Raw genomic sequence first — 71021 nt, forward strand, 5'->3', positions numbered from 1 at the left:
GCAGAGGCATCCCAGAAAATGAAGGTGAGTATCCAGGAGCAGATAAAAAGACATTTCCCAAAAGGAAGGATTTGCAGTTCAGCGCAACCAGGAGGCTTTTTGTAGCTTTTTTTTTTTATTTTACAGACTTTCTGCTCTCTTCCCTTGTGCTTCACCACCTCTCTACTCACAGATTTTGTTCTAAATGCTCTGATGGATTCAGGAAGATGAAGGGAGCTATTTTCAAGAGTGGGAATAGGCACATCCTCAGGCACGGAGCCTGGCTGTGGCCAGATCTAGACAACTGCTGTGGTTTGGTGTTTTCCAACATGAACAATTCAGACCCTATGAGTCCATGGCTCTATGATTCTGGGATTTTGTGTTGCGGGGTCAACACAGCTTGTCCTGAGCTGGATTCAAGCCAACACAACCCTGGGGCAAACGCCAAAGGCAAAAAATGAGGAGGTGAGAGGAAACTTTCAGATCTCCAGCCACATGTGCAGTGCCCGAAGCAAAATTCTTCCTCTCTCTTGTCTTGGCATTCACAAAACCTCTGGAAACTCTCTGGGGACCAAAAGGCAAGTGAGATTCTACTCCAAATGTGATGTTCCCATGGAAGCCAAGTAAAAGCACTTCTGTGGGCCTGGGGAAAGGTCGCAGCAGCTTGAGTAGAACATGGGAAGTGGCTGCCAGGAGAAATCAGGTTGGAGCCTGTCAGCAGCAGACTCGTGACAGATTGTTCCTTGAGTTATCCTGCATCCAGGGCCACGGTGACCCTGGAAGCTGTGCTGCAACTGGCAGTGGCTGGGCTGAGGTTTTGCCTTCTACTGTGCCAGCTGTTTGGGCTGGTGGTCTTTCTGGCAGGAGGGAACTTGTGGAGCATGAGCAGGAACAGGCACTGTGGAGTGTGAAGAAGTGCAGAAATGTTTCAGCATCCATTCCTATCCCTTGCTTAAGTAAGAAATGAAACTGTGGAGAAAGGAGCTAATGAACAGAAGTGAGAAGAAGTGAGAAGAAGAATGTTAATTGGCTGTACAGCAGAGTCTGAGCAATATGAAAAACTGGAAACGACTAATTTATGAGTACAGATTCTTTCTGAAGAATATGACTTAAACTTGGGGAGAAAATCCATGCACCTGGAATATTAAAATCAATAGTTTTAACCTATTTAGTAAGAATTGACTGGGCAAAGAAGGTACAGGAGGGATAATAAATATCAGAAGTGACATTGCTGCATTCCAAGCACCACTAGAAACTGAAGAGAAAGTGACCTCAAATAGAAATAAGCACCAGAAGACATTTCTCCAGACCACCAAGTCTCACTAGAAAACAGGGATTAGTCACACATTTTTAATATTCAAGAAAATTTCCCTGTGCTGTCCTGGGGAACTTCAACTCAAATGATGTGAGCTGGAGAGCTCACGGTTCTGGTTTGGGGATTTTCTAAATGTCCTGGGAGAGTGTTTCCTAACCAAAACCAGGAGGATCCTCGACAGGATCACCCTGACAGCTGCAGGACTCTTTACAGACCCAAAGGCTGGCTACAGCTAGCACAGAGGTGACCCCGTTTCGATTGTACGTGCTGGGCACAGACAGAAAAGCCTGAGCTGACAGAGGATCCCTGTGTTTTTCAGTGTCGTGAGCCAGGTCACTTGGAGGATTTTAAACAGAAAATGTGAGTGGTATTTGGCAACTCCTTGTTTAAAGAAGGAAATCTAGGAAGTCTAGTAAAATCTCAGAGTTGGGAAAGAGAAAGTTATTCTGGCTGGAAATGAATCTCAAAGTGAAAGTAGGTAAATTCCCAGAAAGAAGGAAGGGAAAGTGAATAATAATGAACATAAACTCGCCCCGAGCAGAAGGCTGTCAGGTGAAACCTGTGGCTAGCAGAGCTGAGGGCAACAGGGATGTGCTCTTTAGATATAAGAGACTCAAACTAGTAGTCTAGACAGAATAGCAGACATAAAAAAAAGGATACATAAAAGGCAGACACTAAATATTTAATTTCTCTATTTCGGGGAAAAAAAAAAAAGCTGAGTGAAACAGCCATGTAATATGATGATGTGGAATATCTTCTGCTCCAACTCAGGATGTTAAACAGCTGCTACTACAGCTAGAGGATTTCTTTTTTTTTTTTTTTTTGATCAGCGGCTCCCAATATTCAGTGCCTGAGAGTTTTAAAATCTGTCCCAGGAGCGCCCCAGGCTGGCACGGATTTTTCCAGAAGACCGAAGCAGTGTTGACTTTGAGCCAATGAATAAATGTCGATGAGGAGGATGACTTGCGTAATTATAAATCTGATTGTTTGATGTTGATTTTGTGGAGAAAAAAAAATAATAATGGAAGAGCTGATAAGGGACTTGATTAATAACAATTTAAGGCGAATAACTAATTACAATCAACATGAGTTAATGGAAAATAGATCTTATTAAATGAAATTGATATAATTTTTCAAGAATGTGATTATAGATTTGATTGATTTAGTACATTTCATCAACACTGTTACGTTTGACTTCAGCGAGGCATTTAACTTAATGTTGTCTCATTTATTGGGAAGCTAAAACAATGTAAAATCAACACGGCCCGTGCTAAACGGATGAGAACCCTGGTGATAGGTTTAGACACAGCCGAGGAGCATCCCAAGCAGCCGCCTTTCTGTTCATCACTGTTAGCAAATGGTAGAAAATCAAAACTCATTACAGTCGAAGTTTGCTGATGAGATTTGGAGTTGGCTGGAATGCGGATGGGTCTCTGCCTCAGACCTGCGCTGTTCCTGAACCAGAGGAAAGAGAACTCCCGTTGGTTTAACACAAAGCCACACTTCCAGGAACCAGGATTTCACCGCAGGGAGGAGGGATCCCCTTACACAGCGCTGGTAACCTGATAAAACAGTGGAGTGAAATATCTCTGGTGTAGCACCTAATGGGACAGTGCAGCTATTTCTGGTGCCTGCGACTCCAGAAGGATGGTGATGAATGGGAGAGGGCACACGGGAATGACTGAAGCGTCACAAAACATGCCTTATAGTGACAGACTCAAGGACCCCAATGTGCTTAGCTTAACAAAGGCAAGGTTAAGAGATGGCTTAATGACAATCCAGATGTGTTCAGACAGGGTACAGGGATGCAGAAAGGGAGAGCCCTTCAATCTAACAGACAGAGTGATAAAAAGAGCTGATGACTGGAAGCTGACGCTGTTAAATTCCATCTGGGAAGGGTGTGCTTTATATTTGGGAGAAATAACACCAGAACAACTTCCCAACAGATGGTTTCATCATCACTGGCCGTTTCAAACTCATGCTGGTTTTTTTCCTTTTTTTTTTTTTTTTTAAGCCATATCCTTGATCCACCAAGGAGCCCTGTGAATCAACACACAGGCACCCATACTACATGAGTGGGATGGGCCTTGTTTGGGGTTTTAATCTTCCTAATAATGAGTATTTAAGCCATCATCTGCAAGCACTGAGTGGAACCATTCTCTTTTCCCAGAGTTATTGGTCTGGCCTTGGTGGGCACTCAGGCAGATACCTCAGTGCTATTGGTACTTCATCTTTGCCAGTAGAGAGGCTGGAAAAGTCCTCTAAAACCCCATAAAACAAGCCCAGCCTACATCCCCCTGCTAAGAAAAACCCAAAATGCAGGGCCAAAGAGAGCAGCTCAAAGCTCACAGTACATTAAGAACATGCATTCCAGTAGTTCAGTAAAATCCTGCTGAACCCCATCTGCTACCGTAGCTTGGTGGACTTTTCAGGGAAATGACATATCCATGTTCCTAAAGAGTTGCCAAAATTGTGAGTGGAAAAGGTGTAGTTTCATAACAGACTCATCTGCATCCAGGAAAACACAAAATGAGAGAGTGCTGCAATCTTGGGGACTTTCTGCAGCAGCTCCATCATGTCTCTGCTCTCTGGTTGGGAAGCTGATGAAAGTTCTTCTTTCATGGAAATTATTCCGCAGAAGTCCCAGCTACAGACCCCTCAATCAGGAAGTTCCAGAAGTCATGCATGGACTTCTCTGGGTCTGCAAGAGGCAGGTGATGTCTCACTGTGCATCCAGATGTACTTGGAGACCAAAGAGATATCAATATATATACATATATAATTTTCTTTTCTTATGGTACTAGGCCATTATTTCTGTGTTTTAAGCTCAGAAAACAGTGTCACAAAAAAAGTTTTCCTTCCAAAGAAATACTGTGATTGGTAGAAGTGATTAGATAAAACTGATATCCAAAAGCTGGACAACTTAAGTTGTTTCATAATTGACTTCTATATATTGGACTTTATCTTCTGGTGAGGTCTTTACCTTTAAAAGCAGGTCTGCACCTTATAGAAAGGATAGAAAAGAGAGGTCATTTGTTATCTTATCTTGTAATGAAATCAGCAAAGAAAGTCTTTTAAGGCCCTCCACAGCTTATTCATGGTATCAGTGTGGTTCTTCAATTGCAGAATCAATCCAGGTATAAATTGGGATGCTGGGACCTTGTCTCTTCCCTTCTGCCCACATCAAGGAACATCTGGGACCATGTCTGTGGGTTCTGAGTTGTGCTGGATTTACCTCTGATGTGATCCAGGCTCTTGCTGCTGTCCCCACTGTCTGCCACCTCTCTGCTGCTGTCACCACAGCTGATAGATAATCTAGATTATCAGCGAGTGGGGAGGGGTCAGCACTGCAGGATGTTGCCTAGCCCCGCTCCCCACACACACCTTTGTGCCTCCTGCTCAGGGCAGAGGCCATCACCCAGAAGCTTCTTCAGTAGTTTCAATTCATCTGCCAGAGCCCTTTGCTCCTAATGCCATTTAATCCAGTTCCTTGTTAGCCAGCCAGTAAGATCTTAACTGATATCGGGTTTTGGCCCAAGAACAGTGCAGATCCTTTTGAACTCGACATCTTAAGCACAACACTTACATTTTATCAGGAAAAAAGCCTGAACCAGCAGAAACTCTTTTAAAGCCAGGGCAGCATCATTACCATAAAGGCAAACACTAATTTAATGTGGTTCACAGTAACAACACACCATTTATTTAAATACTTCACCATTTAATTTATTCAGCATTTTATATTGAAGAGTATTTTCATTAGGATTCCTCTGCAAAACCGAAGAAGGCATTAAATCATTTAATATACTGACAACTCGCTTAATTTATTTAAGCACAGGAGTCTAATTCAAAAAAAGCCAGACCTTATACAGAACCCTGTCTTTACAGCACTGGCACACAAGGGCCTATTAATTTCAGGGTAGTGCATTACATGAATTTATTTTCAGATCCCAGTACGTGTTCTCCTCTGGTCAGCAGCCTGCTGTGGGGCTGCACCTGCCAGAGCTGCCTTTAGGAATTCCTCCCAGTGCACACCAGTCCTGCTCCATGCCTCTTGCTTCTGCTAATGCTGGTGAGCATCCAGCCCTTTGCATTTGTCACCTGGCTGGGTTTGGTCCTTGATGTGCCACAGAGTGACCATGGCGGCTGGAGCAGCAGAGGTCAGCAGGGAAACAGAGGCAAATCAGCAAGCACTGGGGTCATCAATGATATCTTCAGTTTAACTCTCGTTAAATGGCATTCAGAGCACTTGGCAAAGTCTGGGGGCTGCACTGAGATGTACCCCTGACTCGGCTGATATTGAATTAACCAGAGACACCCAGTTCTGTGGTGAGGCCCCTCCAACCCTGCCCTGAAGGTGCTGAGCGGCCTCAGGGCTGTCCACAGTTGTCACATCAAAGCTCTCACACCCTGCCTGAAGCAAATCCTCCACTTGGTATTCTGGGTGCTCAGCTCCTTGGGCAATCCAGCCCTTGTGGCTTATTACTGATGTCCCCAGATTTCCCATAACAAATGGCAGAGAAGAAAATTGTCACCTATGACAAAGCTCTGGGTGATATTGGGGTCCCCAGTGGCTCCTGGTTTGGCTGCTTTCCGAGATTGGTGCCGAAGCAGAACCTGGGAAACAATAGCACATTTTCAATAGGATGCACAGGGTGACATTAATAAACATTAGGGGGCTTGATATGATCAGGCAAAAGCAGCACAACGAAATGAGGTACCAAGAGCAGGCTGGAGAGGAGGGGAAGGCACCTGAACAGGGTGTTTAATGACTCACCAGGCTGCGAAATGCAGCACAGGGCAAGGCTGGGAGAGAAAACCTCCTAATAAATTCAACATGTGTGCACCCTTTGAAGGCTTAGCTCCCCATTGCCTAGTGGTGATTGACCCACCTGAAGATACGGATCATACAGAAAATAATAACCAGTAAGTAATAATAATAATAGTAATAATAGGAAGAGCAGGACCTTCATCTCCAATTCATATTTATAATCCAGCAAATATCTCACCTAAAGCCACAAGATTTATGGGTTTGCATCTATAATTAATATCCTTCCTTAAGCAGGAAAGGGTATGTTTTCCTACAAATAAATCTGGTGCTCTAGACTTGGATTTTGAAGACTAATATTTAAATCCCCAGCAAGACACAGTTATTGATTGTATAGATGCATACAACAAAGATGCACCATGAACATTTACAGAGATAGTATTGTACCGCTATTTTAAAAAGAAATTAAGTTTCTATTTTAAATGTGATAGATGAAGCTTAATCAGGAAAAAAAGGAGGAAGATGGGGAGGTCGACCTGGCATCTGCTCCAAACTGTCCCTATTGCCCAAAGATTTCATTTGCTTCAGGCCCCTGGCTAAAAGCAGGGCTGTTCCTGGGCGCCGAGACACATAAAGGGCTTCGAGACAAAGGTAATCGATTTGGTTTTAGTGTTATGAGGAAAATAAACAGTTAGGCTGATATAACAGTAAAAGGGTCAGCCAGGGTCAGGGCTAATGAAGTGACTTACGGCAGGTTAGAATTAAAACACCCTTCCTTTTCTCCATCCTCCCCTCCAGGAGTGATTGCTGTGAATGCCCAAAATCACACCAGGGGGTGACAGCAAAGCACCAGCTAAGGGTTGTTTGGGGCTGGGCACTGGACTTGCTTTGGCTGAAGGTTTCCGTGTCCAGCAGCACCTGCTGAGCTGTGGAAAACTCCAACCAAGGGAAGCTCTGCCCTTCAGCTCCACATCACGGACCACAGCCACTGCACACAGCCAGGGAGGCTCAAAGGTGCCCAAAATCATCCCTCCAGAGCTGAACTGGCCACTGGTGGTTGGAGGATCCCTTGAAGGGTCTGTGTTGTAGGCTTAGAGCACTGCAGCCTCAGGACAGCTTGGGTCTCGTGGGACAACCACCTTGGTACGTCACACTGGGTCAACACCAGCTTGCCCAGCATCTGCTGGCTCTAGTCTGTGCTCAGGAGATCATTTTCTGAATATTCTCCACAACCAGGTTTCAAAGGGTTTAATCATTATTAGTTTTGGGTGTTTTTTTGTTTTGTTTTGTTGTTGTAGTGCTTTTTGGGTTTTTTTTAGTTGGTTGTTTTGGTTTTTTTTTGTTTTGTTTTGTTTTGTTTTGTTTTGTTTTGTTTTGTTTTGTTTTGTTTTCCTCAGGGGCTTCTTTTCACTTGAGTTATAATGAACTAAGTGGGAATGTGCTGGGTAAAGAACCAAACCTAGGAAAATACAGCTTCTCTGGAGCAAGCATGGATATAGCTGAAAAATTATTGAGAGTTACTGGAAATTTAAATGTAGGCACTCAACCAAGGTCAAGGGTGGAAGCATCACCTCACTTAGTGGTGAAATTACCAACATAGGTAAAGCACTTCTGCTGTTCTTTATTTCATGAGTAAAGACATGAACAGAGCCCAGACACTTGTATTTTTACTGTCCTAATGCATATAACACCCCCATTTAATGGAGATTTTAGTTAGTCATATTTAAATACTATTCATCAAAACTCTTTAAAAAGCCTTTATGCACTCAGTCATTTAAGGAACTCATCAGTGACTGTATGTGAGAGCCTCATTCAAACCTCATGGGGAAAGGGCTTCTTCTCCCCAGATTATGGGTTCCCAGAATGGAGATTATATCCAAGGGAAGGAGAAAAGAAGGAAGGAATTGGCAGTAACTCTTGTGTGGTGCCACAAAGGGGTGGTGAGCCCCCGCAGGATGACTGCACCCTGCTTTGGGGAGTCAGCTCCATCACCCATGGATGGGAGATGGTCCTTCCCCAAAAGTTACTTTCAGGCGTCACAAAGCCTCTGTGGAAAGAGGGAAAAGAAAAAGCAAAAGCACTGTGCTGCTCCAAAACCTAGTGACCACGGAAAAGCTTTCCCTACAGATGTGCTGTCCAATGCACGTCTTCATGATTTTTATCTCTGTGAAGAACATGGGCTGGGTGCCCAGACACTGCTCTTCTCTACTCTGAAAGGGGGAGAAATTCGTGGCCAAGTACCAGGAGCACAGGGGCTGGGGAAGCTGCAATCAGTGTGGGGTACTCACAAGGCAGAGCCTTGCTGCAACTTGGTTTTCATGATTTAGCGTTCCTGCTGTAAATAATTGATACTAATGTAAGTGAGATAAGAGACAGACTGTCTGTGGGCTGGGGGGAAGTGGATCCTGGTGACATCCACCTGGAAATGTGCTTGCCGATTTGTCTGAAATAAAAATGTTGAAAGGCCGAACACTATGTCCAAGGTGTGGGGAGGGAGCAGGGATGGGAAAAATAATCAGTGATCACCTCCGAGCACTCCCATCTCTCAAAGAAAAATCTACCACTAATAATTTCCTTAATAAGAGAATTCCGGCACTAACTAGCACTTCCTCTCTCCCTGAATATGGCTCTCACACTAGTCCATAAGCTGTGTTCCTGCACTGCCAGAGAGCTGGGTGGGTGTTAGCACAATTTAAGGAATTAAAATGTCATTAAGGGGGTGCGTGGAGCACACCCTTCCTTGTTGGACGCCATGCCAGCAGGAAAATGCCAGTGAGCTCAGCATATCTGATGCCTTTGGCTTAGGTTATCTACAACCAGCTGAGTACCAGGAAGGAGCTCTCCTGAATCTCAGGCTTTGAAACTGGAGAAGGCAAAATTATATCTCTCGTCCTGCGAGGGCGGCCGTGAGACGGGCGATGGAGACAATCCTGCTGGGTGGAGAACGGGAGATCTCCCTGCTGGGAACCTTGGAATCCAGCACATGCCCAGGACCATTACACCATATCCATTTCTAAATCCTGATTTGGAGTCTGCTATTGGCATTTCACATCCTCTGAGGAGTCTGTGCCCGGCGGCAAACCGACATTCACTTCCCCCCGCATGACATAATGCCTGTTTTCATCCTGTGTAGTGGATATAAAAAAAGATAATGTCAGCTGGAAAAAAAAATGACATCACTATTAAACCACTTTACAACTCTGTCTCTCCTGTGTCTCCATCTTCACATCCCACCCATGTTGCCTGTTGCTCATCAGTCCAAGGACCTTCCTGTGGCCACTGCACAAGGTATGTGTGCCTGATGGGTTGAACTTGCTGGAGGATTTAAGTGCCAAAGTGAAAGGAATTTGCAGTGGCAATTACTTCATTTTAAACTATTTTCTTGTAAACGTAGGGAAGGTGCCTCATGTCCTCTGTCTCCTACATCTACAGCAGGCAGCTTGTTGTGCTCCTCTCCTGAAGGCCATGCCTTTACACATCACTCTGGTAAGCACACATTCAGGGCTCTAAATTTGCTTTAAAATGCACTTCTTAACCTAGAGATTTCATGCAGAAGGGCAGAGGAAAAAAGCTGCTTTGGAAATGTTAGGAAGGAGCAGCATTGACTCAACAGTGATATGAATGGGGAAAGCCAGAGGGACCTTCTCATCTCTAATGTGATTTTATGATTCAGTGAATAATGCATATTAGCATAATACTAACTTAAAAAAATCCATACTCATCATAGAATCACAGCTATCAACATTATCCTATTATTAATTATTAACATTTACACTATCAATCAGCCACTGGCTGACTGATAGCTTAAAATCTTGCATAAAGATTGTTACAACAATAGCCACAGTACATCACGTAATGTGCTTCACAGTCGGGTTGTCATATCCTCATCTATAAAGCTTTTTACTAATGCACTTTACAACGTATCTTACAGTACATGGATGAGGAATGTGGCTGCACCCAGTAATAATTCCATTAATTATGAATAAAGCATTTACAAATGACATCCTTATTTAAAATTAGTGATGAACACATTTTGGTTTAATGCAGATGCACTGTGTAATTTGTAATTGGATAAAAAGCAATGTTGGCAGCATGGGGTAGGGAAAAAGGGCCAACATCTTATGATCTTTGCATCAGCAAGGAAAGGGGGAAAACAACAGTGGATAAAATGATTGACAAACAACAAAACATTGGCATAAAGCTGACCAAACTCCAAGATGATGGTTGAAAGCAATGATTAAAGGTGCCCTGCAGAGCTGAAAAGGAAAAATCCTTACCCACTGACCTTGCATTGCGGTTGTGTTAACAAAACTCACTCCTGTATTAATAAAGTCTATATTTTCATTGCTTTCTCTCGTTTCAGTGTTTTCAGCTGGCTGGCAGCTCACCAAGGCTCGTTAGCCACATACAGTTTGCCTTTGCAGTACCTTGGTACCGCTTTGTCCTGTAGGCTCTGGGAGATGGCAGAATATTTATTACATACAATATTTCACTGAGGCTACTTACGTCAAGAGGCTATAAATACATTACTCTTCCTAGTTTACTTAAGGGATAAAAAGTGAGTAGCTAAGTTTACAGAGCAGGCCCAGGCTCTATTAATGTGTGGTCTGTTCATTTTCATATAGATCTCCATTGTTTGAAATTATTTTCCAGATTAATCCCGTGAGTGATTCTTGCTTTGCTGATCATTTCTGGGCACTGCTGGTCTACTTGTGCAGTGGTCATATTCAAGTTATTACATGTATTGTGGAAGAAAGGTTAATTTAAACTCATCAGGCCTTTTAGCAATAAAGCTGTGAATATTTATATGGTCACAGTTTTCTACTGAGAGCCTTGTGCCAAGAACTTCTTATACTGAGGTTCAACTATTTCAATGCGTCCCAACCAGGGATACAAAAATCCCAGCAGCTCACCTCTGGCCACATTGGTAAGGGAATGAGAGCTTTGGTGGTCAGGAGGAAGTCAGAAAACTCCTTTCAATTACTTTTTTCCTGAATTTCCCCAGTGTTTACAGCAGTCTGGATCAACAAGGTGCCTGGATAATGCACAGGCCATGGTGTCGTGTCTGTTAGCATGGAGCCAGAGCCGTGCAAGGTGCTCAGTGTTGAGGGTGCTGCAAGGTTCTGCAGACTCAGAGAGACAGAGAAAGTAGAGCTGGATCCATCACATAAAGTTAAGGGGAAAAAATTGCCTTTGGAGGGACCTAGTTTTGGATTCAGGCAGATCTTTTTGCACAGTTTCTGAGGAGATGGGATTGCAAGCCAGAGCTAAGCCAGTCAGGAACTCTGAATTATTTTCACATTTTCTTTTAATGTTCCATCCATGGATGATACCTAGTGCAAAGCATGACACCTGACATAGCCCTGTCCCTATATTTTCAAGTTAATAAACATAGTAAAAGGTAATATACAGTGTTTATTGCCAGCACTGTCAAGGAGGACACTGTGCATTCCCCCTCTCCTCCCAAACCCAGGCAGTGTAGGAGAGGCTGCTGTAATTACAGGTCTCCTTGTGCAAGACTGCTTTGAAATTCCCAATATTTCTCCAAACCACCAGCAAGTTGGTTTTCAGAGCTGCCTGACAGAGAATTTATTTATTAAGGTTTTGGCTGTTTGCAGCAGCGGCTGGGCAGCAGCAGTTCCGCAGAGTTATCAAAAATCTATTTCCTTGCGGAGTCACAAGTGAAGTATCAAACCCCCTTTGAAAAGCCAAGTGCAACATTTACATTTTAATCTCCCCAAACACTTTCCTTTCTGACAAACTGGGTTTTTTGGTCTGTGTGTTATGGAGAGGGAAGGCAGTGGGGCTGGAGGAGGAAGGTTTATAGCCCTGGGAGGAAGCGTGAGCTGCTTCGAGTGTGTGACACCGCTGGAGTGGCACAGTGACTTCCTTGTGTGCAGGGACTGCTAGGACTGGCACCCTTCAGCACTGCTGGGGCCAGGTGAAAAAGAAAGGCAGCCTAGCCCCAAAATCTAGCAGTTCAGGGGCATCAAACACTGAGCAAACACATGTCTAAGTGTAAAAAAGGGGAGCACCAGCCCTGTGCTGCGCTGGGCACAGCCTCTCCTGGCTACACGTGGAGGGGTCAGCACGGGCTCGTGTGGGGCTGGCCACTTGTAGGCACTTATCTAGAGGGGCAAATAGCCCTTATTTTGCTATTTATTCACACCTCTGCCGACAGGTTAATTGGGATGAAGTGGAGAGGCTGGCTGGACCTAAGCTCTACAGTTTGCAGTCTGGCAACAAAAGCAACCCTGCCTTTCCCTTGTTGTCAGCGGGCCCGAGGTCCTGTGCTGCCTCTGTGGAGTCGCTGCAGCAAACCATGAATTATGGATGAAATAAAAAAATCCCAGCCCGGTGCACAGAGGGAATATGCAAAGTGCAGAGCGATCACCTCTGTGTGTGAGCCTCGCTTTGTGCCGCCTTCACAAGCGTGAGGCCCAAACCCCTGCGCCCTGCTTCGGCCTGCCGCCGCCTCAGCCCACAGGGCCCAGGATTCCCTCCTCCCCAGGGCTGTGGGCTCTGAAATGAAGTCGTTCAGCTGAAAAGCACGTCCTTGTGCTCTGAGGGAGCTTCCTGGCAGCTACTGAGGCTGCTGTGTGGATAAGCAGCGTGCAGTTCGCGTGCAGGGGTGTCTGGGGCGGGCTTGCCCTGGGGAAATCGGGCACGGCGCAGATCCCTGCCCCAGAGGTGTTCCTCAGCACACGGACACACATTCGCAGGTGGGCTGATGCAGGAGATCCCAGCCAGGCTGGCTTTGGGAGCTGAGCCAGGCGCAGCCTTTCCACATGCCGAGGAGCCCTCGTGGGACGTGCAGAGGCGACAGCTCCCACCGGAGCTCCCTCTCCTTGAAGCAAAGTGCCGCAAAAGTGCTTGACGGGCTCCAACTTCAACACCGTGATTTGGGGAAGCTCAGTCTCTCTACTCCTGACTTCTCCTTCAGAGAGAAGATGCCTTTCAGAAGGCATCTTTAAAATGTCTTTTAATTTTTAAATTCTTTAGTTCCTCCCTTGCAAATCCAGCTCCCTGCTTTTGTGCACCATCTAATAATGTGCTTCCACATAGCCATTTCTGAGTGTGCAATATCAACATCTGTGCTAAAACCAAGCAGAAATTTTTCCCTGAAGCAAAATTTTACTCTGTATTATTGTTTTTTTTGTTGTTGTTGTTTTGTTGGGGTTTTTTTTCCCTATTTAATGGTTTGCTTGTCATGGGGCCTCTTCAGCCTCTTATTTTTCAGGAAATGAAGGTTCTCTGCCTCTCACTCCATGTCAAAGACACCCTGGCAGGAGAGAGTTTCATCACCCTGTCCCATCTCCTAAAAACCTTTTACTTAGTGCTCACCAAAACTGTGCTGCAGTAAAGCACCTCACTGAACTGGGTGCCTGATATGCAGCAGGTTGGCAGAATTAATTTGTTGGTGTTTGTAAAGCCTTTTGAACTTCTCCTGTTATGTAGGTGTCAATAATGAGAATAAAAATAAAAAAAAAAAATTATTATTATTTTTTATTGTTGTTCTGACTTTCTGTCATAGCCAATGATGAACATTCCCCTGTGCAGGTTTTTAAGTTATCCTGTGGGAGATGCTTTGTTCTTCTGATTATTTTAAGAAGTCCTTTAGCACATCAAATAATCTCCCTAGGCAAGGTTTTATTGGAAGGTCTTGAGAGCTGTCAGAGTAATGTTTTTCCAGCAGTGAAAACTCAACCTCCTCTTTGATTTTCATTTCTGTTTTGTCCTGGGTGTAGCTGCAGCGAGTGCTTGGTCACAGCCATCAGGATGGAGGAGATGTGTTGTCAGTTGTTTTATTTTTGATCCCATTTTAATGTGTCAGTCAACTGCCTCGAATCAAAGAAAGCAAGAAGGAACCTTTAACAGTTGTGATTGAAAACTTCAGACTTACCTCTTTTTTTTCTTATTTTTATAGATATTAAGTAAATGGTTGGCGGGTTCTTGTGAATCATAACATTTCTAAATATATTAAAGAGGCTCTTTGCCTAGCTGCTGGAGAAGGTGGTGTCTATTCCTCCTGACTTCTTTCTCCCCTTCAGATTACTTTTGCATTTAATAATTTCAAATCATGAGGAAAAAAAAAAAAAAATCAGGGACTCTTAACTAGGCTGGCTAAGGCTGTGATTAATGAAAGAGTAATGCAAGCTACTGTACAACCATTAGAAACCAGTTAGCTAATTAGTGTAATCACAGAGGTGGAAATAATTAAGAGACCATAAAATAGAGGTAACCTAATAACAACATTTTCCTCTGACCCAGAACTGGTGGGAAAAGGATTGTTTGCTAGGTTAGGAACAGAGAGGAGTGAAGATGGAATGTTCCGTGAGTAATCACTGTCAGGGAGGTCTCAGAACACAGACAAGTAGAACAGAGCAGATTTTACACCAACATAATCCAGACTGCAGCAGAATCCTCTGCCAACGGTGCTTCACACCTCTGCATCCCTCTCCCGTCTTACGCACTGCCACAGTTCAGTGACAGACAATCGAGACACGGTGAGGCAGGAGCTGACTGCCTTGCTCTTTCTTACTTTGTTCCCTTTCTTCTTCCCCAGGTTATTAGCAAATAGAATATTAAAACTAAGTTCACCTTGCAGTGCCTGAGCCAGCCAGGTTTGATTTCTGGAAAAGGAGAAACCTGTGACCTAAGGTGTTGAAGAAGAAAATCCTGTTAGAGGATTCCTTATGTTTGAAGAGCTCCTCGTGTACTTATGTATGCTATTCACTGTAGTTTCACAGGACTCTAAAGCTGGTTGAAACCTCTCATGCTGAGAGGGAAGAGTCTTTCTGGGCAGAGGAAAATGGTGCAGAGATCAATGAGGGTGGCAGTCAGGATAGGTGCCAAGCAGATGTGCCACTCCTTCAAGCCTCTCCTGCTGCCTTTGCACCCAGGTTGGTGCAGCTCTTCGGGCAGTACCAGCACACCGGATCCTGAACAACCCCAAAATGTGCCCCAGTGCTCCCCATGCAGGAGTGTCCAGGTCAGCGAGGATGTGGGACAGTGTGATGGGCTGGATCTCGCCCTTGGCAATTAGAAGCGACCTACCCCTGACTGCTGGATGAAACAGGCAATAAAAATTCCTAACCTGTAATTTTCCAGCTGCAGTGGGTCACCACTGACCATCTCCACTGGTTCCTAGCATTTCTGCCATGGTTTGTGTGTGTTTCCTTTGACCTGGGTCTAATGAGCGGAGAAGAAGAGCTGCAGACACACAATCAAGGCTCAGCCGCCAAGGCTGATGAGTCTGCCGAGACTGCTAAGTGGGTCTTCATTAGCTATTCACACGCGAAGAGCAACCCTTATTTATTCTTCTTCCCTAGGTGAATCTATTTTTGAATATCTTTTGTAGTGATCTTGTCTGGGGAAGGTGGCAGGGAGACTGGATGGAGAGCACCACTACTGCCGGTTAACGGGATTATTGTCCTGGAAAAAGAGGCTGTGACACCAATCTGGCAGCAAGCTGCAAAGAAGAAACAATGTGATGCCATTTAGAGAAGGAAGGAATCATTTTCCCCGGTGACATCTCTGGTGGGAGGCAGAACTTTATCTTCTCTTTGCAGCTCAAATGAAGCATCACAGCAGTAGCATTAACTGTGCTTCCACGTTTCCGGCTTGTCTTTTCATTAACTTTTTTTTTTTTTTTCTTTTTCTTTTTTTCTTTGTGCTGTAGCAGGGAACACGCTTCCCAGGGAGGGTTTGTGGGTGAGTCACTGGAGCTGCAAGCCCAGGATGTCCCAGGTGGGTCCCCAGGCTGCGGCACATGTGGTGCTGCTGCAGCCAAATGGATGACCCTGGTGGTCTGCAGTGAAGAAGGGAAGCCGGATTTATGTCTACCAGTCTGGTGCGGGGGGGGATTTTGGAGCAGCAGGTCACGGTGAGCCTTGCTCCAGGTGTGCTTTCATCCCCCCAGCTCGGAGATGTGGATCACGTCCTGGGACATCCTCCAGGACGCAGCCGGGTTAGTGCCCGACCTCCGGCAGCACCAGTGGCTTCGTGTTTCATATGAGCACCCCCCCTTTTCCACACTGGGCACTTAAACGCTCTCCTTTGAGCTTTTCCTGGGGCAGGGCTGGGCCGGTGGGTGCGGATCCTCCCTCCCTCACCTGTCTGCGGCGAAGACTGCCCTCTCCCGACGCCGGGATCCGAGGGATGCTGGCTGAGCATCCCCTGCCAGCGCTCACCCCGCTCCCCGCGGCACCGTGCCCAGCCCCATGAGCACGGACCAGCACGGCCTAGGGCATCCCCCGAGGTGCCCCGGCCCCACCACAGCCTGCCTCTGATACTGGATCCAACCTGCAGCCTCCTCTGGCATCAAGGGGATGCTGCTTGCGGAACCTCCTGCGGATTCCCTTTTTACCTGACCGATCCCAGCCCTTCCGAACCTGCCCGGTACATTTTTCCTTTTTGTTTCGTTTTTATACTCTGCTAGCGTAGGTGTGAATCTCGTACTCCTCTGAGTTATCTTTTCCCAGCTGAGTCTGCGCTGCCGACTGTGTGGGTGACACCCCCGGGAAAGCCACGTTTAGCAGCGTGTTGCTCCAGGAAAGTGCTTTTTATATGAACAGAGATGTGAGACAAATTCTTGCACCTCTGGGGTTGGCAAACAGCTGATCCATGAGAGATGACTTTTTTTTCCCCCTTGTGACTTTGACCTTATTTGCTGAAAGTGAAACATCATCCAGCCTGCCAGGAAATGCCACAAATCTTCTATCTGACACCAGAACATAAATCTTCTGTAAGAGACCTGCATCTCAGGTCTCTGGAACTGAGTTGAGGATGCTGGAGTGGGAATCTCAGCCTCCTGAATCCAGGGCTGCTGAACCTGAGGAAAACTATCACCATGGGGTTGGACCTTACTCAGCTGGTTCTGCACCAGTTCCTCATGGAAAAAGTTGGGGGGGAACTTGTCTGAATCACCTTGAGCCTTTTAAATTTTCATGGGAGATGTGAAATGCTTCTGCTGCAGCTCTGTGTGTCTGGATGAAATAAAACACAGCTCTCACAGCTCAGAGTAACCCACCTTTCACCGTATCACCTCCTAGGCAAGGCTGCTGCACTGCAGAGGTTTCAGGCTCTGCACCCCACGCTCAGCAGGGCAGCCCCAGCTCACACCTCTAAGAACACATTTCCTGAGAGGATGCCTGCAGGTCCCTGACCTTGCCTGTGCACAAATCTTTGTGTGTTGTGCCCCCACCCTGCCCTTTGGGGCACCACAGAGGCTTTTCTGAGAAGGCAGGAGCAGCCATGGGGCTCATACGAGAGCTATTTGACTCATATGAGGTTATTTGCCTATAAGAGGTTATTTATGGGAAGATGTGGCTGCAAATTTTTCCACCTCCCACCCTCCACGAGTAGTTTAGGAGATTCTTTTGCTCAAGAAGTTCGTGCTTTTACTTTTGCTCCCACTGGGCTGTACCCCTCAGTGTGCAAACCTCTTTGCTCTGTGGCTCTTTCCCAGAGTAGGGGCACCCCAAACTCCACTGGACCTGGGGAAGGACTCAGAGCCACCTTTTGCCCTTTGCTGTGTGTCCCTCTGGATCAGTCTGCTGACACTCCCAGCCCTCAGCTTGCTTGGGATTATGGCTTTAACTGAACCCACCATAATACCTTTTAAAAGCTCCAGAAAGCGAAAGTTTCTTTTTTTTTTTTTTTTTTTTTTTTTTTTTTTTTTTTTTTTTTTTTTCTGCCTGGATCACTTTTCCCGTTTTTACCACTAGATGGGAGAGTGAGACTGGGCTAACTCAGCTGCTCCCCTCATTATCCCGGTAGGAATTCCGAGGGGAAAGGAGAGCTGTGAGTTGCCCGAAGGTCATCCCGCGAATTCTCTCACCTCAGGAAGGGATCGGGTAACTCCCCAAATGTCTAGCTGTTGCTTAACCCCATAAGTGCGCGGTTAAGGGGCACTAAGGCTTTCCTGGTGCTTTCCTAAAATACCAGGAACCCTGTGGATCCCACTCTGCCCTCATGGAAGGGGGGATTCACTTACACAAAGACTGGATATATTCTTGGGGTGAAACATTGCATATTTTTCCTCAAATCCACCTGTCCTAGAGCAGGGGGAGATAGGAGGAGCACTTGCAATTCACTCCTTTCATCCATACCCCAAATCCTGCTTCCCAGGAATCCAGGTGACCCCAAAAATGATTTGGAGAGGTTAAAAAGTCACAGAATCACAGAATGGATGGGGCCAGAAGTGACTTTTGGGGGTGATCTAGTCCAACACCCAACAGGTAAATAAATACAAATAAAACAGCATTTTCTCCTCCTTTCCTTCTACAGGATTTTCTTTCTCCTAGAGGATTCCTGTGTAAGGATCCTCCCAGTGATACCATCTTCCTGCAGAAAATAAAACGGGGCTGTTGCAATGATTGCATGTGCAGGAGGAGAATTCCTGCCTTGGTCTGACATCACCCACCTCGGGAGGTGCTGTGGGTGAGGGAGGGGACAGTCCCTGGTTCATTAATGTCTTAGTAAATTTACTTTAACTGCAGGAAGCATGTGATGTGCTTTGCAGCACTTCCCAGCTCCTCAGACATCCCAAGGTTTTGCTGAGACTGGGTTTATTTGGCAATAATACAGCTGCAGAAGCAGTTGCTCAACCCAATCAGATTGTCCAGTTGGACTATTTTTATTATTGCTAGATTCGGGGCTTTAAAAAGCAAAATCTTGCTTCCTGGGATTTCACAGATTTTGCAAGAAACCTCACACCAGACAAATTTTCCGACTGCCTGTATGACTACATCAGAAGATGTAATCCCTGTAAAATGGAAATTGTCTTTTTGGAGGGTTTTGCCCTCTGCCCAACCTTCTTAATTTGCAAGTTCTTTTGAGAAGTGACTCGTCTTATTTGTTTAATGCCTGGCATAGTTGGGCAATGAGATGAAATAATTCTAATAACTTCCTTAACTACAGTACCCTTGTTGCCTCTGTTGGGGTCTCCTGGCTTTGTCAATACAGGAAATGTCTGACATTATCCTGCTAGACAAAAGTAACAGCCCCTTTAGAAGACAAAGTTTGGGTTTTTACTGGATCTATCTACTCTTATTCCTGTAAGCAACACCCACCCCACCCTGGATGTGCAACGAGGCCACTGAGTCACCATGAGGGAGTGACCAGCTCATTCACCTCCCAGGGGAAGATCAAAAAAGAGAAAAGAAGAGACATCTCCCTTCAGTTGTTAATTAGAGGTGAAAAAAACCAAACCAAAACAAAAAAAACCAACCCACTTGGATTTTTAAAATCAGCCAGAACTAGAGTGATCAAGGCCTTATATGAGATAGTGATAGAATTAGCCTCGTGATTTCTTCTCCATGTTTACAGGGATAATATATTTTTCCAAAGTTCAAAGTCTTCCTCTGCAGGAAGCATGTGATGTGCTTTGCAGTCACACCATATTTTGCTGCTATGAACAATTAAAAAAATCAATTTCTTGGAGCGATATTTTCTATGTTTATAATCTCTGAACTAATTACAGGGCTGGAAAATCGATAGCTATCTGGAAATCTTTCCAATACGGCCAACTAAGCGTGCTACAGATCCTGCTGGGATATATCCTTCCCAAACACATGCTGCTCCTGACCATCTCCTAGATCCCACGGGCAGATGATATCTCTGTCAATAAACCTCTGTACCTCCTTGCACTGCAGTGGCAACATTTACCAAAATCTGCAGGGGGCATGGGGTTAAGAAAATTGCCGAGAGTTGGAGCAATGCTTGTGCCAGCATTTTAAGCCAACGACAAAAGAAAAAGTTCAAAGACTGAGTTAGTTCAACAGGAACCAAATAAATGAGTATGAAATAAAGAAATTATAAGTCCATGCCTTAGTTATAATGTTGTTCTTTTCATCAGGCTTTACTGAAATAAAAAGTAGAACCTTTGGTGGCTGAAAATAACCTCCTTCTCCCGTTTCTTAGCAGAGTTAAATGGGCAGTTTGATGGTGATTACACTTCAGAAACACACATAAAGAGGAAGGGAGTTGCTCTGATGAACAGATCTCCTCTCACTGTACAAACACACTGTGTTGACCATGGCAAATCAGCTGGAACCAGAGCTCAAACCCTTGTGCTGGTGCTCTCCACGCTTCCCACACACTGCAGGCATTGCCAGGATCCTCTCCAAGATGCTGCCGCCTCCCTCGTGCCCTGTGAGAGCTCAGTGTGCTCTTCCTTGCTGTGCTGGGCTTTGTGCTGCTGCTAATTGGGACTAAATATTCCCACTGGACACGGTGCCAGCAGCACAGCAATGGGTAAGAAGCACAGAGCAGAGTGCAGGGGATTTTCCCCACACTCCCATTTGCACTCCTGCTTGATAGAAGGATGTGATGAATTCTGAGCTGTCACGATGCCACAAAGTATTTGCTCCGATTTTATGTTTTTCTCTGATTATTCCTCATAGCTTTTTCCCTCCAGTGAACTGAACGGGGGAAAAGCAGGAGTGGGGCACATCTCTGCCCTCACTGCCTTCCCAAGATGGGTGAATTCCACTGCTCCCCAAGGGGGTGATCCTCATCCTGGATTCCCACAGCTTCCCAAGGGGGTGATCCTCATCCTGGATTCCCACAGCTTCCCAAGGGGGTGATCCTCATCCTGGATTCCCACAGCTCCCCAAGGGGGTGATCCTCATCCTGGATTCCCACAGCTTCCCAAGGGGGTGATCCTCATCCTGGATTCCCACAGCTTCCCAAGGGGGTGATCCTCATCCTGGATTCCCACAGCTCCCTAAGGGGGTGATCCTCATCCTGGATTCCCACAGCTCCCCAAGGGGGTGATCCTCATCCTGGATTCCCACAGCTCCCCAAGGGGGTGATCCTCATCCTGGATTCCCACAGTTCCCCAAGGGGGTGATCCTCATCCTGGATTCCCTCAGCTCCCCAAGGGGGTGATCCTCATCCTGCAGTGCAGCTTTGGGTCTAGCAGCCCATGGAGGTAAGGTGCAGCACATGCCTCGTCCCAGCCCTCATCCCAGGAATCATGATTGATAGTCCCTCCTCAATGAGAAGTTGGCAGGCTGCTTATGCTCAAAGAATTTAAATTTTGGAGCTGAACACGACACATGCAGTGAACTGGATTGTAAATACTGTTCTCATTAATTTGTGTTTCCACTTCTGTAGCAATCCTGCGTGCAGCTGAGGAGCTCCTGTGCACATTGGGACAAAAGGAGCCCCTGAGCTGCTGAGAGCCAGCCCAGAACCTCAGCAGGGCCAGGGGTGTTGATGGCAACAGCGCCCAGAACACACCAGCGGTGTGGCTTTGCTAATCTGGGCTGCTTTCTGCCAAAAAGCAACAGTTACAAAAGCACTGTGTTTATCATCACCACGGTGAAAATTTCCCTTCTAGCTGCTAAGGCTGAGAGGTCCTTGGTGGGACGTGGAACTGTTGGGTGCCAGGCACTGCTCAGACTCTGCAGGGACGGACCTACAGCTGCTGCACTCGGCTTCAGCGTGTTTTCCCTTCAGAGGATGGTGTCTTTGGACTCTGCTGTTTCATTCTTGCAATTTTAATGTCATATTTCCTCCAAATAAAACTCAACTGGAGTGTAAGAACTCAATTCTGTTTCTCTCGTAGGAAAGGAAGGCTGCAGTGTCTGCAAGTCACCTAAGGGGAAATACCTGAGGAAAAAGAACTCAGACCCTTGAGAAATCTTTCAAAGAGAATCTCCAGCTCTCCCTGATCTCTTTTAAAATTACCACATCATATTGTGCACATGTTGAGCAACAAAGTTCATAATATTGCTTTGCAATAACCCCCAGGCCCAGTGGGGCAGTGCTGCTATTTTACAAAGAGGGTGAGAACAGGACATTCGCTCCCCCAGCCAGTGACAACCAGCACCCCAGGGACACCCTGAACTGGAGGTTTGCACAGAGATTATGCGGTCTAACAGCCACTAAAGCCTGTGTCACCCATGAATTTATAACATTCTTCCTTAAATGCAGTTACAGTTTTGGCTCTGCCTCTGCCAACAGTTTTGTTGTTTAATCAGCAGCTATTTAAACTTCCTACCTCATCCTCTCATTTACAGGAACCCTTGCTCTTGTAATAATGAAGGCAGAACTGGGCAGGACAGATTCTGATGGTCTATTTTGTAAAGACAACAGGGTCTCATAACAGGATAACACAAAGTCTGGTAAAAGTCCCAGGGGGGATTTCAGAAGTGCTTTTCTCACTGCAAGACAGCACCAGCAGTGTTGAAAAATCCTGTCTTTATTTGCTATTTATTATATGTTTCCTGTGAATGAATTTCTGGCTCAAATTAGACCTATAATAAAACTCTAAAAAAAAAATCTGCTTTTGGGGAAAAAGAAAACAGATCTGTTCTTCCTTCCTGGAGATTTGCAGCTTTTTCTGCAACAGGAGATGTGAATCATGGAAATATTTATAACAGCCATATTAGGAAATGATCATTTGGGCACCAGAAATCCATATGAGACATTATGGCTTAAATAAATTGTTTATTGCTATGTTAATCTAATCTTGTAAATACATGCACTCTTAACTATATTAAAAATGCAAATGCTCCCAGACCCTGACTTCACATGATGAATAAACTACTCCCCTTTTTTTGCCTTGTCAGCTCTGTGGGTCTTGGAACAACAAGAGTCGATGGGCATTGAAAAAGTTGATGTCTGCACAGATTTAGCCAAAAGATTGTCACGATCATCTCAGGGCCCACATGGCTCACAGGACTGAACCTGAAGAAACCTCTTCCAACATCTGCTCATGACAGAGCGATTCCAGCTCCACGAGTGCCTCCAGCCAGGGACTTCCCTTCTGTGGCACTGAATTAGCATTCATTAAACCCAGAGTTTTAATGATTTATGGAGATTTATAAAAAATGGCAGCCCAGAGCTGCTGACACTCCCAAAGCTTCTGACAGGAGTACAACACATCATAAATCCATCCTGGTGTGAAATATTGAATGAGAACTGGTGCAGGCATAGCTGCAAGTGTTAACATGACCCATAAAATTCAGGATAACTAAAATTATCAGGGTGCTCCAAACCCGAGGAGATGACATTTATAATAACAATAGTATAATAATTATAATGTTATTAATTACACCACTAATAGACTTATCAGTCTCCTTGTCATTGTTTATTATTGCCACTGCCCTGATAATTCTCAGCTCCAAGGATGGACAGAGGTAAACACAGCCCCATGTTTTGAGAAACAACCTCTGTGTTTTGGGAAACAAATTCCAGCCTCTCCTATCCCTTAGAACAAGTTCCAAGATCTTTGGGATAAGCCTTTGGGAAGGCTCTGGAGGAGCCTTCTGCCACTCACGCAACAAGGTGAGAATTGGCTCATGCTGAGCCCCAGGGTCTGAGAAACTGGGGTTTAAACAAACATGCCCCTGGGAAAGACTCCTTTTTATTTACAAGTGAATCAGCAGAGAGGCAAGGCTGGTTTGCAGCGCCCGCCCAGCATCTCTTAACGACTTTAGTAGGAGACAGGCTTCTTCCAGGCCACCTCTGCCCTGCCTTGCCACACCTGCCCCCTTGGCAACCTTATCACAGTTAGCTCATGCAAATCCACAGCGCAGGCTCCTTTTCTTTACATTTTCCTCACCCAAGAGGTACTTCAAGATGTTGAACAACAACAACAAAAATCACTAGAAGCTAAAAAATTACTCTGCACCCCTGAGGACAACTTCAGCTAAGGCAGAATGGACCAAAATACACGTGGAGAAGTGAGCTGAGCTGAGCTGAGCTGAGCTGAGCTAAGGAGAAGGATGCATCCCCCTGCAGCCAGAGCCAATAATTCACTCAGCTCTGCACCGTGGAAAAGGAAATGCAGGGGGATTCCCCAGCTCGGATGCCTTTGATGCACTGTTTCACCTTCACACATCTGTTGTCCTTTCCTCCCTGTTTATTTATAATAAAAAAGGTTTGAAACAGAGCCTTATTCATTAGTGACTGCACAGCACCAGCCAAAACAATACCCAGCTTTGTTTTGCAGGAAATAATTGGTATATAATAAAGCAATATCGGTTTGTATAGACGGAGCAAATGTTTTCTGGTTTTCCTGGCTGCAGCCTGTTGTAAACAACACACTCTCCTACACTTCCTTTTACTTTAAAAGCAGATTCAACGGCTCCCAATTTAACCAAACCCCACAAGAACCCCATCCACCTCCAGCTCCAAGGGGAGCAAGGATGGCACAAAAAGGCAGCACCTTCCAGCCCCACCTTGGAGGCACAGAGGATGAGGAGGAGGCAGTGACGTGAACTGCACAACACCACAGCCCTAGATGAGCTTTGATGGGCTGCTGGCCCTGCTTCTGCCTCAGCCTCTGCCCCAGCTCTTGGTTCCTCGTGTGTCCCTGAGCTCTGGCAGCAGCTGTGGCAGAGGTGCCACTCTGCTGTCCCTGCAGTGCACAGAGAGGGGACAGCAGGGCTCGGCATGGCAGCTGGATGTCAGATGTCTGCCCACATCCTTGCCTTCCCCTCCGCCTCGTGTTAGCTGGGCTTTTCCATTACCCAGGCCATCCTGTGCACTCCGGGAAATGGAGCGCTGATTGCACTTCAGGAGCCGAACGCGCAGGGCCTGAATTATTTATCTGCGAGCGTGCAGAAAGGAGCCAAATCCCCAAGTGATGTGGAATGGCTCTTGGAAGAAATGCAAAAGGGGATGCAAAGGCTGCACGGGAGGGCATGAGGAGCTGCATGGTTGGAGCCTCACACGTGCAGAGTGAAGAGTTCTCTGCTGGGACTCTTCCTGCCCAGGTGGTTTATGTACTGGAGGCTGTGGAGTGCTCAGGTGTGGGTTCTGACTCAGAGACTCTGCTGTGAAACTGCTCAAGAGCCACCCCTGTGCCTCAAACCAACCACTGTAATAGCAAGGCCCCAAAAAGCAAAGAAAAACGCCCAAACAAATGCGTTAATGCAAATATAGGGGGTTTGGGGTGTCCCACAGCTTTCCTGCTCAGCTCCCTCAGCTCTGGAGGGGTTGTGCATCCTCTGCGATCATTAACTCAGCCGTGCCCACCCTGACAGCGCCTGGCACGGAATCGTACCGTGCAGATAGTGCCACGATAGCCGTTTGTGCCCCGGGTTCAGTAACGACCCTGCACCTGCTCCTCCACTTTCCCTTTTACGGAACTCATCTCCGGCAATAGCTGGAGGGAAGATCAAAGTCCCGTCGTTGCTCTCTGCCACCACAGACGCGGATGCAGCTCCGCCTGCCCAGTTTCCCCCTCGGTCTGGCGCAGGGCTGTATCCCAGAATTTCTCCAAGACCCTGCCGGGGGTGCAGAGATGCCAAGACAGCCCCGGACGAGAGCGGGCAGCCCGAGCCTGGGGGCTGCGAGGCTGCAGGCGCTCGGAGGGCTGGGAAATAGGCTGGGTTTGATGCGATGCCGAAGCCCTTTCCCCTATCCCTCCTCTCGCCTTACCTCCCTTCTTCTCTCCACCATCCCTCCCCGCCCTTTTCATGCCCCCGGACGCACGACCTCCCTTCCCTTCCTCTCCCGCTCCCCAGCTCCCATGCCCGCATCCCTCCCGTCCCTCCCTCTCGCCCGCATCCTCTGCCGTTCCCCGCTTTCGCTTCGGCCTCGGTTTCCCCCCCATTGGCCGGGCCGGCGGCGGCGTTCCCGGCGATTGGAGGAGGTGTCCGTCCGTCAGGGCGCTGCCCGCCCCGGCCCCGGCCCCGCGCCCGAGCGCCCAGCGGAGGCGGCGGAGCGCGGGCAGCGGCGGCGGCGGCGGCAGGTAACGGGCACCGGGCATGGCACCGGGCACGGCACCGGGCGTGGCACCGGGCAGGGGCTGCGGGGAGGGATGCGGGACCGGGGGACGCCCGGGAGAGCCTCCCCAGCTCGGCAGGACCCGCCGGGCGGTGCCCGAGCGAGCAGCCCCCAGGGGATGGGCGCGGGGGATGCGGAGCTCACGGGGGGCTCGGCCGGGGCTCAGCCCGTTCTCTGGTGCCCACAGCGCGGGGTCCGTGCCGGGAACAGGCCGGTGGATGTCACGGGGGGAAAGTCACCGGCATGGCCCGAGTGACAGGTTTTCTGCTTTGCGATGGTTTGCGGGGATGCTGCAAGGCTGGGTCGCTGCCTGGAGCTGTGCTCCGACTGAATCACTGCGGTTTGGGGTTTTCCTTATAGCGTGACCGTGTCTTTTAGTGGAAAATTTAAAAGATGCTGTGAAAAGACAGAAAGTAAAGAAAGGTAGTAAAGCGGCGTGGCAGGGTCCTTACAACAAGAAAAAAAATGTTACATTAATGGTAAGTTAATCTCTGCTTCACGGGAACAGAGCTGAAGTTAGTAGCGGGCAGGATGCTGGGTGGAATCAGAGCAGTTTAGTTACTTGCTCTATATTACTTTTATAACTCATATGTTCAGATGATACAAATCAAAAGCTGCCATAATAAAACCATGTTTTCAACTCTGACAGCCTAAAAAGTACAAGTGGATCTTAATCACATGAGTTTGTTGCATTAACATTTTATTACCATTTTATAGGCTGTTTGATTTTACCAGGCAATACAGTACAAACCTGATGTTATCCCTGCCTGGCAGCTCTTTATATATATATATTTCTGGGCTCTTACTTTTTGTAGTGCCACTTGTTTGGAAAAACACACATTAAAATAGCATTTGAGGCAGAAATGAACACAAAGGAGATCTTTAGAAAAGTGTGTCAGAGCGCTTGCAAACGTGAGAAAGGATGAAACTGACAGGGGAGCGGGTTACTCAAATAATGAAAAGGAAAAAAAAAAAAATGCAGCTATTTATATGCAAAGAGGTCTGGCTTGCAAACTGCCAAAAGTGGTCGGAAACTGAAGCAGCAGCTCTGTGCGCTGGGCGGGCTGGGGGGGACAGATCAGAGCCGCCTGCCCCGCCAGGACTCCATCAGAGCCCTGCGGTGAGTGAAGAGCGTGGTCAGGGGTCACAAGTGCCACCTGGAGCCCTGGGAAATGGCCACTCCACTGATATTCCCTTAAATTCTCCTGCCCATGGGGAAAACCTGCTCGGTGACAGTGGCAGAAACAGAAGTGTGACCCTGGGATGAGGGATGAGACCCTGCGAGTGTCGGATGTTCTTTGCCGGTGAAACCAGGAACCTAAGCAAGTACTCGCTCGAAGTCTTTGCAGAGATTAGAGATTTGCAGGCAAGGGAGAAGATGGGATCAGCCACTAACAAAAGAAATACCCACCGGCTTAGGGAGATCAGCATCCAGCTGCTCGGTGCCTCATGACTGCAAACTCCTGCAGGCAGTTTTAATCTTTTTTTGTGCATGTCTTTGCAGCACGGAGCATGCTGGGGAGGATCCTGCCCTCCCTTTTGGGGCTTTACACCCCACAGTAGCAGGGAATCATGGCTCCGTTTTATGCTGCTCATTTTGTTCAGTCCACCCCAAAAAGCATCACTGAGCACTTGTTTTGCTTTTCTTTATTTTAACTGCGTGTACTGAGCCCAAAACCCTGCCTTTGCACAGATGAAGGTGCTCATAAGCAGGACACCATACATTCTGCTTTACCATTTCAGGTTTTTGTCTTCCTCACGTGGTTCCTTGAGGTGCTGCCTGTAAGTTGATTATTCAGAGCCTGGGACATTTGTGTCTTGCATAATCACAGTGAAGGGTGGAAAAGTTTTGCAAGACTCCGCACCCACGGAACAGAGCTGGCAGCTTTTTGCTGGTGGGTTAGTGAGATGCTGGGCATGATTTCAGGGGAAAGGTTCCCCCTTTGGATTTTGTGCTTAGTGAATTGAGGTCACTGTGTTAAGGCAACGTGTAAGAGCTACCAACCACACACTGCCTGTTACAGCTGTGAGCAGCCCTGAAATGCACGGGCCTGGGTTTCTCTGGCACCCTGAAGGGTGCTGTCTTGCCCCAGCACAGTTAAAAACTGCTTTGTCTTGGGCTGGTGAGGGGCTTTTCCTCGCGCAGAGAAGCAGAATTTGGGAGCTGTAGCAGCCCAGAGCGTGGCACAGGCAGGATCAGGGGCTTTGTCCGCAGGGTCGGTGGCAGCGTGGCTCCCCCTGCACCTGTCCCCAGCTCTCCCAGCCCTCTCTGGCTGTGGGATCTCCTCTCCTGCAGCCTCTCTCCCTTTTCAAAACTGATTTACTGCTAGACCTCCCCTCCACAGAATTAGTTTTGTTCCATCTCGGCCTTGAGTGACCTGCTGGGGCGCGAGCGCGGGCGCTGGACGGCGGCGTTGGAGAACAAAGAGTTCCTGCACGCACGTTCCGGGGAGCATGCCGCCAGAGAGGTCAGAGACTCATCTGGTGCGTGAATCCCAGACAAAAGCATCCATCCTGCTTCAGTAGATGGCATAAGTGGTTGTAGACAAGTGCTCAGAGAGGGCCACTAACTTCAGTGGGTTTTATGTCAGAGCTCTCTCTAGTACAGGAGGAGAGCATGTGAAGTGTTTAATATTAGCAGAGCTGTGTTGTTCTAACCTTAAAACTCTCTTCAGGCGGAAGTACCCCTGAACCTGGGGTTCTGCAATGTTGCTGCTGCCAAAAATAGTGTCATTGCACCTCCAGACTGTAAATGAGCTTGAGCAGTGGGCATGTGTGAGCACTGGGAAATACTCTGCTTATTCTGGTTCACCTTATTCAGCAAAGTGCTGAGCATTTCCAGCAGCTCTTGAAATTCCTGGAGCAGTGAAGTCGCCTTTCTTCTCTTGTGCTATTTCACTGACATCTGTAGAGTTACAATAAAACTGAGTTTAATTGCTATTGTTAATGGCATGTTGCTGTATGGCATCAATAATCTTCAGTCACTGGAACTCCCAGAGCTGGGCTTGGTTGTTTCAAGGAAAAAAGTGAAATGCTGACAAGCTTTGTTTAACTGTGGCTGATGGTTTGAAGGAGTTAGGAAGTCATTTTCATGTTGAGAAGGCAAGATCAAACACTTTTCTCCCCAAAAATACTTCGATTTTTTAATATTCTGGCTGAAAAAACACCCAAAGAAAAACACCCAAAGAAGCTGTCATTTTTATAGCTTCATATTTGTCAATTCAAGTGCTTTGGATATCCTCTGTGATAAGAGTTTATTTTTCTAGATAAGATTAAGAGATAAAACAAAAAAAAAAAAATAGATTCTAGAGTTTTGATAAATGGTAGCCACCCATGACACAGAAATAAAAAAGTTCCCAAAATATCTGAAGGACTTGAGCTCTTTGAGACTTTTTTTTCTCTCATAGCTTCTCCTTGAAAAACTGCCTCAATCTTTTATAGCTTGCCGTATTCCAAATAAATCAGATTTGAAATTTTAATTCAATATTCTCTTGCTTTAAAAGCCCCGTAGGAAACAGAATCTCAGCCAGTCGGAGCAGTGAGGAGGCTGCTCTGCCTTGCCTGGGCTGGAAGGGTTTGCCCAGGGCAGATGCTGTGGAGCTTCATGTTAGCATAAGAATTCCCAGAAAAAAAAAAAGGGATTTCCTCAAAGTGCTTTCAGAGCTACTTTATGGTCTCCTTGGATTGCTGGAGTGAATTCAGTCGCTGAGGATTTAGATCTTCGAGCCAGATGTGGGTCTTGCTTATAGCAGAATCAGCCTTTTTTCTGGAGTGCCCATATAACCCTGAGTAACCTGTGATTCCTGTAGTGTTGCATATTCTCCTCTTACTCGGCAGTAAACCTTGAAAAGAGTTTAATTCGGAAAAACTGAATTAAAAGGAGTCAAAGGTAGGTAGCCAGGCTGTGATACACTGATTACCTGTCTCCAATATTCTTGCTTTCAAATAATTTAAATTTTGAAATTCTGCTTTTTTTCAAGAGGCAATAAAAAGAGTTTATCTGCTATCACGAATCAACCAATTTTTTGTTCCCTTGAATTCCCTGTTGCTTTCTTGGAGCGATCTTGAGAGCCCTGCTCAGATGCCTTGTGTGAACAAACAGCGTCCTGGTTTAGCAGCAATGATCAGAACCATCATTTCTCAGGGAACTCGGGTCAGACTCAGTCCTCAGTGACCTCCTGGAGCCGATGGCCAAGGTTATTCTGCTGCGTCCATTTCTCGTGCTCTGGGGGCTGTAGGATGTGAGCAGCTGCTTACCAAGGAAAGTAGAAAAGTTCCGGAGCCAGAAATGGAAACCCCCCTACGCTGCTGCATGGAAGTGGGAATCCCTTGAAGGCAGATGCAGATTTCCAAGTAAATCCATCCTCCAGCAGCTGCTGCCCGAGGCTGTGACTCCTGGTGCACGAGAAAGGGGAGGGTGCAAGGCAGAGCGTGTCACCCCACTGCTCATGGCCAGCAAACCCCTCCGAATCCAGCAGATCTTTGGGGTCGACAGTGGGAACATTCTATTCCTGTTTATTCCTTTATCTCAGGAAGAGACACCATTTGGCACCAATTTGCAGCTGGGATGGGCTGCTGGCCTGGGTGAGCGCTGTCAGATGAAGGATGTGCCAGCCTGCAAGAGGGGCAGCCTGCAGAGCCTGTGGTGCTTGCAGGGAGTGTGCACTCGCCTCTGAATGCCTCTTTCTCTGTCCCTTGGTGTGGATATTGATGTGTGTGTGTGTGGAATTGCTGTTTCATACCGAGCTGGGGTTCTCAGAGAGGCCTCCTGGCGCTGAAGGATTTGGCTCAGCATTTTTCCACCTCTCCTGAGCAGGGGGGATTTTTATTTATTTATTTATTTAGAGGCATCCAGCCATGGGAGAAGCCAGCAGCCACGGAGAGCACAGCCAGGATGCACCTGCCCATTTACAGCCCCTTGTGCTTTGTGGCCATGCTTGAGGTTTTCAGTGCTTTCTGCATGAGATGTTGCTGCACCCTCTGTTGGAACCTGCAGTACAAGGAGCTGCCATTGGAATGAATCTGAGGTTTCTAAGGGAAGTAGCATGGCAGGTTGGCTTCTTCCCACCATTCCTTGGTGGCAGTGGTCAGCAGCCCTGCGTGCTGCCACCGTGCTGATCTCCTGCTGTGCCCCAATTCCCCTTTGGCCCTGAGTTCCTGCCTTTCACCTCGGAGCTGCTCTGATTTTTGGTTGTGGTGCTGGGATTTTGCATCAGAGAATGAAGAGAAGTCATCCCTTTGAACGTGTTCATCATTTCCTCTCGATGACACAGATAGGGATCTGCCCTCTTCAAAGAAATCCCCCAATATACCACAGCCTATCCAGATCTAGGGTATTGCATGAGAAGATGCAAATTATCTCCAAGCTGACATGCTGTTTATCTAAAAGTATGAAATAGAATGAAGTGTGGTGCCTGTTTAGCTCATCTTTAGGGGATGGATGGGGATTACTTGGTATCAGGAAACTTAGAGGCTGCAGATGCCATGTCAGAAGTCTTACAACCATGTTGAGCCTGTGCCAGTGCTGAACCAAATTCCCTGTGCCACATCAGCCTTGTGCTGAATGGGTTAATTTTGCACCATCTGGCTTTGTTCTAGATCAAATATTGTTTCTGTTGTGGTAGCCAACATGAGGGCAGAATAAGCTCGGAGTAATATCCTCAGCTAATCCAACAGAAATATGATTATGTACCTGTTCCTTTTCCAGATCATACCTGCAATAAAGGGTGATTTAGCAACACAGAATCGTCCTTGTGGAGCCAGGGGAGAAGGCTGGGTGTGGAGCACTTCTGCTGGGAATGCAGGCTCTGACAGCTGGGGTTCTTCAGCCTGGAGAAAATATGGCTCTGAGGAGACTTTAGAGCCCCTTCCAGTGCCTAAAGGAAGCTGAAGAAGGAATTTTTGCAGGGACATGGAGTGATAGGACAAGTGAGAACAGCTTCGAACTGAAAGAAAGTCGTTTTAGGTTAGATATTAGGAAGGAATTTGTCCCTGTGTGGGCGCTGAGGCTCTGGCACAGGTTACCCAGAGAGCCTGTGGCTGCTCCATCTCGGGAACTGTCCAAGGCCAGTCTGGAGGGGGCTCTGAGCACCCTGGGACAGTGGAAGATGTCCCTGCCCATGAGCAGACACTGGATGGTCTCTGAGGGCCCTTCCAACTCAAACCATTCTGTGATTCTTTGACTTGAGGGCTGTGGGTAACCTGAATGTGATGATCACCTTGCAACAGAGACACAGATTAGGTACTTAGCTTTAAACAAGTCATTATGAGACAAAAAATTGCAGTCCTAGTGCAGAATGGCTTCCTAGGGAGTCACCTGAGACACAAAAATGGAGGTGATTTAAGTTTGCATTTTGCACGCCGCAGTGACCTCCAAGGTGCTAATCTGAGGTGAACCAAAGCAGAACAGCTGGAGTTCTACTGCATTTTGAAGTGTTGCACATTTCAAGCAGCGAGTTCGTTTAAGTGCTGTCTGGGAAGCTCTGCTGTTCCCCTGCTTGGCAGGAATCTCAAGACTAATACCTGAGAGGATTAGGGAGCATCGCTGGATGTTAAGCAAGATCCAGGCTAAGCGGTGTGCACCGGTGAGCTCATGCTCCTGCGGCTGTTTGGGGAAGCTGGTATTTGCTGATCTAGAAAAAACAAGTGGGTTTGTGGGGAAATGCCCTTCCCTCAGCTGAATCCTTGCTGTGTGTCTCTTGTGCTCCCACCTGGCTCCGCGTTTCCACCTGCCTGTGCTCACTGCAGTGGTGAGTGTTGCAGGAGATGCTGATGAGCAGCAAGTTTCTTTTTCTGTGATGATTTTAGCTCTTCTAACGTGCTCCACTGAGCTCTGTGTTGTCATGTTGGACATGAATGAGTGGGTATCCAGCCCACCAACACAGGGCTGAGCTGGAGAATTTGTCATAGAAAGCTCAAGCTAAAGCCTGTCCTTGGCTGGTAGAGCAAAATGACCTTGTGGTACCTGATTTTCCCCAGAAAGTCCCCTTAGTGCAGAGAAGAGGAGTTGGAAGGCAATTGTGCCTCAGGAAAAAGTGAAGTTCTAGGTGGTTTCATGGTAACATTCCCACTGGTTTTCCTTTTCGTTTCTACCTTCACATTGATCAAACCATAAGGATAAAAAAGTGTTAAGTGCCTGTAATCCATGGTAGATGTCAACGTTATTGAAATGCATCTATTCTGAACACAACATCCTTGAGGTGTGTAACACAGGATGTTGCATTTTTTTTTTCATTTTTGTTGCTTCTATCTTTAGAAGCACCAGAGGATCACGTGTCTCACGTTCTTTATTTGGGTTTTGCTCACTTTGTTTGATTTCTTACATCATAAAGGATTTGCCTGAGTCTGCATCTTCTGCTTGGAAACAAAGAAGGGACAGCTGCAGGAGCTAACTGGTAATCCATGGGAAGAGCTGACCAGCGGCTCATGCAGAAAGTGTGCTGAATAGAGAACATTCTTTAAAGGGTTGCAAGAATCCAAATGATGGAAAATAACACCATGCAGGGCTAGGGGCTGGGAAAATGCTGGTGGTATATCTGGAAACACCCAGCTCCCTGGGCAGTGACAGTGATGGAGAGCACAGTGCTGTGCCAGTGTGGAAGCCTTCCCAGCACTGGCCAAATGTATGGGTAGGAAAAAGACATTAAAGCAAGAGTGGCATTAGGGAGGGGGAGTTAGGAATTATAGCATAAAAGACCCTTTTGTCTGTTTGATCTGTGCTATGGCAAAAAGCAGTGTCCGGGTTAAATCTGCTCCTTATGTTGGCACTGCAAGTTTTTAAAGAAGGTCTGAGGCAGCTGCAGCCAATTGTATTTGCACAGATAAGCTGGAACAAGTAAATAGACTCAGAAAATCTGGCTAGATTTATCTTCAAAGCATTTTCAAGCAGCTAATTGAAAATTATCCAAGCCACCTTCCTGATTTCTTGCATATGATTGCAATAATTTCCCGGTGAATGGAAAACACTTGGAAAACATACAAAGGGTTTGTGAGTGCTAAGCTCTGCTATTTGGAATTCATGTAATTATAAATATGTCCTTGTTCATGTGATAATTCAAAGCCAGTTTCTGCTGCTCTCTTCCATGCTTCGGGCTCCAGTAGGGCTAATCATGTAAGAGCAGGTCTCTGACATGAGGGGTGGCTCAGGATATTCCTTTTGCCCCCCATTCCTAGGAACTTCCTCCCTCATCCTCTGTCTGTCCCTGCAGCGCTGATGGTGAGCACAGCATTCTGTGCACGGTCAGCTGGCTGCTCTCTGGCTGAGTTTCTCATTCCTGAAACTTTTCCATGCCTGCAGGATCATGCTGTTCCCACAGGAATTGCTCACCAGAGGCTCCAGTCTAGTCCTGGTGCCAGTCCCACAACAGCAGCATCCTCTGTGTTGCTGATCCAAAGGGATGCTTTTTAAAAGTGGCCTAAAAATGTAAGGTGTGAGCTGGGTGAAGATCCTCAGCAGCCAGGAAAACCATTCAGTGTTACTCAGAACAACTCACTCATCCCATTCTTGCTTTTATCTCCCTTGCACTGAACCAGTGCCCTAAGGACAAGCCCTTTTCACAAGATTGGGACATGGATTTATCTCACTTCTGGGAGGTTTCCCCACTCCTAAAGCAGCCAGTGGATTACTCTTGATCCATATGGTGTTTATCAGCCATGAGAGAAGGAGTGCTGCTAATCCTCTGAAGCCAAACTCTCCGAGGAAAACTCAAGTGTGTGTTACCAAGAGGAGTTAAATGGACAAACCCAGATGAATTTATCCCTTGCTGCAGTAATATGAGCTTGGTACTTGGATGTGAGCTTTCCCAGATTCTAAGTACTTGATCAGTAAGTCCAGGCTCACACACATTGAGAGAAATAAAAATAGAGGAGACCCAGAGGAAAATGAAGGAGACCCATCACAGCCACTGAGCGTCACCTGGGGCCGCTCCTCTTCTGTTTGCAGTAACTTCCTGGTCATTTTTAATCCCTTACCCCTGTTCTTTAGGAAATATCTCCATATATGCAATAGAATTGAAAAAAGCGCTAAGTCTGCTCATAAACTGTGCTCAGCTGTGGGAAGAAGAAGTTATGTGTAGATGTTATTTGCCACAATAATACCATATAAAAGTCAAAAACTGTAACGTGGAAGGGAAGATTAACTATTATTGGGCATGTTTCAGCAAATGGGATTATTTTGCATGTCAGTTATGAGTTAATTTGCAACATTAATCTCATCGCAGTCCTTGGCAGAAATACAAAATGTTTTTAATTGGTCCTATGACTCTTTAAATGATCACCTGATGAAAAGCTTGTAAGTTTTACTATTGATTTAATGCTAAATATTATGGGGGGGCTGGGGGAAGTCTTTACAGATTTCATCAGGAAATACAAATCATATGCTCTCATTGCCTCCCTACTTCTGCTGTGTTGACTCGACGATGTTGGCACTCTGGAAGCCAGCTGTATAGTGGGGGAAAAAAATAGAAATCTTGCAGCAAAATGAGGAAATCTATGGCAGAGAGATAATAGCATTGGGACTGATTCAGTGTAAGCAAGAAATCACCCGCTGAGTCATTAAAAACAGAGATGAATGGGAGGCAATAAATGGATGGCTCGGAAGAATATGAATGATTAGGAAGTGCATGAAGTTGCTTGGGTTTTTTTCCCCTGAAGATTATATTTTGTCCTCTAAAGTGGCATATGGCTCCTGTGAAAGCTGATACCCACAGTGAACGTGTCACAGCCAATTTATAAATACTTCAAGAGATGCCAAGCAGCTTGGGGGACAGCACAGAGCAGGAGTGGGCTCCCTGCCCACGGCACCTGGGCACGAGTTATCAGCCCAGGTCCACTGGGACATGTACAGGAGGGGGGTATTGGGGCTGAGAAGGCTCCTGGGTGGGGGGAAACATCTGCTGCCTGGAGGAAAGGCTGGCTGCTCTCCTGGAAGTGTTTCACCCTGTTTGCTGTTAACTCTCACTAAGAGCGGCAAGAGTTGAAGGGGGGATGATGTGGTCACCTGGGTCTGGTGGCCCAGACTGCTGCCACCCAGGAAATTAAACCTTTAATGGAGAGCTGTAATCTCTTTCCTGACTCATGAAATACCAAAATATCAATATAAATTCATGAGGTATCAAAGGAGAGATCCCAGTGTTTAAAGGAGTGTTTCCTCCAGGGTGAAGCTGGGCCAGTTTGGGAGCTCTCGGCTCCTGCTTGCCTATCAAGTAATAACAGAGATGTGCTTTTTCTGTCTGCTGAAATCAGTGAGAGCAAAATCAATCCCCAGCCAAGAAACCTTCTTTACATGTGCAGTCAAGTGTAACATCAGACAGGAGTCTGATACAAGTCTGATAGGAGGAGGAGGGTGCAGCTGCAGTCCTGGCTGCTGTGCAAGGAGGCGTTTGATTTACATGAGTATGAACCAGTCCGCCCCTTAGAGCCTGATTCAGCACCTAATAATCACTCCTGACTTTAACAGAGTGCTAAGGCAGGCTTATTTATTGCTTCCAATATTGCATCCAAAGATGAGAAACAAATTTAGAGCTGTAAGAGTCATAAGAACACTGGAGAGGCAGAAAAAGTGGAAAAAATAGAGCCTTGCACCAAGGCATCATTTTTTTTTTTGTGCCAGCACATTACAGCAGTCTGTCTCTGCAGCAAAATTTCAAGCCCTGCAGTCAGTTTTTGCATTTACACTTCACACATCAAAGTTACCTGGCTGTCCTCAGCCAGCTGAGGTAGGAGTCACCTGGGGGAATCCAGCGTGGAGCTGCAAGGCAGCGCCCTCCTGCCCGCCAGGCTCACCTGCCCTGCACTGTCATCAGTGGATCCAATCCCTGCTGGAATCCAGACCTCGAAATAGGAAATGGTCCATGCTCTCTGCTCCCCAGACAGTGTAATTAGGATAAAATTATGTGCTAATGAAAGTTGGACCTCATTTGTTTAACCTACTTTAAGGACCAGATGTGTTGTAGCACTACTAACATAAATGTTTAACATTTGGTAGCACACGTGGGATGTCCTCTGCCCTTCTGGGGTGGGAGCAGCACCTTGGTGCTGCTCTGAGCATCACCTTCTGCCCAGTCCTCCTGCCCCAGTGCCTGCGAGACCTGCTGGTGCAGAGAAGCACATCTGCTTTGCAAATGACAATCACTTTTTTACAGCAACACACAGATAAGTATTAAAATCTTCACCAAAGGCTGCAATATTCCCAAGGTACAGCCATCTGAACATAGTTCATTTTAACAGGGAAAAAAAATGCCCTTTTTCCCTCTGCCATGCTGGTGAGGCTGTCATCTCAGGGAGAACATTTTTGTGGGGGCCTCTCCAACAGATACTGGCAAAATTATTGGGAGTTACAGGATGCTTTGAGGATGCTCTCGAATAAAACAGTTCTCGCCTAGCATTTGTTGCATATTTAAGACCGGTATTCAAGGAAGAACCATTTATAGTTCAGCCAAGGCATTTAAGGAAAAACACTCTTGGCTGCTGGCAGGGTCAGGTGCTGCAATGCACAGGAACAGGGTGAAAGAAGGCAGTCTGCATTGGTAATCAGGTTAGAGTCAGCTGCCTCTGCCCTCCAGCCTGCTCTGAAATGGCATGTAGTCTAATTAGTTATAGAAAGGATTTTACTGAATAGTTGTAAACAGATCTGAGGGCTTGGAATAAAATCAATCTGACTGTGGAAACTTTTCAGGATAATTATAAACTGTTATTGGCAGAGTGTGAAAGAGAGACCAAAGGACTTGTAGCAGTGGGAAACTTGTAGCTGTGTGGGCTGTTCTCTGCAGGGGGAAGAAGGGGGATAGAGGTTGTGGGGGTCTCACCAGGTCTTTATCAGAGGAGGGATAAGGGGCTTCAGTCAGTGGTGCCTTAGAGGTGCTTTTCTTTTCAGGCTCTTGAATGTTTTGTTCTTTCCTGTAAAGTCAGTGATGCCCTGACACCTGAAGTACCAACACATCCCATGGTGGAAAGCACCAGATGATCACGTGAACTGCGCAGTGAAATGCTTATACTTATTTAAAAAAAAAAAAAAAAAAAAAAAAAAAAAAAAAAAAAAAAAAAGAAAGAAAGAAAAAAAGAAGAATATTTGAGGAGTTTGGGCATGGTTTTATATAAAGGCATGTAAAAATTCTCTTTGCACAGATCAGAATGGTCTTGGCTCAGACCTTTGCCATCTCCCTACTGAAGTAAGTGCTGCAAATTGCATCTTCTGCACAGGCTGGTCCTCGCTGCCCCACAGAGCCACCCTGGCCACCAGCCCACCTCAATCTGCCACTGGACTCCACATTCCCGTTCATGGCAATGCCCCAGAACTCCACCAGAGAAAATGGCTTTTGTTTCCCTCAGCCCCTCGACTTCTCCTGCCCATCCGCTGGTCCCGGCGAGGCGTGCCGGCCGTTCGGCGCGCTGGGTGGGAGGGATGGCTGCAGCACCCCCCTGAGCAACGGCATCGCATCCTCGGGGGCTCCCAGCCCCTCCGACTCCTGTGCCGAGCCCCTCTGCACGCCCACCCCGGCAGAGGAGACAACGCCGTTCCAAGAAGGGATTAAATACGTGTCTGCCGAAAGCGAGGAACTGGCCTGCGGCTGGGGGGGGGTCACCCCCAGCTGCTTGCAGCTCTGCAACACATCCAAAGGGGTCTTGTTCTTCCTCTGCGTGGCCTCCTTCCTGCAGGGCATGACGGTGAACGGCTTCATCAACACCGTCATCACCTCCATCGAGCGCCGCTTCGACCTGCGCAGTTACCAGAGCGGGCTGATCGCCAGCTCCTACGACATCGCCGCCTGCGTCTGCCTGACCTTTGTCAGCTACTTTGGGGGCAACGGCCACAAGCCCCGCTGGCTGGGCTGGGGGGTGCTGGTCATGGGCTTGGGCTCCCTGCTCTTCGCCCTGCCCCACTTCACCACGGGGCACTACGAGGCGCGCTCGGCAGCCCAGGTGGGCGTCTGTGGGGGCAACCAGAGCCTGCCCTGCTCCCAGGCTGCCTCCAGCCTCTCCGGATACAGGTTTGTCTTCATGCTGGGGCAGTTCCTGCACGGGATGGGAGCCACGCCGCTCTACACGCTCGGCGTCACCTACTTAGATGAAAACGTCAAGACCAACTACTCCCCTGTGTACATTGGTGAGTGGGGCTGAAGGGGCAGCTCCAGCCCTTTAGAAGAAGGGTGATGGGAGGGAGAGGTGATGGTCCCTCTGCCTTGGCCAGCCCACACTGGGAGCGCCTCTCCCGACACTGCTCAGCCTTTTGTTCCTCTTGAGGAGCGAGGTGGAAATCAGAGGGACGTGGCAGCTCTTGGGGAGGTTTTGATTATTTACCCAGAGGAGGATGTGAGCTCGGTTGGGTGTTTTTCCTCCCTCAGCTGGTGCCCTGTAGATGGGGAGTGCCTCCTGCTCCTGGCACGGGGCCAGCCTGTGTGGCATTAGCATCATTGGCAGACAGCCGTGAGGCCATACCCCCATCCGTGCAAGGGGGCATAGAATAACAGCACGGTCTGGGTGCAAAAGGACCTTTAAAGGTCATCTAGTCCAATGAGAAGGGACACCTTCAACTCGATCAGGTAGCTCAGAGACCCATCCAATCTGGCCTTGAACGGTTCAATGGATGGAACATCCACCACCAGTGTTTTTTCACCATCATTTATATCTAATCTAAATCTTTAGATCACCATCCCTTCAGGCCTCAGTGCAGCAGGGACGGTCACTGGGCTGCTCAGCTACTGCTGGTGCAAAGCGCAGCCAAGAGAAGAGGCTCAGCTCACCCCACCTTATCACTGGCCACTCAGCAACTGCCAAACACAGTCCTGTTGGTGAAAATGCCAAAAGGGTGATCTTTCAGTAATTTCACAAAGTTACCAGTCTGCCCACACCGTATCAGAAGGCTGTGTAATGTGGGAAGGAGATCAGAAGATCATCAAGTTGATGATCTTTCCATGTGTTTTGGTTTAAACAGCAAACTGAAATAAGCGCCAGTGGTGCTGTGTTCAGTGTAGACTTTTCCTGTTGTCAGTGGGGTGGGAATCCTGCTGCTCATTGCTGTGGCAGTCAGGATGTGGCAGTGGTATCAGCTGCATCCCTGCTAAATATGGTTTATTTCTAAAACAATTTTGCCTGCCCCATGCTATAAAACTTCCCAGGTTGGATGCAAAAGCTTCCCTGGAATAGAAAGCGTGAGAAGAAAATGTTGGAGTGATCTGGCTTTGTGTCTTGGTGGTTTAGGGGGAAGGGTGTGAGGCAGCCAGAGGCTGAGCATCCTGCATCCAGGAGGGAATCGGGCTGGGGATCCCTGGCTGACATGCTGCTGTCTAACACGACTTGTTTTCCCTTTCAGCTGTTTTCTACACTGCTGCAATCCTTGGGCCTGCAGCGGGTTATCTGGTAGGAGGAATGTTTCTAAATATTTATACTGAAATTGGCAGAGAGTAAGTCGTTAAAAAAAAAAAATCTTGTTCCTTTCCCTTTCTGCTCTGTGTTTCCTTTGGGGTAGAAAAAATAATGACAATGATCTGGAGCAATGAGCTGGTGGCTGGGTGGAAGTGTGCCTGGGGTGTTGGGTGGTGTGTCTGCAGGTGGGGAGGCTGGAAGGGTGGTTTGCATTAGTGCTGCTGCTGGAGGGAAATTGCTGACAAACCTGTCAGCTTAAATCCTTCCTCACGCTGCACTGCCTGCGTTAATGAGGCTGCGAGCAGCAGGTGAATTTTTTGAATGAGTTCCCTGATAGGCAGTGCTCCCAGCAGTGCTGCTCACCCTCCCAGTCATCCCACCAGGATGCTTAGTCCCTCCTTGCTTTGTAATATTTGTAATTTATTCTTGTTTCCTCACAAGCTCTTTGGTAGATCATAGAATCACAGAATGCTTTGGGTTGGAAGGGACCTTAATGATCATCCAGTTCCCACCCCTCTGCCGTCGGCAGGGACACCATTCACTCAACCAGATGAACGGATTAGAAAGGGAGAATGGGTTTCCAGGGGAAGAAATGGCTTATTTCCACTGATTTTCTTGTAAAGGGTGTTTTTTGGGGTGGAACAAGGATCTTGGCAACGCTCAAAGCGCAGTTGAAAAGGAGCGGGGTGAATGTGCAAACCCAAGATCAAATGAAAACGAAGTGGTGTGATTTCCTGGGCTCTGGTGAGGCAGTGCTGTGCTGAGGCAGGAGGGATGGTGGACATGTCATCCCCACCAGATCCCCCAGTTTCCTTGGCTGTCATCCCCCGTGTCCCCCTGTCCCCTGCCAGCCTCAGGGAGAGGCGCGCGGAGCTGCCCCGCTCCGTCTCCAACCACCGCCTCTCTCCCTTGTGTCCCTTGGGCTTCTCTTCTTGCAGGACCGACATGGCCCCCGAGAACACGCTGTGGGTGGGGGCCTGGTGGATCGGCTTCCTGGGGGCCGGAGCTGCCTCCCTCCTCATCTCCATCCCCATCCTGGGCTACCCCCAGCGCCTCCCAGGTACGGCTCCTCCGCTCGGGAGCCGGGGCTGCGCCGTGCTCCCGCTTGCCCTGGGGCTTCCATCCTTGTGCTCGTGTGTAGCTGGGCACGTGGGAGCAAAGGAAGAGCTTTCCTGTGTTTAGGCTGCAATTCCTAGATGGATTTCACCCCTCTGGGCTTTCCTTCTGCCTCTGTCGCAGCTGTGGGTGGAGGGAGGATGTCACCTTGCGTTTTCCCCCTGCGAACCCACGGCTTCGGTAGCGCCCGCCATCCCATGCCTGACGCGCTCCTCGTTCCCTTTGCCCCTCGTTTTCAGGATCCCAGCGCTACATCGTGATGAGGGTGTCAGAGGCTCACCAGCTGAAGGATGGGAGCCACAAGAAAGCGTCGGATCCGGACTTTGGGAAAACAGTGAAAGATCTGCCTCGGTGAGAACACCACCCCACGCAGAGGTTAGGGAGCCCTCCACAGAGAGGAGAGGGTAATGGGCCCAGGCTGAGCTTCCTTTCAGCCCTGCCAGCTCAAAGGTTTTGCTCATCTTCAAGCAGTGACACTTTCGTGCCGAAGAGGTGTCAAAGTCAAGGTCCTGTCAAGGTCTGGGAGCTGTTGGTAGAGAGAACTGTAGAGAGTTCTAGAACTAGAACCGGTGCTGGGGATCACGTAGGGGAGCAGGGCACAAGGGGCCGGTCCCATCTGGGTTTCCAGAAGCTCGTGTCCACCTGCAGTCCTGTGCCACACGCTTGAGCTGTTGCTGAGAGTGGCTTGATGCCAAGCTTTAGGTGATGGGAGATGCCCAGGCGTTGCCAGCTCCCTCCCTCTCCCCAGCAGCACTACTGCATTATTTCTGCCTGTCTGCTTCTGCCTGGCCTCACCTGGCCCAATTGCGTGTTTCCAACAGCTCCTCCTCCCCAGCCCCTCGGGGCTTTATTCCTTTCCTCTATTTTTGCTTGTGTTAGATCCCTGTTTTGTCATTTTTAATGAGAAACGAGATGAAACAGGCCCTGTGATTCTCACAGCTCCATTCCAAACCCAGGGAACAAGATATACCACACTGTAACTTTCAGTTCCCTTTCTCTTTTTTTCTTGGTTTCCTTTTTTCTCTTTTGCCTTCACATCTTTCAGCCACCTTTTATGTATTACTACTTCTTATCTCTCCAGCAAGGCAGTGACACAGCAACTTGCTTAATCCTGAGCTGCTGCTCAGGTCTGTGATGGGAACAAAGCAGGGGCCAAAATGAAATGTGGTCTTTTGACCACAGATTTTTGTTACGGATTTTTGAAATATTTTATGATTTTTTTTTTTGTTGTGTTTAAATGGAGGGCAGGGAGAGAGGTGCTGCTTTATTTTTTGCTCGGGGTTAGCTGGCATGGAGGCTCTGGATCTTGCAGAGATACTTGGATATTAATTCCTTTTGGAGCACGCAGTCAATAAGGGGATTCTTCTATTTTTTTTTTTTTTTTTTTTTAATTATTTCTCTGAGGACCGTTTTTAGGGAGGAGATTTTATCCATGTGCGATGGCTGCTCCCTGCAAAGGCAAACCCCAGGCTGCTGCCAACAATCGCTTCTGTGCTTTAGTTGTGGTCTTTGTTGTGCTGGCAGAGGAGGATGGAGGCAGGTGCTCAGAACAGGAGTTTTCAGCACCAGTCGAGCTGTGCTGTGTCAACACGACAACTCACACCCATCTGAAATTCTTGGAGACTTTGTAGGAAGTTTACCAGGGGTTAAGGCAGTTTTATGAAGAATATTACATTGAACAGATTTCAGTGCTGTTATTAAATGGCATTCTTGACCGGGTGCCATTTTCCGAGGTCATGGCTTGTTCTCCTCACGGAAATTGAATTCATAACCTGCATTTAAATAACGATAAGGCTGGGACTAAAACCAGCACAAATGGGGCAGCAGAGAGGGATGAAATTCAGTGGTTGATGCTTTTCTTGCTTGTCTGGAACAAAGCTCCCACTGTTTCTGCTGTCTGACAGCAGGAACAGAGACAATCCTCCTCCAGGAGCATCTCTCACATCTCGTTTCTGAATAACAAATACACAAAGGTGGGAACTTGTATCAGACAATTCAGACCAGTCCAGCGTGGATTGACAGCAGGAACCCAACAGACTTTTGTGTTCCCTGGTTTTGATTAATAAAAGGGAAGTGCCTTCAAGGCTTTCTGCTCTGGAAACTTGCATTAAAGAGGAGATCCCATCTGTGCAGGCAGCTTTCAGGAACACGTGGACCAGGCTGGAGGGTGAGGCCAAAGGACACTGACTGTTCCTTCTGTGTTGGTCAGGGATCGTGTGCCACACATTTTCTCACAGTGTGGGCAGTAACAGTCTCAGAAAGATAAGCAGAAGTAGTGATGAAATAAAATACTGTTCCGAGCCATCAGGTCCTTTCTAAGTGAGGTTAATGAATTGCTGCATTCACAGTGCTGCCTGAGCAAGAGCTTACAGGAATGCAGCCCATACAGCCTAATCCTCTGCCCTGGAGACACTTGTGTCTTAACTCTTGGCTTGAAAAGGCCTGCTAAAACAGCATTTTCCTTCCTCTGCTTCCATATGATTGCTCTCATGGAGTAACCCCTCCTGTCAGAGCAGAGGGGCTCAAAGGGATGCTGTGTAGAGCTGTACCAAGAGGTGCAGGGTGGAGTTTGTGAGGATCACTCCCTGGCCTGGCAAGCCCTGATCTTCAGTGCGAGGAGCTGTGGTCAATATTTCACTGATCACTCCTGGATTAGGTGCAGGGTGGGACTCCTGTTTCATTCATGCCTTTTCTGCAGCTTCCCCCACCGCAAAGGGAGGTTGGTTTATGTTCCTGTGGGATGCACGTGGTGCTCTCTGTTCCCTTGGTGCTGGCATTTTGTGTCACTTTGTGCTGGAAAGACCCCCATTCACATGCTGTAAAACTGTGTAAATATCCATTTATTAATGACTCATTAGCTTGTGTCTGTGCTCTGGTGCAGTCTGGGGTGTGCTGGCCATGCCAGTGTTTTGCAGAGGAGCAGGCTCTGATCATACAAGTGATCCCAACTACTCAGAGAACCATTATGTGAGAAAGAGTTCCTGAATGTGCCCATGTCAGTAAAACCTTGGAGGGTCAGCTTTTTTAGGTGGTGGGATTCTTCTCAGTGCAGTGCTGGGCCTCCCGAAATCCCTTTGGCTGCTGAGCACTGCCAAGGCTATTGTAAAGTTAGGTGATTTCTGGGTGTGTTTAAAGACCTACTGATGTAGTAAAAAGGTTTTTGTTGTCTTTGATAGGGTTTTATGTGCCATAGCTCCTCATAACTACATCCCGTGTCTTCAGATAGATTAAATTAAGTGAGTAAATCCTTATTCCTGGTGCTGAAAGGAGTTCCTTTGCATTTTCCTACTTGCAAGTCCAGCCTGTAACTTTTGGGCAGAGGGCAGAGTCACACTAGTGCCAGGGAGCAACTCTTGTCTGTAAAAAGGTGAAGGCACTGTCTGTTTTCTGCGTCAGCCACAAGCATTTTCTCACTAAAATGTTAGGCTTTTGAATGTTAGGCTTCCAAATTCAGCACAATCAAAAAGATCTGGAAAATAAAATAGTACATTAAACTAATCCCAGGAGCTAGGCAGTGTAAAGCCCCCTGTAATCAAAGTGTAGGAATGTGTGGTATTTCTGTCTTTCAGCTTCTTTGTTCTTTTGATGTAATGAAATTCTCCACTTGATGTGAGTAAAGTTGCATAAATCTGACTCTGAGCCTCAGCACGTCTCTCCCTTGCTTGTACCAGGACAGGTTTTCTCTGATCTCACATTTCCACCAGAGCAGGAGGCAGTGGCTGTGCCTTTCTGCTCAGTGAGCATCCTGTGGCATCGCTCTTGCAGGATTTGTGCCCATCCCAGAAGTGGGAAAACCTGTGGCACTGCTCTGAGCTTGGCTAGAGGGAAGTCACGGGGCAGAATTTGGAGCTTGCTACAAAACATCCCCTGCAAAGCAATCTCAGTCCTCTTAGTCCAATATCCGAGATAGTGAGAGATAATTGAGACCATTCCCTGTGCTCAAGGGCCTTTCTGTGTCTCAGGGCTGGAATTGTTGCTGGATCTCCATATAAATGACACATGGCAATTTTTCAGGCATATCTGCAGCTCTCTCCTAAATCCCAGTGGGTCAAAATAAAATGGAGTTACTCAATTTATACATTAAGCTTCAAGTAAAACTGGGCTTAGATTGTGGCAGAAGGATTGCTTTCTGATTTTCAGGTGTCTTGGAGGTGTTTCCTCCATACAGAAAGGCTTGCTTGGTATTTCCTCTGAGTTACAAATCATCCATGGTTATCAGAGGTTGTTATTGTTCTGAGAGTGTGGCTGCACAAGTAACGGGTGTATGTGAAGGTGTAGCACAAGTTTGCTCCAGGCTGAGTCAGGAGTCCCAAGATACCTGCACTAACAGGCACTAATAAAACCTTGAAATGGTGGAGGTTTGGTGAGAAGTAATATCCTCTCAGTACTGCCCCATTTAAAAAGAGAGAGTACTCAGCCTGACCCTAAATGTTGGCAGATTACTGCTGAAATCATCCGTGTGGGAGTCGTGGGTGCCCTTAGTGTGAGTTAAATCACTCACATACACTCTTTGTGTCACTGACTGGAAAAGCTCTTTCAAACCCCAATAAGCTTCCTTTTGGTGTTTTTTTCTTTGATGATGGGATGCTGGCCTCATCTTGCATGTGATCCTTCTGAGTTAGAAGACCCGAAATCAAAATGTGCCTGAAATCAGTGATTCAATTCCAATATATTTGTCCTTCCCAGGTCAGTGCTGCTCCTTCTGAAGAACCCCACCTTCATCTTCCTCTGCTTAGCGGGAGCAACCGAAGCGACCCTCATTGCTGGGATGTCCACGTTTGGACCCAAATTCCTGGAGTCTCAGTTTAGTTTAAGTGCCTCTGAAGCTGCCACCTTTTTTGGTAAGGAAACCACGTTTTTGCAACGTTTTCCCATTTTGCCAATAAATAGAAGAGCACTTGTAGCTCGTTTAGAATGGAGACAGATGCTTTGCAGTTTAATTATGGACTGGTTATCCTCTTCAGCTGTTAGATGGGATCATTTCCTATCGGCACACCTACACCCAGTGCATTTCCAGAGCTGCATCTACTGACATCAGGAGGAAGTGTGTCACTTCTGTAGCCATCTGTTACCCTCTAGAGGAAGGCAAAATGGTTGTAATTCCTCCTAGTGCATCACCAGGAAACACGGGCTGAACGTTTCCTCTGAGGAGGGATGTCGGAGCTGGAGGGGAGGTTTTGTCAGCATCCCGAGGATCCTCACCTAAGCGCCATGACAAAGACCAAGGAGTAATGTCCAACAAGCATCAGCACTTACGATGTGCTCCTCAGAGAGTCACTTTTAAGATCTCTGGGTAGGAAAAGCTGCCTTACCAGGCTCATGTCACATTCCCTGAGCTGTTAGAGAGGACCACCCGCTACAGCAACATCCACTGAACTCCCGCCAAGAAGCCACACAGAAAACAAGGGGTCATTTGTATGCAAAATACACAGCAATCAGTGTATTCAAACCCGAAAACTCCTTGCTGACATTTCTAAACTCACCTGTGGGTTTTTCCCTCCTCTTTTTCAGGTTATCTGGTCGTGCCAGCCGGAGGGGGAGGCACATTCCTGGGAGGATTCCTCGTGAACAAATTTAAACTGCGCTGTTCGGGAATCATCAAGTTGTGTTTGCTTTGCACAGTGTCAAGTCTGCTGGCCATATTCGTCTTTTTTATCCACTGCCCCAACATGCCCATGGCAGGAGTAACCCAGATGTACGATGGAAGGTAACAGCAGCCACCCTGTCTGTCTGTCTGTCTGTCTGTCTGTCTGTCCTGAGGGGCTCTGCTCAGCACAGAAGGGTAACTCGAACACAGTGCTGGTGGCAGTCGTGTGTGGATGTGTTGGGGGTGCAGGTTGGTGTCTGGTCAGTCCTGCAAGCAGGTAGCGAGGGTGAGACACAGAAAATAGATGTCCTGAGTTTTGCAGTGAGATGGAGTTTATGGGAGAGACTCTCTAGTTAGTCAGGGAGGGAAGATCAGCAGCAGCAGCAGAACGGGAGGTGCTCCCCTCCTCAGCTGCCTTTGCAGCAGCCCCCATCTCTATCCAGTGGGATAAACTGGACCAAAAGTGGGAATCTCTCTGAATGGAAGTGTCACCCTAAGAGCTGGTCACTTAAAATCCCTTGGTGGTTGTGGCAGAGACAGCTCCAGGGCATGGTTAAAATTTGGTGGGATGAAAGCCTTCCTGATCCTGGCTTTATGCTCCTTGGGGATCCATCACAGCTCTCACTGTCCCTTCCTCTCCCCATTTCCTCCTGTAAAGTGCTGCTCACTGACTGCTCCTGTGTTTCCCTCAGTGCTTTGCCAGCTGGGCACCTCAACCTGACAGCAGCCTGCAATGCCCAGTGTGGCTGCTTGCAGGAGACCTACAGCCCTGTCTGTGGCACTGATGACATCATGTACTACTCCCCGTGCCATGCCGGCTGCAGGAGGGTGTCTGAAAACCTCAGGAATGGCAGGAAGGTAGGTCTGGAAGCACTGAGGATGAACAGGGTGGTGGCAACATCTCTGGAGTGAAAAGGTTTGAGCTTTGGTGCAAATCAGTGTAAAATCAGCCAGGGCAGGGTGGATGCTCTCAGGTACCACGTGAGATGAAGGCAGGAAGGTACTCTGAGGTCACCCTGCTTTGCTTCTCTCCTTGGATCCAATCATCTTTGCCTCATTCTGGGTCAGACTGTGCTGAAATCCATGGAAAATCACCCAGGCGGGCAGGGAGCTTGGTGAGCACTTGATTTCTGTCCTAGTGCTCATTTTGGGTCTTGAGTGGACATGATGCTCCTCCTCATCCTTCCAGCATGTTGCTCCTGGAGTCAAAGGCTTAGGAAGGGTAGAGGTGATACTCAGCTGCCTGGCAGAGTTAATTTCCCTTGCTTAATTGACCTGTTTGAAAACAGAGGTGTGTCAAAAATGCAGCTTGATTTCCACTCCATTCTGGGAAGTCTAACCAGCTGCTTTCTGCCTGCCCTGAAGTTCTTGTTTTTAAAGCTTTGACTGTCACCACGCTCCCCTCAGCAGAGCCCCCAACCAGCCTTTCTTTCCCAGGTCTACCACGGGTGTAGCTGTGTTGACAAAGCCCTCCTGCCTGGCTCTGGCAATGCAGAGGCAGGGAAATGCACCTCCTCCTGTGCCAAAAAGCCTTTGCTCCTGTGCTTCATGTTCGTGGTCATCCTCTTCACCTTCCTGAGCAGCATTCCTGCCCTGACTGCCACTCTGAGGTAAGCAGGGGATGGCCTCGCCCTCTGCCAGCACTGCCAGAAGCCTCAATATCCTCCTCTCTGCTTTATCCAAGCACGGGAAAGGTGTGATGTAAACCACTGAGTTAGTGGCAGCCTGGAGACATCAGGACTAATTCCTGTCCCAGTCTAGCTGGGAAAGGAAATTTCAGATTGGGAGCTTTGTCCTCTGACGTGGGATGCACACATTTACAGCAGGGGTGGGGGGACATTGCACTGGGGTGATCCTGAATCTCCAGAGGGGATGGGGGTCCCAGGCGTGCTGGACTCGAGGACCTGGAGCTGTGAAGCAGGGAGGGGCACCCTGGCAGTGTTTTTAAACAAACCCCTTTTTTTCCCCCAGGTGTGTTTCTGACAGACAAAGGTCCTTTGCACTCGGGATCCAGTGGATTGTGGTACGAACACTAGGTATGGAGCAGAGGGAATTTGCACACCAGAATGCTCTGGTGGTTCTGGGGGGTGTGTGCCAAGCTGTCACCCAAGAGTGAAACACACTGGGTTTGGAAAAGAAGGGAGTGGGACACAAACACTGCTGAAAAGGAGGATGCTTTCTTTCATTCAGTGTCATCCAGGACAACCTAATTCCCTTTGCATGTGATTTGCAGACTGAATGGAGGGTTCTGTAACACGTCACAGGTGACACAGGTTCAATGTCCTGCCAATGTGCCCTTCTTTTAAGGAAAAGGAGCAGAGGTGTTGAAGTTCCTCTGAGTGTCTTCTGGCTCTCATATCTTGAAATTCAGCATATTTTTGATGCCTGGTGGCTCTGGATGCTGCAGGATGAGTTCTCTGATCATGGTATCAGCACAGCCTGGTGCTTCTCTGCACGGGCCGGTGTGTAAGTGCTGCCCAGACTGAGGGTGCTCTCTCTCTGCCCACAGGAGGCATCCCTGGCCCCATTGCCTTTGGATCCATGATTGATAAATCCTGCCTGCTCTGGCAGGACCAGTGTGGTGAGCAGGGCTCCTGCTACGTTTACCAGAACTCAGCCATGAGCCGATACACCCTCGTCGCTGGACTGGTCTACAAGGTGAGGCTGCTGCTTAGCTCCGCTCCCTGATAAAGCAGCCAGGTCTTTAGGACACTAAAGACTCTGAGAGTCCTGCTCTGGGAAAGAATTTTACAGAATTGGGTTGCCCTGATCTGGCCCACCCCCAGACGAAATTAAATTTTCACACAGGAAATTTCTCAGGGAAGGCAAAAGCCGCGTTTGTTTCCCATCAGTTAATGATGCTCCAGACCCCATCATTCTGTTAAATTCCCATTATTTTCTGGCCTTACAGCTTCTATTGCACCATGTGAAATTCCTCCTTCCAACAGCAACCAAAGTGATTCTTGCTAGAAATAGAGTAAAATATCTAAGTGCCGTGTATTAGTGAGAATGGGGGATGGCATTGTGGGCAGCTGTAAATAACCATTCCCCAGTCACTGCTAGAAAATAAGAGAGCTTAGAGCTGTGGGTTTTATTTATTTAGCAAAAACCCAACATTTTAACTGCTCCCAAACAAGCACTTGCCCTAGATAGTAGTGTTTAGCAGCTGCTGTGAAAAAGAGGTTTTCAAAAGCCTTCCAGCAAAAAGCTGAGGTAGTGTGGGCTCATGCAGCACTGTGCTCCAGCTGTCCGTGTGGGGCTGAACTTTTCCAAATTCCCATTGCAATGGGGCTGGCTAAATTCAGATTTTTTACCCCCTCTGGCTCTGTGTGTTGTTCTGGTTCTCAGGCTGGCCACCATCTCCTCCTCCCCAAAGCTTGGTCAGCCGAGATGTGGGGTGGGCACCTGCTTTTGGGGGAGAGCAGACAGTGATGGGGTGTCTCCATGGCTGCAGGTCCTCGGGACAACCTTCTTTGTAGTGGCCTGTTTACTCTACAAGCCCCCACCCCCGGAGTCAGCCCCAGGCAGCTCGGATGCATCCGAAAATGGCACCGGTGACCTCCAGGAGCACAAGCCTCCACTGCCTGCTGAAGAGGATATATAGTGCTGTCCACATGCAAGTGACTTTCTCAGCCTCAGAAGTACCAGGAGAAGACATTATGCAGTCTCCCAAGGGGTTTTTAAATCAATAGTAATATTTTAAAATTTTTATTCTTTTTTTTTTTTTTTTTTTTTTAGCTGGAGATAAATAATTTAATTAACCACTGGTGTGCTTTGCTATTTTCTTAACGGCAGAAGCACATCTAAAGTTGTGCGCTGGTGCCACGTGCAGTTATTTAATGTTATTTAAAGAAAGGGCTACTGTAGCTTTATTCTGTGTCTGTGACAAGCCAGGACCATGTTCTCCACTCGTGGAAGTAATCACTGGTAACTCCAATGGAGCATGTGGGGTTTAAACCACCAGAGGATGTGGGGTAACTGTATTGAATATCTCAATTGTAAAGCCAACTGTAGCAAAACTCCTGCTGGGGCTTCCCAAGCCTGGGAGGAGCGGTGCTGTCCTGCAGTCTGCACTGCAGAGGGGTCAGCTGGCCCTTGAACTGCTGCATGCAAAGCAGACAGCCCTGGCAGTGTCCTCCTCCTTGCCATGACACGCAGAATCACTCTGTTCAGGAACAGCTTCCCTCGTTATGCAAGTTCCTATTCCTGGGAGAGGAGATTTGATTAGCAAATCCATCCCTACACTATGGGCAGCCACTCCCAGAGCGGCTGAGCACTGTACACTCACTGCCTCACTCATTGCAGGGTTCACACCGTGGTGACGCTTCATTTTTTAAATTATTTGTGTTGTTTAAAAGTGATGCCTTTTGTAATGTACCGTGCAAAACTTGAACTTCTTGCTGTTTGCCGGGCGTGGGAAGACGTGAGGTATAGATCTATGCAATGTTTCTCTTGGGTTGTTCTGTAAAGACAGTGGGTTTGGGTAAATGGAAAGGTTGGAGTGAATTTAGTTTGTCTCTAGACCAGTAGCCTGAGGGATGGGTCTGCCTTGTGGAAGGGGGTGCTGGCTTGTAACTGTCCTGCTTGCAAGGAGAGAGGGCAGCGTTCCCAAAATGACCTTTGAATGTGCTCTTGCAATATGGATCAGGACCTTTCTGAGGGGCAGGAGTGGAACTGGGGCATTTCCCTCTCAGTGCAGGTCAGGCCGGGTCAGTGCTTGCTGTGCCAGTGTTTGCACAGCCACATGATCCAGGTGCATCCCCAGGGGAGGCTGTGGCCAGCCCCTGGAACGCTGCATTGTGTAACCGTGCTCGCAGGGGACGGGACCTGCATCACTGAGCTGCACAACTGGGGCTCCCTTTGTGCCAGCTCCCACTCGGAATTACTTTGTAGATTTTTTTGTGTATTTTGTGTATTTATGCTTTCGCAAATGGACACAGGATGGGCATTTGCTTCCTTCGTTAGCAAAGGACTGACTCAGTGAGCCCGTTGCAGACAGGGATGGTGGTGCTGGGAGTGTGGTCGATATTCAGGTCCATGGAGGAAAGCAGCTTCTTCCACCAAAGCCACATGGTGACCTCCCTGCTTCCAAAGCCCTTATTTCCCATCCCCTGTCCAGTGCTGGGACAGACCGTGCAGCCCCTGCCCCGTCCCTGAAGCGCTCAGTGTCAGGCTGGGTGGGCTTTCCAGCAAACCCCTCTAGCTGAAGATGTCTCTGCCCACAGCAGGGGATTGAAACAAAATCATCTCTGAGGTCCCTCCCAACCCAACCCATTCCATGATTCTGTTTCACTCTCTAGTAACTGCTGGAAAAACTTAAAGAGATAAGGGCGAGACGGATGGTGGCTTTTGGCTGCTCGTGGATGGGCAGCTGGTGCAGCTTTGATGGGCACAGTGTGCAGGAGACCCCTGGTTTTTTAGGGAGGCAGGATTAATCCCACTGCTGCAGGGTTTAACCCCAACACTGCCCCAACACCTCCACATGGGTTTGGAGCCACCTGCAAACACGAGCCTGTCTCCAGGCCTTGCCCTTCCCAGCTTAGACACCTTGGGTACAAGCAGGAATCTTAGATGAGGAAATGCATGAATGTATTTTGGGAGCATATTTTATGTATGATGTATTTATGAAAGGTAGAAGTTTTTCTTTATATATATATGTATATATATATCTGTGTGTGTGTATATATATATGTATGTATATATATATATATGGATGGTTATTGCAATGCAATTTTAGTGTTTATAAAATGAGCTTTATCAGAGTGTGTTGTTTCCAGATCTAAACAAAAGCTCCTGGGATTTATTATGTTGCTGTGGGACTGGTAATTTGAGGATTTTAATAATCAGCAAAATGGCATTCCTGTTCCATAAACAGGCTGTTTAGGTGTACAGGTAACTTAAAATATTTGTAAGTATGTTTCCCAGTCTGATATGAAGTATTATATTGCTATAAAAGCATAGAAATATAACCACTCTTTCACAGGTACTTGTGTGCGTGTTTTTCATCAGTTGCCCCCTTCCCCAGCTGCAGTTCTTGGCAGGGTTGTATCCATGGTGCCATTTGCTGCAGGGTCATCGTGGGATCTCCCAGGAGGAAGGCTGGAACTCAGGTTTGTGTTTGATTTGTAGCATTAATAAAGCCCCTCATGGCTACAGGAGCTTCAGGTGACATCGAATCCCTGTGGGTTGGTGTCTCCTGCTGGCTTACCCTCCCCTCGTGAGACACAGGATGGTTGCTTTTGAGGGCAAAAAGAGGTGTGTGGTCACTGGGGAGGAAGAATCATTCCCCTTCTTCATCCACAGCCCCTGTCAAAGGCATGGAGTGTCTGCCGGCCCTGTGCTGGGTAGATGAGGTCAGGAGTTCTGTGTCACCCGTGGTTTGCTGCTGGGGACCGCAAACAAACCGCGGCTGGTGCTGAGGAGAGCGGGGAAGGGCAAGGAATGAGCGCCCAGAGGGAGGGCAGGCAGGAGGAACTGCGTGTCATTTACTGTGGGCAACGTCCCAGGCAGTCGATGAGCCGTTCCTCTCTGCTGAGGAGTTTGTTTGGAAGCTTCCTGGAGGTTTTTAAATGCCAGTAAATAAAAGCTTTGAGCGGCACGCAGATGGTTCTGCAGAGCTTCCCGCCCCTCTGCTGCCGCGCTCTCTCCTATGCCTGGGTGTGTGGAGGAGCCTCGATTCCTCCCTGTCCCAGCAGCTGCGACCTTTGGTGTCGTTTGGTGCCCTCCTGCCTTCGTGCCAGAGACAGGAACGGCCGCAAACACCAATAATTCACTTTTTATACTTCGCATCGTATGACCCGGGCAGAAAAAAAGGAACGCCAACCAGCCGAAGAGAAGGCTATTGGCATGATGCGAAGAGGGAGAACCCAACCCTCCTTTTCCAAGGGTCAGCTCGTGGCCGTGGTCCAGGGTTTCGTGCGGGGCCAGGTGGGACTGGGGAAGTGCCACTAGATGGCAACGGAGCACGGTGCCGTGGCCAGCGCCTCGGGGTGCCGCGGGCAGCGGGCTCCCGGGGCTTTACAGAGAGGACACAACTCAAACCGGTGCACTGGATTCCAGCTTTGCAACAGCAAAACCACCAATACACGTCCTGAGATCCAAATAAGGTCCAAAAGTGAAATTTTAGTACCTAGTGATGCATTATTCTAGGGGAAATAAATTGTAAGCAGAAAGCTGTGCTCTGTTCAAACAGAACAGCTGTATTATTTCTACAAAAGCTGGTAAATTCTTATTTGAAGTGTTCCCTTCCCGAGCAGGGATGGAGGGCTCTGAGCTGCCATTCAAAGGGTAGTTTTGATATTTGGATTTTGCTTTCTTCAGATGTTATAACTGGGGTTGCTATTCGCCTGATCCTTTCACCTCACTCCGAGACAAGCCTGCCTTTATCCTCCTGACGTTAAAAGGATGTTTGGTTTGGAGCACAGGAATAATCCCAGGTGCTCTGGCCTGGGTGGAACTCCATGGTAAACCTTACACTGAGCCCAGTGGTCTCTGGGTCAGGTTCATAATTAATAATTTGTCTAGCTTGCTTTAAAATCAAACAGAAAAAGAGTGGTGGGTTTAGGGAAATGTGTGTGTTTTACCAGCCAGGGCAACCTCAACCCAGCAAATGTGAGGGTGTTCAGGAGGTGTGAGAAGTGGCTGTGCAGGGAATTTGAGGAAGCAGAATGTGCTGGCATTTTCTGTGAGCAAATGGATTTCTCTGGAACTGAATAAGCACCAGGATTTTCTTGCCTTCCCTCAAGTTTTCATACTGACCTGTGAGCAGCAAGATTAGAAGAAGAAAATGAGACCATTCTGCTCCTTCTAATGAGGTGCTGCATGTCTTCTCCAGCCAGGGACCTGCTGTCCAATTTCCTAGAGATGCACAGAAGAATGAATCTCACATTAAATTAGAATTTTCAGTTGTGTTACATCTCGCCTGCTTCATTATCAAGTAACACTCTGTCAGTTAAGAGAGTCTTGAGAAACCTCCTATAAGTGCATGCAAAGGGATGAACCCACCACAAATTCTCTTACAAGCCTCTCCTTCTAGAAAGGGGGAAGCAGAGCTGCTGTAAAATGAATATTGCAGTAGTTCACTGAAACACTGATGCACGAGTAACTATAGAAACTGTAGCTCCAGATATGAGTGTTCAACATACTAATGTGCTCTGCTTCGACCTATTGTGAAAAATGCGATCTCTTACTATTCTGGCTTTCTGGTTTAAAAATACAAAATCCGTTCCAAGTGGAGCAATGCTCTGAAAGTTGAGGAGATCACAGATGAAGCCTTGCACCTCAGCAGGGGGAAGAATGGAAAATCCCGAGCTACCCGAGCCTCTGTGGCATTGCAGATAAAATCTGCCCTGTAGTTCATGGAACCATGGAACGGTTTGGGTTGGAAGGGACCCCAAAGATTGTCTCATTCTGTCCCTACCCATGGGCAGGGACACATTCCACTGTCCCAGGGTGCTCCAAGCTGTCCAGCCTGGCCTTGGACACTTCCAGGGATGGGCCAGCCACAGCTTCAATGGGCACCCTGTGCCAGTTCCAGCTGTACACTTATCACCTAAACAGTAGCGATGAAAGCATCTTTAATAGAAAAAGTAAAGTGTTTGTTCTCCCTGCATGACTTCATTGCTAAGGAGGGATTGGCAGAGGATTTGTCTTGGGAGATGGAGATGCTTACTTTTGTTTTTCTCTGTGAGGGAAAAAAAATAAAATCAGTGGGGTTGAGCTTGATGCACCAAAAAAAAGGATGGATTTTTGCTTTTTTAACATTGAGGGTTGTCCATCTAACTTCTCAAAAACTTGCTGCTCCCTATGCTTCTCCTGAGAGACAGCCCAAGCTGCTAAAGAAACCCAGTCAGGGGCCTTCTGAGGTGTGGTTCATCTTTCTTTAACAATAGCTTAAAACCTTATTTTCATCTTTTTTTTTTTTTTTTTCAATTTTCTTTTCCGAATGTGATAATTCCCAATTCCCCACCAGCAATCTGGGAAGATCATTTGTGCAATCCTTTTAACACTTCGTTTGGATCTGCTCTAAGAATATTCCCTCGTTAAGGCACTGCAGTGTCTTTCATTTTCTCTGTGCTGGGAGCTGGGCCCCCGGCAGTGTGTGTTACCTGCATCTGCATAAATCAGATAACCGGCATGAAAACTGATGAAGGCCCAATTTATCAGTGTTTTTCGGGGATCTCACACTTTGTAGGTCAGTGGACTCGTGAGCATTCCTGGCACCTTATCTGCTTCTTGTCTCACTCTAAATCTTACTGATGCTCTTCTCTCGGAGATAAGGCTCCTCTCATTTTTCCATGGCTCCGTCATTTTGCTATCCTGCAGATCCCAGCAGCTCCACGTGGGGTGACTCCTGGGGACGCCCAGTTGGGTTTTAGATTCCTTGTGAACCCCGTGAACGCTGGAGAGCATCTGCTCCTCCCTGAGCTCCGCTGGGACAACGCGCTCCAGCTCCGGGGGCTCTGGGGCTCGGGGAGCTGCGAGAGCAGACTGAGAGATGCTAAACCTCTGCCCCCCGGCCTCAGACATTTAAAAGCTGTGGGGAGAACTAGAAATCTTCCCAGGCTGCTCTCCTGCGTGGGCACAGGGGCAGTGGGGACAGGCAGCTGCTCCCGGGGAATCTCCTCCCTCCGGAGCATCCTCAGCCAGATGGGTGCCGCTCCCCGGGAGCACAAGCTGCAGAGCCGGAGGGGAAAAAACCGAAGTGGCTGTACTCGTGTTTTGCTAATCTAATTAGGCAAAAGAACATCATTAATACTCGGCGTGTCTAATTGATTAACATTCCCGCTAAGCGCGGGGTTGCTCTCATTAGCGGAGTTCGGGAGCCGCGGGTGCCTCTTCGCCCCGAGTCGCGAATGTGCTGTGTTATCTCGAAGGCAGCATCTCCTTTCTGCCCTCGTGAAGTACTTTGCATTTTTACAGGGCTGTTAGTGATGGGGGGAAAGCGAGGAGATGGGGGAAACCCCCCGAGCACGGAACGGCAGAGGGTTTGTTATCTTTTGTGCCTCATTAACAGTGAAGGGCAGAAAGATTCTAATTTTTTCAGTCTCAAAACAATAACATAATTTTTTTTTCCTGTCCCAAAACACGACAACAATATTTTGCATTCTGCATAGGGGGAAAAAAAAAAAAAAAAAAAAAAAAAATCATTGACTGGGGCTTCAGCAAGCTGAAAACCTGGAACTGTACAACTTGTTTCCATCGGACCGAAACAGACCTCTAAATTTTCATTTTGCAGGTCTTCTTTCTTTTTTTATTTCCCCTTTCTTTTTTTCCCCTTCATTTTCATAAATATCTGGGTGTGTATGTGTGTGGGTGTGTGGGTGTTGTTTGTTTGTTTATTTGTTTGTTTTTGGTTTTTTTTCCGTGTCTTTTCTTATACCAGGAATTTTCAGTTCCTAAAAGGATAAATGTGAGATGATTTATGTCTCTTGCCAGACACACACTGACCAGAGGGATTCCCCAGGCTCCAGCAGCTGATCTGCGTATAAGAACAGAATTAAATTTAGACCATCAAATCATTCCTTTTGCAAGCAACTAAACGCAAATTCTGGTCATATTTTCCCTTTTTCTTATCCTACCAGAGGGATAAAAGAAGTTATAAAAATATTAAAAGCTCCACACTTTCTTAGGGAACTTACCAAGAGGCTGGGTGGTTTTTTTCAGAGAGCTTTGCTCTGTTTCCCAGGTTATATTTTTGCTCAGTTGTATTTACCTGGCCCAATTTTCGCCAGCAGCAGAAATCAGTTTAGAAGTTACACGTGGTCCACCTGAGCCCATCCAGGGCAAATAAAAGCCCAGGGTGAGGCCAGTGCTACAAAACCTCCCTGAATGTGGAGCGGCCTCTGCATTCCCTGGCAGTGCTTGGTCTCGTTCCCCAGAGTGGTGACAAATCCCCCGTGAATCTGGGTCACACCAGGACAGTGACAAAGGAGCAGCACAGGCTGTGCGTGCTGTGGCTTCTGCTTAAGGACAGCCCCTCTCCAGCTGGGAAAAATGGATTTATTCTGCAGGAATGCACGTTAAAAACATATATATATATATATTAAAAAATTGCAAAGCAAATTAATGCAACCAATTGAGTTTCATGCTCACTTCCTATAGAGTCATTCTGGAGTTTTATTTCTGTTTGTTTCAGGCGGACCAAAAGGCACTTCCAAGAAGCAACTAATTGTATTTACAGAATTATTTTTGTGTTCACGGGCTCCTGAGGAGAAGCAGTGGGAATGAGTTGTGATCTGACTCACAGATAAACTGCTCAATGGACCCACTTCCCAGACTGCTGCTGCTAATTTAGGTTGGCATTTGTTTATCATTTTCCTTTCATGTTGCTCGTTTCCTCTCTGATGCCCGCCCGCCTGGCAGCGCCCACACTTCTCATTTCAGCAGGACAAAGCATCCAAAGGCTCAAGATGTTGAGGGGAGGTCCCATCACAAATGCTGCCCCGTGCCAGGAGGCAGCTGCAGGTTATTAAGGTTTATTCTTGTATTTTTTCTGGCTTCCAAAGTGACACAGCTCGGGGAGGCCAGGGAAGCAGTTTTCCTACCTGGATAAGGAGCCCTGTTAGTGCAGTGGGAGATGGGACAGAGGGGCAGCAGCTCTGGGAGGTGAATTATTAACGCTCCTCCTCCAAACAGCTGCCCTGGGGGGCTCTCGCATCCACATCCCCTCCTGCCACCTCTGCATAGCCACGATGCAAGGAAGAGATCCCACATTTACTAAAATTAACTCCTCTTTTGTCTCTGCAGCTCAGGAAAAAGCACCCATCCTTTACGTGGAGTCCAGCTCTCTTAAAGCACATATTTTTGCATGTTTTCAGCCTAAAATAGGGCTCCTGTGGATTTGGGGGGTTTTACCCACATCTATGCCAGATTAGGTTTTGAAAGAAATAACATCTTAGCTTATCCCACCCAGGATCACAGCAAATCCTCTACCTCTTGAGAGCTTTAGTTACCAGATTTCATGGAATTCTTGTACAAATCCTGTCAGTAGATTAAAGGCAGATCTGAGCATTTTATACCCTGCAGGGCCAGGGCCCCTGGGTCTCCTTCTGGCCCAAAACAGGGGACAACCCTCCCCAGGCACTCAGCAAAGCTTTCACCCTCATCTCCTCAAAATCCCTGAAGAAAATAAGCCAGAGAGGAGGTTTCTGGCCCAAAACAGGGGACAACCCTCCCCAGGCACTCAGCAAAGCTCTCACCCTCATCTCCTCAAAATCCCTGAAGAAAATAAGCCAGAGAGGGGGTTTTCATCATCCCCAGGATTGTCTCAACATCAGCAATAATTGCTGCGGCACTGTGATTTTCCGTCTGCTCTATTAAGCCAACCTTGGGGACCACGGTCCCCACGAGGCCGTGGCCTCCCAAAGGCTTCCTGCCACATCTTCCAGCCCTTCTGGGGATGCCTCAGCCACCCTGGGGGGTTCCAAAGCAGCACATGATGTGTGCTCAGGCACCTGAATCCCTCCTCAAATGTCAGCCTCCTTCGGAAGTTTGGCACTGCAAAAAAAAACCTTCACCTCGCTTCCCCTCTGGCATTAGGTCACGCTGTGTATTGCGGGAGCCGTGAGCAGGAATATGCATCCACGGGGCTGGAGGAAGAAAGAAACACTTTAAATGAAAGATCAGGTTATGAATAAAAGATAAAGGAAATGTGATTACTGCAGAAACCAACTGAGAGCAGGCAAATGCTGAGGTGGATTAAGGAGGAAGCGCTCACCGAGCGTTGCCACGTTTGCTTCCGTAATGTTCTGTTTGTAGAGACAGAACCAAAAACAATATGTAGCTTGAAAAGAGCAACATTTCACCTCCCCCGTGCCAAGTGCTTTGATTTAGGCTTCTCTTGATGTGCCAGATGTAATAAAAACTCCTAAACAGCTGTGGAAATAGTGGAAATCCATCCCTTCCTACCTGCAGCTGGTTGAGGGGTGTCATTGGGAGCGGGTGGTTAAGGAAGCACCAGGGAGAGATCATTCCTGGCAACCTTTTGTCTGACAGGTGTAATGTTAGGGGCTTCCCTTCCCTCTCTCTGCTCCACAGCATTCCCCACCTCACTGCCTGGAGCTTTTTCCCTTCTCTCACACACAGGCAAGGAGTGAGACTGTGCAGCCGTGGGTGTCTGTGGGGAAATTCACCCAGCGCAGCCTCCTGACAATACACAGAGTCCAGAGCTGCATCCTTCTGCTGTCCTGCTGCCTCATTAGGTTTTACATACCTGGGTAATGATGTTAAACAGACCCAGACTGGAAAGTACCTTGGAAAAGAGAAAAAAAAAAAAGTTAAATTTTGACTCAAAATAACATGACGACCGTGGTAGATTAGCTTAAAACTCTGTACCGCACCCAAGTGCTGCTAAACCCTGACAGGTTCAGTTTTGAATTCATGTAAGATCACGTAAACTTTGGTGCAAACACCTGATTTTAGGAGCTTTAGGTCTGGTTAAAACCCAAGGAGGAGTGGATCTTATATCTTCTTGCTCAGTGCCTGAGCAATCCAGGTGACTTCAACCCCTGCAGGGTCTTGGTGCTCAGTCCCACCTCTGACCTGTTCCTAAACTGAAATTTCTGCACAAATCTTCCCAGAACTAAGAAGTTTTATTTGACATTTTAGAAAATCACTCGAGGGAGACAGAGACAAATCATACCTCCCAGCCAGCAGTACATGTTTGGAAAATAGGCTTTATTTCACTAACTCTGGGTTTTTAAGCACTATCCCTGCTGGAGAAGATGGCAGATAGCAAAAACACACGGTGGGACCAGGAGCCGACAGAGAAATGCTCTTATCTCACACTTACTCATTTATACCCTTAAGTTCTTATTTATCCCATGTCCACCAGCTGCTTTTCTCCTAATTAATCCCCTTCGGAGGGTAAACCTTCCTCCCACTGCCTTCCCCACACACGGGCTCTTCACAGGCACTCTGAACTATAAATTGCAATTAGATTGTGGTCCACAAAGGCTAAATAAATAAAAAAATCACCTATTTGGGGGATCCTGTAGCTGCAGGGAGCAGGGGGGACTCCCCAAATCCCAAGTGTTTTCCCCTCCTGCCTGGGACAGCATCTTGCCAGGTCTCAGTGGCATTTGCCTCCACACCTGGTCCTGGAAAGGTTTTCTGTGTGCTGTGCTCTCAGCTACTAATTTGGATAATAGCATCACTCTAATTAGAAGGGGGGAAAAAAAAACATAGAAAGAAAAGAAGTCCTGTGGTGTGTAGGGAAAACAATGAGGTTCATTTGAGATTCCTCACTGCTTTCTTGATCTGATCAGTGGTTGCAGTAAATACACGTACATAAATTCTCACAGTCTAGCTTTTTCCACAGCCTACTCTCCACAGACAGAATGTAAAAACCATCATCATTTGATACTATAAAACTACTTGACATTTTTCATCGTGAATATCAAGATTGTTTCCTTGCCGCTGCAAATCCCTGCGGATGCGTTATGCCCGGTTATCTCAGCTCAACATATTTCACAGGGGGGCACGTTGTAAGAGTGGCAAGATTGACAAAAATAAAAATTCACTTGAATGGAGGAGGCGAATCTATTTCTTGTTTGGCAGGCGCTGGCAACTGGTGCTTAAACAGCTCCTCGTGCATTTCGGATGCACTCACAGCACTTGGGCAGAGAAATCTCTGCCTCCCGGTCTGGAGAGACAGGCACTTTGCACCGCCCGTCTGATGGTGGATCAGCAGAGCCAAAGCTGCACAAAAGCTGCTGCTTAAGTGCAATTCAGAGCTGCCTTTGTGCAACATCCTATGAGGTTTGTATCGAAGTGAATTGGTTTGAGCATCGCCCCTTCCCGGGGCGGAGCAGAGCCAGGGCTGGTGGAGCTCCTGCTGCCTCAACTGGGCAAAGCAAATGGACATTTTGCACCACTTCTGGGTGCAAATTCCCTCCCCTAGGAATGGGGCCTGGGAGAGCTAAAACCCATTGCAGGACTCAAAGTATTTTAAAGTATTTTGTCCAGCACTTCATTCTGGTGGAGACTTGCTTTCAGCAGAAAAGAAAAAGCTAACAAGAGCTGGATTAGAAGAAAGAGCTGGTGGGACGGGCTGAATGCTTCCAGGGAGGCTGGTGGGATTTTGGTTTCGTATTCTCCCTGGACACTTCACCAGTCGATTAATTTCCTGAGCTGGCCATGATTCGCAGAGATGTGGGAGCAAAGGTTGGGGTCCCAATCCATGGCCTGGCGTAGCTGGGAGCCAGCTGTGGGTGGCACCAGGGTGTCAGCTACAGGTACTCACCAACTGTTATCCAGATTTATGGAAAATGGGCAGGAGACCTGGCTGGCTCCCCTGGGTCTGGTGAGAAACAATCCCAGCGCTGAGTGAATCGCAGGAACACAGTGTGCCTCATTAGAAGAGCTCCTCATAAGTTATTCATTGTTATTTAGACTCAATACCAGACAGCAAAATTTAATCAGCCAGCATTGTGAAATAGCAGTGAGGGAAAAACTGGCGAGCAGCTCCACGTTTCCAGAGGCATTATGAAATGGTCCCTGTGGCTTTAGCTACTCATTTTGCCGTGTTTGTTAGCAGTCCTGCTCTTCCTGTGTTATTCCTGCCAAGCAGCGTCCATCAGTTTCACTGCTCTCCACCACAGCTGGGAAGGGTCCTTGCTCACCTGCTGGGACATGGCTTGGGGGGTGAGACCTTGTGGCTGGTGGCACATGGGCAGGAGAAGAGTAACAGAGGGGTTTTGGTGAAGGATGTACTGACTACGCTGTGGTCACACTCAAAGCCAACTCACCCGGTACTTGGACATCTAAATAGAGAATGGTTTTCAAAGTGACCTGCCCCAAAACCACAATTACATGGATTATAATGTAAGAATATTACCAGTCTTCCATCCTTCTGATCATGTCAGTTCAAGCCAGCAGCAGAACTTGACTGCCATGGAGAAGATGCAGCTTTCCTATTTTTCTATCTTCTTCTATTTTCGTTGCAAGCCTGTAAATCTGTTCTCAAGGCTTCATTCTCTTGACAATAATGTTGTATTAAGATCCCCATTCACAGCTTCTCAGGTTTTTCCTTTCCCCCAGTGCTGCTGTCCTGGGTGAACCAGAGAGTCCTTTAAATAGAAATGCAGATTAATTACCATCATTGCAAAGAGATCCTAAATTTCCCAGTTGTGACTTGATGGTTAATTTGGTTTGTGAAGAGAGCAGAAAGGACCACTGGGCTCTTCTCTCTGGAGTTTGAAAGGTGACCCTTTAATGAAAGTTAGAGGCACCAAAGAGGATTACCCTGTCTGCAGTGCCAGCCCTGAAGGGTGAGCAGGGGTGTCAGCCCAAGATCACTGCTAGGCTGGGGCACAGAGGGAGGGAGACACCCAAGCTGCCCCCCAAAGAAAGGCTTGGCAGCCACACCTTGCCTGCTGCAAGCCTTACTTGAGAAAAACTAGGAGAAATCATAGAATAAACTCAGCTTCTGGGTTTTCCCTGGAGCTCACAGGGGTTGCAGTTGCTTTGGGGAAGATTGTCTTGTGTTGAGCACAAATGAGGCCCTGACAACCATGTTTGAGTGTCCCTTGCTGTTAATAACAATGCACAGCCTTACTCGTGCTGCCAGGGCTTGTTGAATATCCACCGAGAAGGAAAGGGAAAACATTCCAGTAATTGCTATCATTGGCTTGTGGCTATTTACAGCACCTTGAGGGGCAGCATGCCCTGTCAGAGAGCTTTGTGATTCTTTACCTGAGTCCTCTCTTCAGTTAAAATTGGAGATACTCCCTTCTCATTTCCCTGACGTCCTTGGCAGGCAGCAAGCTGTATGTTTTTTAATACCTGTTGGTGACAGAATTTCCAAGTGCCCCAGGAGTCTGATACCCTTGTGTGCCTTTTTAAAATGGAGGGACACATTAGTTAATTAATTCCAGGAGCCAGGAGAAGCTCCTTTCTTCCCAGCTACACAGTCTCAGGGCCGGTTCCCAGTATCCATGTCAAACCACGCTGCATCTCTGTGAGACAAGGAAGAGGAGGGTAGCAAATCCCCCTGAGCCTGAAAGGCTGATGCATTAGCTTATTGCCTCTCCTACCCTCACTAATGCCATAATCTGGTGGAATTAGGAGAGATGGCCTAAAAACCAGGAGAGTGGAACCATCCCCTCCACAGCTGTAGGCACCCGTGAACCGCTACCGCACATCTCCGCCTTTGCCGGGCATCTCGTGCGAGGAGGGAGGCAGCAGTTACCCCAGCAGATGTGCAGGAGCAGAGCCATGTGTCTGGGTGGGTTTTGGCTCCTGGGGAGGCTGCTGCAATCCCTGGCCTGTGGACAGCAGCCCTTGCTGGGGAGGATAACGCAGGGGCTGAGGCAGAGCGTGTCTCGTCAGGGGATGGTTTCACAGATGTAAGAAAGGGGTGATTGAGGGCTCTGTGGGTGCCTGGAGGAGGTGACAGGGTTTTGTGACAGGGTTTTCTCGCCACCTTGGCCCATCTTCCCTTCTCCTATCAGCACTTGGAGGGGCTCCATCCTGCAGCTTCATCTGCTTGGCTTCCTTCAGCACTGCCTGTTCACAGCCAGCCTTCTGCTCTGCTTGCTGCTAATGAAGAAATCCAGCGTCTCTGCCAGCCACCTGGTGCCTTTGTTAAACGGGGAGGGAGCGGCAAACTGTTCCCATCTCATTTCTAAACTGACAACTTTCCTCATGTGTAGAGCCATAAATATGTAGGAAATTCAGCGACCACATCAAATGCCTGATCCTAACTTAAACCTGACTCTCAAAGAAAGACGTGTCTGCTCAGAAATCGCCTGTCCTCGGCTTCGACTGTTGTGCAGGACCTGGTCTCTCCCCTGATCTTTACTCTGTCCCCTCTTGAGTTCTCACTAATTAAATAAATTCATACCTGTGTGTGCAAGTTGGGTAGGGAACCCTGTACCAAATGGAGGAGAGATTGTGTGAATATTTAATCGGATGCAAGAACAATGAAAAGCCCCAAGGCACGCACGGCTTCAAGCAGGAGGCGATGGAAGGCAGGTGCGAGAGGCTCTGCTGGTGGCTGCATTTGGCTTGGCACGGGGATTCCACAATGGTCTGCTGGGGAAATGAGTGGTGGAGAACAGAGCTGGACCCTCCATCCATCAGGATTCAGAGGCAATTTTATGCACTACGAATTTCATGCATATTCAGGTTGGTTTCCTACACGTCTTGTGTTATTCATACCTTGAAGCTATAACTATTTGGCTGAGGAAAAGACTCTGGATGGGTCCTGAACTTTTTCCCAGCCTACAGGTAATGATGTTACTCCATTTTCTCCGCCTGAGTAAGATGGAACTGTGCATTTTGCATGCTGGAACAAAATAAAATTATGGAGCCTGTCAAAGGTCACATCATGATGGAATTGGGAAATAATAAAGGTGCTGGAAGAACATTAAATGGTAACACATCCTCAGAGCTACAGAGCTCTTAAAAGATTACCCCAAGCCATGACAGCACTGACTGTGTCTTGTTATTCATTGACTTTGGGGGAAAATATTTTACCTAAAAACCTGCAGGACCTCAAGAACCAGAAGGACTTTCATTACGACACAGTGGAGTTCCAGCATTATCAGAACTTTCCTTTTCCTTCTTTCAGGAGCTTCTTCAGAGACTAAGATGGTATTTGTAGGTCTAGCTGGAAGCTGGGAATTAATAAACAAAGATGAAAAAACCAAAAGGAAATTAGTTATTAACTGCATTACACACCCAGGCTAACCCTTTGTGCCAGAAGCGTAAGGAAAGTGGGGGAGTGTGGATTAATTAGACTGGATGTTCTGGTTGCCAAAGAAATATAAATTTGCCATGCCATGAATTTGCCACTCTTTTTTTTTTTCTTAGTTTTTATTTTCCTTTGCTAGTAACAGAGCTTTAAATACTGATTCCAAATGTAATATGCTTCCAAAGCAGCATTAGTGCTGAGTCTAAACCAAACATTATCTGATTAAATCTTGACCCAGATGAGTTTGTCTACTTTCTGTGCTTCTAAATACATATTTACCATATGTTGCCTCATATGCTGCTTTTGTTTTTTACTGATTCTTGGGTCCAAATGCTGTAATAATCATATGTTCCTTTTAGTCGCGAGTCAAACAAAGTTCCAAGTTTGCAACCACGTTTGCAAGTCCGAAAATTAAAGAGCATCAACATCCGTGGTCAATCAACACCCTGATCAATCCTGATGCTGCCACATCTTCCCAGCTCCAGAATCAGAGGATTTTTTCCCTGTGCTGAGGCTGCCCAGGCACACAGCACCTTGCAGCCTCCTCAGGACCCCTTTTATGCCGCAAAGTCCTGTACCGGTTAAATTGATCTAATTTTCAAACGGGAAGCAGTCCATGGCTCCGAGCAATCCTTGCTGCCTCAGGGAGGAGGTGACCCCTGCTCCTGCCCTGGATATCCTCCCGTGAGGTTTCATCTCTTTCAGCTCTAGGAAGGGCAGGGACAGAGCTGAGCAGCTCCTGAGGGCTGGAGTCCACAGGTCAGGAGACCCCCACGGGTTCCCAGCCCTCTCCAGCTGGGCAGCCCCAACATCACAAGACTTTTAGCAGCTGCTGAGCCTCCAGCCCCAGGTCACGCTTGAACTGTCAAATGGATCAACACAGGAATGTGTCAGATGGCAGTGAGGGCTTTGCTTGGACCCGGCTGGTCTCTGGCTCCTCTTCTCCAGCGTCCTGCAAGGAAAATGTGTTTTGTCTGCAGGGGAGGGCTGTGTTCTCCCACACAGGTTGTAACCCCCAGCACACTCCCATGGAGCTTCTCTTGTTTGTCCAAATTTCCAAAGCAAACATGAGGAGGCTGTATGGATCCCATTTCTATTCTGCTGCTTAAAAATACCTTGTTTTTTGGGCTGGGCACAAGGCTTACTAAGCTGCATATTTATACAGAGTATTCAGACTTCTTCATCGACTTGAATCAAATTTGACAGTGCCTGAATATCTTTGACAGAAGCTCTGAATATCTGGAAAATCTAAATCTTTTTTAATGTGTTTAAGTATTTGCGCTGTTGAAATGAAAGTGAACATAAATGCTGGTTTAATATTTATCCCCGCTTGTTCGTGGATTTTATTTTCAGGTTTCTGTGACAGTAACATCAATGTACGTTATTGCTGATACATATTCACACTGAATTCCTCTCTCCCAAACCTCTTTGTACTCCTGCTACTTATTCTTGCTTGAGCTCTCCCTTTTTTTACCTGTTTCCTGGCAAATTGTCGTTAGAGGTGAAGCATTTTCTAGTTCAAGCCAATTTCTAGAATTATTCAAGCGTTTAATTTAAGGAAAAGCGTGCAATTACAGCAAAGTACTTTGGAAATTTTCAATCCTCAACTGAGAAGCCGCCTCGGAGTTTCTGGGATGCACATCCCCTCATCACAGGCTGTGCCGGGAGCCCACAGCAAAACCCATGAGCCAACATTCTCCAGCTTCAGCCCCGTGGTTGTGCTGTAGCAGACTCAACATTGATTTTGGCTGCTGCAGAGCTGGTCCCATTAAACACACCTACGAGAAAGCCTCCCAAGGGAGTGGGTTTCTGTCTGAATAGCAGGAGCTGCTGTGTTTAATTCAAACATTTTAACGTCAAACATCCTCTCACCCCACGCTCGGAATTGATTATAAACCTCGGGATTTACATCTTCTTTCTGTGAAGGGAAATCCTCAGTGGGCAGAAGTGGGGAAGGAAAGTGAAGGCTGCTGCTCCTCTTTTGGGCTCAAATCCATCTCTTTTGGGCTCGAATCCACCTGTGCTGGCCAAACCCCATTATGTGGGATATTGACACAGATTCTGCATCCCATCCATAACCTGCCTTACTGCGCTGCAGGTGCTCAGCCTGGCTCCAGGACTGGCAGCTCTGAGCAGTAATTGCAGGTTTCCTGCAGGTTTACTGCAACCTGCACCTCTAACCCTCCATCTCCATTTATTCCAAAGCAGAAGCATGCCTGTGGATATCATCACTCAAATTTAGTTTCACTCGTCTGTGCCAGGTTAGTAATTACACCCATGAATGGGGTTTGCTGTTGGAGTAATGGAGAAACCACTTCGTGCCATTTAAGCCATATAGAACCAAACCTCACTGTCGTGACACCCTGGAGGACAAACCCATGAGCTGCAAGAATCAGGGGCTTTCAAGGGAGGTTTGTTTGAGATGTTTGCTCAGTGCCAAAACCAGGCATGAGGATTTGCTGCTATTTTATAGGTTGGCAAAAAATCTACATAAACACAAGCTGTAATAATTAGGTTGAGACGGTAAGGCACGAGTGCACCGAGTTAGAAGAAGAGAATGGATTTTGGCCTTGTTGCTTTTCCACTCTTTTTAATTAAAATGGTGGCACAGAATCACTAAGGTTGGTAAAGACTTCCAGGATGGTCAAGACCAATCTTAATGGAAATATGAAAGCACGTTGGTGGTGATATCTGAACTCAGCCTGGTATTTAGCTCCCAGCCAGCTAGGACGTGGCAAAAATCAGAAACCCCTGAATTCTGGCACAGGTCTGGGCAGTCAGGAAGGCAGAATCGAGCTCAGATGTGGAACTCTGTCACTGATTCCAGATTCTGGGCAGAAAAGAAGCTCACTGGGGCTGTGTCTCCATCCTCTCTCCACAAACTGGCAACATTCAAACCTGATTTGCCTTGTAATGATTCTCATCTCATGTCTTTTTCAGAAACAGCAAAACGTGTGATTTCATGAGGAGAAAATCAAAGATGCTCACAGGGGTCTCCTGTTATTATCCTCACATTTTTGGCTGTGTCTCTGTGATCAAATAAAGCAATGGGAATGATGCTGATTACTGCTGTCACTTGCAGCTCCTCTCCAGCACTACCTGCCCATGATCAATACCAGAGTTTCTGTAACCGTGTTCCTGCCGAGCCCAGGCCAGCCCATCCCCTGGGACAGCAGGACAAGGCGCTGCAGCAGGTCTGGACCTGCCCCTGCTTCCTCCTCCTGAGGAAACACAGCACAGGAGAGACCCTGCAGGTTGCTGTGCTTTGATTTTGCGCTGCTGAGCATTGAGTTGAGCAGAGAATGGGGGACAGGAGTGCTGTGTGCACCAGACTCTGGAGGGAAGCTCTCATTTTGGGGAGAACGCCCTCCTGATCCAGCTGGAGCTGGCTAAAGCAAGGGCACTTCTGCTCGTGGGGAAACCTTCATAAACCAGAACCATGACTTCACATCCCCCTGCACATCCTGGACAGTGAACTTGGGGTGACATTTATTTCTGTCCATCTTTATCAGCTCCCTGGAGCCAGCAGAACCATTCCCTGGGGCTCTCTGGTGCTTGAGCAGCCAAAGCCCCATCTGTGAGGATGCCCTGGCTGGAAGGGTCACCTCCAGCAGCAGCTGCTGCTTGCCATGGAGCTGAGCAGGGCAGCTCCCTAGCAGGCAGGAGAGGAAGAAAAGGATTGTCTCCATGGAATAACTGTCTCCTGGAGTTATAATAGTAGGCTATCACCTGGTGAGGCTGGTGGGAAGGTGGGCAGAGCCCTGTCAGTGAAGAGTGATTCACTGGATAACTGTTTTACAGGAGAACTCGCAGCACTAATCACAACTTCTCAGTTGCTAATGGCTGAGAAGAGTTAAATGAAGAGTAAAAATAGCTTTATGTCTTCTGAGTCCTCCATGAGCATGGCACTTGTGAGGAAGTCTGCAATTAGGCAAACTCAGAATCTATAGAGAAATGGATTTGACTTATCTCCTTGACTTTTAGCACTTGAAGAAGAAATTCAGCGTGTCAGGGACTGAACATGAGACTATTGCACCTCTCCTGGACTAGGAGCATCACCTTCTCCCGGATCCTCTGTGATTAGGTTCAAAAGCCCAACAGGATCAGAAGTCACCCCTCAAGCAGAAGAAGCCACTTGGGCTCCCTGTCTGCAGCTCTCTTCTCCCCTTCTTTGGGGCTGGAGCCAAAGAGCTGTGAGCTGCCAGCAGGGTGAAGTGCTGAGTGCCCTGGGGCAGCTCCCATCACGGGCTGCAGGAGGGAAGGGATCAGCTGCGACAAGAACCTGCGCTGGGGTTTGCTGTGGGTTGGTTGGTTGGTGAGGGTGAGGTTGTCACATTTTCTGTCTCTATTTGCTGTCAAAATCTGCTCTAAACCAATTTCTCTTAAATTTGCAAAATTGCTCCTTCTCATCATCCCTTTTACATCTTGAAGCAAGTGTGCATTTGATCAAAATCTTTCCTTTTTATACTTCGAGCTCAGCCTGTGACATGTCACGCAGCTAATTCAATACCTACACATGCCCTTTTATTCCAATAAAAGATGAACAGATAAAGTGATCTCCTCACATTGCAACGCAAGATGGATTTTATTCCTTTCAAGTTTGCCCTTTCTCAAGCACATCTCAGATCTCTTTATAGGGCAGACTATCAATTTCTCCTTCTAGCTGACATATTAGGCTCACAATAAAATGTGTTTGCATACTTATCAAGGAAAGCAGAGAGCCTCACAGAGGGCAGGGGTGTATTTCTGAGCTCCTTGGAGGGGCTTCTGGGAAGGGAAGATCTCTGTTAAGGTACAGATACAAGCAGGTAGGAACTACACATCTTAATGCATCCAAAGCTTAGCCCTCTAAGATGAATTTAGGACCTGCTGCTTGCTCAGCTCATTAGCCAGCAGTTTCAGAGGTTCATCAGTGCTGTTAATTTGTTATTCTCCCAGTTATGATCCACTGAGGTGTCTCAGGTGCTTCTCTTTCCCCAGGGACACCCTCAAATGAGACAAGCTTGTTTGGGGACAACAGGTGAAGAACTCCCAGAAGCCTTTAAAAATAAGTCCTGGTATTTATTTTCAAAATCCCACGTTTTTTAATATGCCCCATATTGTTATAGGCCCCAAACATTGGGAAAGCATTTCCAAGCATTGGCCTGGTTGTGTAAATTAAGCTGTAGAGGTGACAGAACGTGCTGCCTGGAGACTTCTGCCCTCTAAAAGTATTATTTATGCAAACAAAATCCAGGCAGATCCTGCCACCCTGACTTCAGCTCAACTTTTGGCTTTTAATACTTGAATTTCATACCTCTGTTTCTCCTTGTGCCTCTCTGATAAAGGAATATTTCTGCTTGCACTGGGTCAACCTGGCCAGCACAGCTCCAGGTAAGACAAGGGCTTTAAGTGTCGCTCTATGAACCTCACACAATATCAGAACCAAGCTGACCTGTGGCTGCAAAATTTG

General features: G+C 47.5%; 1 protein-coding gene across 1 annotated transcript; it reads left to right on the forward strand.

The window, feature by feature from the left end:
- The first annotated feature begins 25721 nt into the window (after window positions 1-25721).
- SLCO4A1 (solute carrier organic anion transporter family member 4A1) lies at window positions 25722-52468 on the forward strand. The gene is made up of 12 exons (XM_040079982.2): window positions 25722-25773; window positions 37932-38910; window positions 40117-40207; window positions 41108-41229; window positions 41525-41636; window positions 45972-46126; window positions 46797-46992; window positions 47565-47730; window positions 48310-48482; window positions 48844-48908; window positions 49382-49530; window positions 50327-52468. The coding sequence occupies exons 2-12, from the start codon at window positions 38085-38087 to the stop codon at window positions 50474-50476; spliced, it is 2205 nt and encodes a 734-aa protein (XP_039935916.1). The 5' UTR covers window positions 25722-25773; window positions 37932-38084; the 3' UTR covers window positions 50477-52468.
- The last annotated feature ends 18553 nt before the right edge of the window (window positions 52469-71021 follow it).

Source organism: Hirundo rustica, chromosome 16 (genome assembly GCF_015227805.2).
Source record: "Hirundo rustica isolate bHirRus1 chromosome 16, bHirRus1.pri.v3, whole genome shotgun sequence".
NCBI classification, from domain to species: Eukaryota; Metazoa; Chordata; class Aves; order Passeriformes; family Hirundinidae; genus Hirundo; species Hirundo rustica.

Bases quoted from the DNA above. Each gene is read 5' to 3' on its own strand.
- SLCO4A1 (XM_040079982.2), top strand. From the start codon at position 38,085: ATGGCAATGCCCCAGAACTCCACCAGAGAAAATGGCTTTTGTTTCCCT. The intron at 46,993-47,564 runs GTAACAGCAGCC...TGTTTCCCTCAG, and splicing joins ACCCAGATGTACGATGGAAG to TGCTTTGCCAGCTGGGCACC. The intron at 48,483-48,843 runs GTAAGCAGGGGA...TTTTTCCCCCAG, and splicing joins GCCCTGACTGCCACTCTGAG to GTGTGTTTCTGACAGACAAA.